Source organism: Pongo pygmaeus, chromosome 2, assembly GCF_028885625.2.
Source record: "Pongo pygmaeus isolate AG05252 chromosome 2, NHGRI_mPonPyg2-v2.0_pri, whole genome shotgun sequence".
In the NCBI taxonomy this organism is placed as follows: domain Eukaryota; kingdom Metazoa; phylum Chordata; class Mammalia; order Primates; family Hominidae; genus Pongo; species Pongo pygmaeus.
Genome location: NC_085930.1, coordinates 84,390,887 through 84,444,993, shown reverse-complemented (window position 1 = coordinate 84,444,993; position 54,107 = coordinate 84,390,887). Strand labels below are relative to the sequence as shown.

Genomic DNA, 54,107 nt, shown 5'->3' with positions numbered 1-54,107 from the left:
ACTATCTCCTATAATCCTTGTATCACCACTATGATGTCTAAGTATCTCATTTACAGAACAGGAAACTGAGACTTAGAGAAGTCAAATTATTTTTCTGAGGTTCTGTAATTAATCATGTTTTCCAAAGATATTCTGATAAGGCTGGATCAGAAAACTAAACTGGGATCAATCTGTCAAAATCACCTTTTTATACACTAAAATATTTATGAATAAAATGATATGACATTGAGAATTTGCTTCAAAATAATCCAGTGCAGGAGGGAGTGGAGTATAGATAAAATAAGAGTGACCATATATTGATGACTTGTGAGTGAGTGATGGGTATGTGGGCGCCAATTGTACTATTCACTCTACTTTTGCATATCTTGGAAGCTAACCATATAAAAAGGTTTTGGGATTTTTTTGTTTTGTTTTGTTTTGAGACAGAATCTCATTCTATCACCCAGGCTGGAGTGCAGTGGTGCAATCATGGCTCAGTGCAGCCTTGACTTCTTGGGCCCGTGGATCCTCCCTGCTCAGCCTCCTGAGCAGCTGGGACTATAGGCATGCCAACATGCCCGGCTAATTTTTTCATATATTTTGTAGAGATGGGGTTTTGCCACATTTCCCAGGCTGGTCTCGAACTCCTGGGCTCAAGCAATCTGCCCACTTTGGCCTCCCAAAGTGTTGGGATTACAAGTGCAATCCACTGTGCCTGGCCCCTAAAAAGGTTTTTTAATGTCATCTTTTTTAATGCAATTACAAATAATCCAAGTCCACTGATCAGTATTGCTATTCAATGTTTGTAGATAATTTTGAAAATGTTTCATTATGTGTCTAGGTTATAAATATCTAACATTAAGAAGAGCACTCCAGCTTTAAATACAAAGGTCCCATTTTTGTCACACAAGTTTTTTTTTTTCTAAACCTCTGTAATATGCATGCATACTTATCTTAGTGGAAGAAACAATTACCCAAGCACTGTGTCCAACTGCATGTTGTTATCTTTTAATTAACCTGTGTAGCCTTTTTTACTTAACCTAGTTTGAGAAGTGACAGCCACTGAGCTGTCTAAATAATGTATGCCACTGCTCTTTTATTGGATCTCTTCAATCAAAAACAATAGTTCCTGGTGTGTGGTCCAGCCCTCTAGAGCTAGATATACTTTCTATTCAGTCATGATCCTTGTCTTGTACATCAGCGTTGAAACCTGCCTTGCTAACCAGAGTACTTAGAATTGTTTCAATATAGGAAACCAGACTGATCCCATATGTGAAATCTTTTCCATATTTCACACAATATTTTGTGTAAAAGCTATTCTGCTACTCTGCGTCCATCAACTTAGAATATCCGGGGGTGGGGGCGGTGTAATTGGATGCTCACATATCTGCCGAGGGGTTAGATTAAAAGTGCCACATTGGCTGGGTGTAGTGGCTCACGCCTGTAATCCCAACACTTTGAGAGGCCAAGGCGGGAGGAACACCTGACGTCAGGAGGTCGAGAGCAGTCTGACTGACATGGTGAAACCCCATCTCTACTAAAAATATAAAAATTAGCCGGGCATGGTGGTGCATGCCTGTAGTCCCAGCTACTCAGGAGGCTGAGGCAGGAGAATCACTTGGACCCGGGAAGTAGAGGTTGCAGTAAGCTGAGATCACACTACTGCACTCCAACCTAAGTGACAGAGTGAGACTCTATCTCTCTCAAAAAAAAAAAAAAGTGCCACATTTCTGGATGGAAATTTAAATTTATCAATATGTGATCAAATCCCTAAGAATGTACATGCCCTGGAACCCAGTAGTGCCATATGTAGGAATTTATCCTAAAGAAGTAACTGGACAGATGCAGAAAGGTTTTCATGCGAAGATATTGAGGGCAGTTGTTTTTTTTAATAGTAAATAGAAAGAGTCTAACTGTCCAACAATATGGGATTGGCTTAATGAAATTATCCACAGAAATTTAAAATGTTGATACAAATAATTGTATGGTGGTGGAGAGGTATTCATTAAATCCTGTTAGTAAACAGGTTATCCACAAATATGCATTTAATGAATATATATATTATACATATACACAAACACACACCCACATATATATAGCCTCAGAGGAAAGAAGTTACCTCTACATACATATATGTGTGTAAAATTTGTGTAAATGTATGTGTTTAAAGGAGTGTTGTGGAGGGGCGCGTGTGCACAGCTTAGGTCTGGATGGAGAAATATGGTATCCTTTAGGTGATTTTTTTTCTAGCAGTATTTTTATATATTTATATAATGGAATACTACTACAAGCAGTAGCTACGTATGAAATAAAAAGGAACAAAAATAACAGATAAAACCTATTCTGTCTAAATGTGTTTCAAGTGTTCAGATAAAAGGCAAGTGAAACAACCTAGAGAAGATGTAAAAAAACTTTTGGGAACATTGTTTCAATAAAGAAAAGCCTTTCCATATTAATTATTGAGTAGAAATGATGGAAAATGTAATGGGGAAAGAAGCAGAGAGGAGTGAAGAGTCACCCTACAATTGGTGATAATTTCCCAAGTTGAGCCTGGGAGTTATAAGTGAGATGTGCTCCCCTCACCAACCAAACCAGTGAAATATTATAGTGCATTTTTCTCTCCCTTTTTCGGAGTGCCAGAGTTTTTTGGAGTTCCTGTAACAGACCAGGTTTTATTTGCTGATCCTTAACAGTAACTATTTTAAGGTAGGTCTTCCTAAACTATGGCCCAGGGAGTGGGGGGTTCAATGTCTTGCCCAAGGTCATATAGCAGGCAACCTGTGAGCTGAGATGCCCTTCACCAAGGGCATGCCCTGAGATGCCATTCGGGGCTCTCCATTTGCAAAGAGAAGAAGGACCCAGGAAAGTGCAAAGAAAGTCATTGTCACTGTTACAGTGACCAAGACAACACCTTGGTAATGTCTGGGTAGAATTCTCTGAAGAATGGGGACAAGCTGAGTTGTACAGGCAGCAACTGAGAGACATTTTTAGGAACCAGAAGTAAGCATTTGTGATTGTAAATTATTCAGGCTAGATGTTTACAATGAGCAATTTAGCTTCAGGCCAATATTAACTTCCGTTCCTATTACTATCAGATTAATTGCATTTTGTTGCTTTTTCTAAATACACTTCAAATCAGGAAACCTATAATTCAGCAGTTAGTCATTAAAGTAGCAGTGGATCTGCAACTGTGTTATCTGAAGCCCTTCTAAAAAGTAAAATAAAAATCCAGGGCTTCTTTTTTTGGTCTAATAAACAGAGCATTAATATAAGCAACTAGGATACTCTTCCTAGGATGAAAAATGTCTAAATAGAAAAAGTCTTCAGATAAAAGAAATCAAGGCAAATAGACAAAAGATGATTGAAATAAGTTGGATAAATTTGCGTCTTAAATAATGCATCTATAGAATCACAGAAAATACAGTTGCAAATTGTCATTTCAAGATTATACAAACCATTTCATACATTTTATATACATAGTAGGTAAAAAAATAAGTTGGACTTAAAGTGGAGTTAGTATTATCTGACACATTTCAAATACTTAAGTACTAAAACATCATATTTCCTATGCATTATAGAAATTATATGAAAATGTGTACGTGTGTATGTGTGTATCTTTCTTCATTTTTCATTGTTCTTCATGATTTCATGCCTTTACATGCAGCTAATATCAAGTAAGTTTTCACAGCAAATCAACGAAACACGGTTTACATCAAATGACCAGAGAGTTGTCAATTTTTAAAAATCCCAGCCTCTCTTGTGGATTGCTGACTTCAAAGACATGCATTAAGATTATTAAGCAAGTAATGATTGATTTATTACATAACATTAAGAAATGTTTTCTTTGAAGCACAAATTAAAAGGTCATGGATGCCCAGATTTTTCTTCAGGTTGATAGTTAAAAATGCAGAATAGATAGTATTGCTGGCTGTGAAGGACACATGAAGGGGATCTGAAGTAACTCTCCTTTCTGGGCAATATTTTAATGAAATGTTTAATATTCTGCAGTGGATTAATGAGGCAGTTCTCTATTTTCAAGCAATGGATGAACAATTAGGACCCAATCCTGAGAACAAATTGGTGTCGCTGTTATTTTGTGATGGTATTTAAAATGACCATTGCTGTAGCAACAAGGTATTATTTAACAGGAATGAAAGCAACAAGGTATTATTTAACAGGAATGAAAATAACCATTTACATCAAGCATTTCAGCAGAGATATTCGGGGAAAAAAAATGTGGCAGCTGCTGTTCCTAGAAATAAAGCTGACATTTTTGGATGAAAGCAACCAGCTGAAACCTAAACATGCTTTGTGCCGTGTGCAGAAGTCACCCAGAATGCATGCCAACGTGCTAAACACTCCCCATAAAGCCAGCAAGCTGTGGAATTTCTCACCTTGGTCTCAGAACGCTCAGGGGAGAAGAGATAGGTGCAGATCTTTGAAGAGGTCAGATTTGAGAAAGAACAGAATTAATCAGCCACATGAGAGTAAGGCAACCATACATCAAGTGTGGGAAAAGTTATCTACATATGGAGATTAACTGGGAAAAATTGATCTTCCAACCAAACTCGAAGTCCAGTCCAAGACTACTCTAAACACCTGCATGTCCTAAATAATCAGGAACCATATTGCTCAGCAAGCTTGGATAACAACGTAAACAGAATAATAAATTGTCTCTGATTTTTCCAGTGCATTGTTATGGAAAATGAGGATGAAAATTCTACAGGTGGTCAATGAGAATAAACTATGTTTTATGCCCAAGAGTCACATAAAAATGAGGCACTTTTCCCATACTTCTGTGAATTGTAATATATATTTACCTCAATGTCATCCCTGAGGAATATTCTTTCTAATTCTACTTCTCACACCTCTAGTCTTTTCTTCCCAGGTGCAAAGTTATTTTGCTTGCTAGTTGAGATAAGTTCTATAATTTAGTTCCCCCTCTTCCTCCCCCCAAAAAAAGACTATAGGACCAAATTGATAGGATGAAATGATAGGTTTAAAGAATAATTCATTATACCATCAAGCTCTTGGCATGCTGATAGCTGAAAAGACTATTTTGAGCTGTCAGTTCTAAAGCACATATTTTTTCATTGACTGACATGCCAAGTGCTTGATAGAATAATGAATTGTTCCCATTGACATCACCATCGCATGTAACTCTTGGGCTCCATGCAGCATTTTTCAGGGGTGATGAATATGTCAATGTTCTTTCCATGGTGTGTAAAGCTAGGAGGATGAGGGAAGGCTCAGGGACTGCTGAAGAGGAGGATGGTGGTTTAGGGATGGAGGGAAGAATGGAGGCAAGGTCAGAGGTATCATTAAGGTCAGACATGATTGTGGTGCATGTGATAACACCTCATAATTAAAAACGTATCATTCCAACTGGGCGCTGGTGGCTCATGCCTATAATCCCAGCACTTTGGGAGGCCAAAGCAGGTGGATCACTTGAGCTCAGGAGTTCAAGACTGGCCTGGGCTGTGGTGAAATCCCGTCTCTACCAAAAATACAAAAAATTACCTGCACATGGTGGCGTGTGCCTGTTGTATTCCCAGCTGGTGAGGTGAAAGAATGGCTTCAGCCCAGGAGGCAGAGGTTGCAGTGAGCCAAGATCATGACACTGCACTCCAGCCTGGGCAACAGAATGAGACCCCATCTTAAAAAAGAAAAACAAAAAAACATACAATTCCACATGCACATTTTGACATAATTGCAACAAAACACCATCCAAGCATTCTGCCTTTTTACTTGGGAAAGGTTTGGGGTTTGATTTGTTTCTGACTTGGAAGCTATTTGCTGCTACTGCATTCAACTCAGAAGCCCAGCTCCCCTGGCTCAGAGATAAGAAAGACAAAAAGAAGGTACTCATATCAAAGCCATGGGGCCATTTCCCTTAATATGGGTCATACACCCATATCCAAGTTATACTCTGCTCCTAAAGCATGATCATCCTTCTCTGCATCTCCAGGCTAGGCCAAATCTGAACTATCGTAGCCAAGGGAATGTCTCCTGAAGGCTGTAAGACCCACTGGGCAAAATTGTCAGGAGCCCCTAGTAACATTAAGAGCTGGAGCTACAAAATGCTTAATACTGACAGAAGTCACAATCCACAGAACTAGGCATTAATGCATTAGGCACTTACCGTTTGTGTAAATAACTTTTTTCCTGCATTTAAAAGGCAGTCTTGGACCTTCATTAAGACTCTGGTTTCCTCTAGGCAATACCATTCAGGACATAGGCATAAGCAAGGACTTCATGACTAAAACACCAAAAGCAATGGCAACAAAAGCCAAAATAGACAAATGGGATCTAATTAAACTAAAAAGCTTCTGCACAGCAAAAGAAACCACCATCAGAGTGAACAGGCAACCTACAGAATGGGAGAAAATGTTTGCAATCTACCGATCTGACAAAGGGCTAATATCCAGAATCTACAAAGAACTTAAACAAATTTACAAGAAAAAATCAAACAACCCCATCAAAAAGCGGGCAAAGGATATGAACAGACACTTCTCAAAAAAAGACATTTATGCAGCCAACAGACACATGAAAAAATGCTAATCATCACTGATCATCAGAGAAATGCAAATCAAAACCACAATGAGATACCATCTCACACCAGTTAGAATGGCAATCATTAAAAAGTCAGGAAACAACAGGGGCTGGAGAGGATATGGAGAAATGGGAATGCTTTTACACTGTTGGTGGGAGAGTAAACTAGTTCAACCATTGTGGAAGTCAGTGTGACGATTCCTCAGGGATCTAGGACTAGAAATACCATTTGACCCAGCCACTCCATTACTGGGTATATACCCAAAGGATTATAAATCATGCTGCTATAAAGACACATGCACATGTATGTTTATTGTGGCACTATTCACAATAGCAAAGACTTGGAACCAACCCAAACGTCCATCAGTGATAGACTGGATTAAGAAAATGTGGCACATATACACTATGGAATACTATGCAGCCATAAAAAAAGGTTGAGTTCATGTCCTTTGCAGGGACATGGATGCAGTTGGAAACCATCATTCTGAGCAAAGTATCACAAGGACAGAAAACCAAACACCGCATGTTCTCACTCATAGATGGGAATTGAACAATGAGAACACTTGGACACCGGGGCCTGTCATGAGGTGGGGGGAAGGGGGAGGGATACCATTAGGAGAAATACCTAATGTAAATGATGAGTTAATGGGTGCAGCAAACAAACATGGCACATGTATACCTATGTAACAAACCTGCACGTTGTCCACTTGTACCCTAGAACTTAAAATATAATTACAAAAAAAAAAAAAAAAAGACTCTGGTTTCCAGGTAGGGCCTTCTCTGGTTTCTAGGTAGGGGCTTTCTCTACCACATTCACCCGAGTAGTGAGTATTATAGTAATAACACCTGCTTCAGGAGTTCCCCTCCCCCTCCACCAAAGAGCAATTAATTTTCTTAATTTTGTTATTTCAAAAAAAAAAAAAGGGCAGCTTTCATTTCCCCTCTCTTGGTAGTCATTTTCCTACTTTAATTGAAAACACTGGATTATGTGAGTATTTCTTCTGTCTCAGCCCATCTCTAAATACAAGTAGATGAATAATCTCCCCACTAACACGGGGTTAAGAACACACGCATTTTGTATAAAGACTTTCGGATAAGGCACAGAAGAACCATTTTTCCATCAGAGCCACGAAGTGGCTATTTTATATAACATGAGTTCACATGTGTGCATATATTTGTATATATCCACATTTAATTTGTCATTTCATCATAGACTTGATGAGCAGAAGTCTAAACAAGATAGTTAGAGCTCAGATAACATGTCCAAACTCCTCACTGAAAAGCTGAGAATGCTGAGGCGCGGGGAGGAAGGTTGGAAGACAGAGCCTTTTTAGTTAGTGAAGTTCTCAGATGATGTTGATTAAACTACCAGAAGGCAGAAGTTCCAGTCCTGCAGCCCTGGAGCATCTGCCAGTTCTCCCAGGGGGGCATCATTTGCCACCTGGTCTGACCCTTCTCACTGAGGGTCTACCTCTCAAACTGTCAACCCATCACAGGGCCAAACATTCTGGGGTTGTAGACCTCAGTGGCCGCTGGCATCATGGCATCTCAGACTAAAGTTTGGCACCTACACAAAGGTTTCTCTGGGGTACATGGGCACATGGCCTTGGCTTCCTATATGTCTGCATCTTCTTCCTGCTCTTCCTTCTCTCCCTGCTGCCTTGATGTTTATTGAGGCCTTGCCAGGTGCCAGGCATTAAGTGTGCTTTCTTATATTTCCCTGGGAAGAAGCTCCCCTGACTGCTCTCCCCCTCAGTCTAAAGCATTTCTCCTGGTCAGGAACATTGTTGAGTTTAGCCTAGACTGGGCATGATGGCTCACAGCTATAATCCCAGCACAATGGGAGGCCGAGGCAGGCAGACGGCTTGAGACCAGAAGTTCAAGACCAGCCTGGGTGACGTGGTGAAACCACATCTCCACCAAAAAAAGAAAAGAAATTAGCCGGGCTTGATGGCACATGCCTGTAGTACCAGCTACTTGAGAGACTGAGATGGGAGATCACGTGAGCCCAGGAGGTAGAGGCTTCAGTGAGCAGTGATCGTGCCACTGTACTCCAGCCTGGGTGACACAGGGAGACCCTGTCTCAAGAAAAAAGTTTACTCTAAACCTGCCTTCTCACATATTTAAAGTTCAGCCTAAAGGTTTCTACGTAGATGGGAAACTGTATCCTAGATGGAAGTGTAAACAAATTGTAGCCTACTCTTGTGCCAATCACAGGGGCAATCGAAGGGGGCCAACTGTTCAAACCATGTTAAAACAAGGCAAACACCAGGCTGTAACTAATCTGGCTGTTTCTTTACCTCACTTTCCTTTTTCTGTCCATAAATCTTGCACCATGTGGCTGTACTGGAGTCTCTCTGAGCCTACTCTGGCTCCGGAGACTGCCTGATTCCCGAACGTCCTTTGCTCATTTAAACTCTGTTAAATTTAATGTGGCTAAGGTTTTCCTTTTAGCAACATGTTCTTTCCCTTCAGGGTACTTCTCTCCCTTTATCCTTACATACCCTCACTTGTGTGATTATCTGACTAATATCGATCTCCCCTGTTCCTTACCATTGTGTTCTCAGCAGAGTGCCTCATACCTGGAATGAACAAATAGCTCCTCACAACCACCTGATGAGGTTGGGTCCCTTAATATCCTCCATTTACAGATGAGAAAGCTGAGGCTCAGTGAGCTTAAGTGGTTTGCCTTAGGTATACATGTAAAAAGTAGCAGCACGGGGCGCATTTGAGGCCAGAGCCTATACTGTCACCCATCTCCCACATTGCTGCTCCTTATGAGTCTGCAAAACCCCTCTAATTTCTGTCAAGATGTCATCTGCATGCACTTGCCAAACATCACTACCTTATGGAAGACTCTCGATGGATGTCAAGATGTCTCAATGGGTGAAGCGGGTGTTATCTTCAGGCTAACTTGGGTTCTCTTCCAAGGGTCAGGCACAGATCTTAACAGAGTAAGTCCAAAATCTGCTACGATGTCTTACCACATGGGTCGTCACTTGGACAAGATGCTGTTACCTAAGAAGCAACTAGTTAAGTCATTTCTGCAGGATTCCTGGCTGATGGGTGCTATCAAGTTCCAACAGGAAAGCAGACTTTTACACCACAGACTTTTAAATGCTATTAGAATTAAAAAGAAGGAGGAGGAAGAAAGGAAGAAGAAGGAGAAGAAAGACAAAGAGAAGGAGAGCATATTTCCCAGCTATGGCCCTTTTCACTACTTTAAAAGCAAAACCATCAAAGAATGGGCACCTTTCTCTGGGTATGACTTTTATCCCCTTGTCCTCTAGATTGATTGCTTGCACCACGTAGCTTCCACATAAAACTCTTCTTTCCAATAGACTGCTATCTGAATTGCAAAAGCAAGACTCTCCAGTAACGTATAATCTAGTAAAAAGTAAATATGATAGAATAACAAAGCGATTTCTGAAGGCGATTTATTTGCATAGAGATACCTGAGAGGGCAAACCAAAATTCCATCTCAGAATCTGGTAATGATGTACTACGAGATGCTCCATCATCACATCTTACTTTTAATTTTACAGAAAAGCAGTTGTAGCAACCGGAGGAAAACCTCTCTGTCTCATTTCTGCAAGGTGAACCATAAACACTTCTAAAAGCCTCATGTGTAAACTCTGTCCCAGCACATTGCTGAATATCACTTGAATATTTGAAAAATGATATGTAAAGATATTTTTCTAGAAGATTTACATTTTTCCATCAATGTAGAATTGCCCTTGCTGTGAATAAGTACTCGCTTTCTTTTCTCCCCATTTTCCACATGCCTTAAGTGTTTGAAGTGTTGCTATGGATGATGTTTACTTGTTTCCTTAGTTTTTCCATTTTCCTCCTCATTCTGCCTTATTTTAGCTGGCTTTCAAATGTTAATCCTGGCCTTTCCCTGCCTCGCCTTAGGTCTGTTCAATGTGTCCCTAATACTACTCTCATTTCATTAGTCACCTGCTTCACTAGTCACATGTCTATACCACTTTAACTTCGGGTTTTCTTCTGGGACTTGCAACAGTCACCTTTAACTTCATCCCCTACCTGCTGATTCCTCATCCAATGGCCTTATATCAAACTGGCCTAATTTTGCTGGCACCTTTACTTAACACTGTGCCCAACTTGGATTTCCACCCAAGACAGGAGACACTTCAACTGAATTGTGTCCTTGCCATTTTACTGGAAACTACAATTATTTTTTACCTACTCTTGTTCTGCTGATTGAATGACCTCAGCTTGAGAGGCAACAACACAGTGATGTAACTGGCTGGCATTCAACCTGGAGTAAGACAACAAAGGTCCAAGTCCCTCAACCTCAGTTTGCTTGCATCTCCATGGTGTAGTATGGGGAGAATAATACCTGCAGTGTTGGCATTGCTGTAGCAGTGAAGTTCTTCCAGACTGTAAGGATGAGCTAATCCAATCCATAACCTAAATGTACTAGCGGCTTCATGGATAACTGGAAAGTGACTCATAATTGTACCCCATAGAGGAGGAGCCCCAGTAGCTCAGATCTGGTGTCTTTGTCCCAGGAACTTTGGCATTCTCTTTGCACCTCACCTTCAAATGTCCCCAGCAGAATGGCTCTGGATGGGTCATTTATTTACCATTTATCTCGCAGCCTCTTGATTGAATAGACTTTGGCTCAGCTGTTGATTCCTGGTCCAATTAACAAGGACCAGGTAGCACAGTTGATTTAACTCAACAAATAAGATGCAACTGACCAGAACAACTGCATGGTGAAGGCGCTGCCTGGTCCCCCTTTCCCCAGAAGGGGGCTTTAGCCATGGCAAATGCTTAGGGTAGCCTGCCTGGAGTGGGATTCTTGCAACACCAATCCTCATACCTCTTGAAGAAAAGATTCCATGGTCAAATAAACTTGCATACAGTGCATATGACATCTTCCTGTTTAGAGATTCACAATGCACATACATCAAAGGTGCTGAGAAGTCCTGCAATAAACTTGCTTTAAATTGCTTTAAATTGACTTAAGGAAGCATTTATCAAATAACTATTTATTTATTTAGAGACAGAGTCTCGCTCTGTTGCCAGGCTGCAGTGCAGTGGTGGGCTCACTGCAACCTCTGCCTCCCAAGTTCAAGCGATTTTCCTGCCTCAGCCTCCCAAGTGGTTGGGACTACAGGTGCATGCCACCACGCCCAGCTAATTTTTGTATTTTTAGTAGAGATGGGGTTTCACCATGTTGGCCAGGATGGTCTCGATCTCTTGACCTCGTGATCAGCCTGCCTCAGCCTCCCAAAGTGCTGGGATTACAGGCATGAGCCACCACGCCCAGCTGTAACCCATTTTTTGTGGAACATCTTATGGACACTCAGTGGAAGATCCTTTGGCAAATTCTGGCTTAGATCTCATGAATTGTCTACTGCCACCAGCTTCATCAGTGTCTCCAGAACAGCAGTTCCCAACCCCTGTACGTCAGAACCACCTGGGGACATTTAACAAAATATAGTCAGCCAGACTGTGCCGCTAGGTATTCTGATTTACTTGGTCTGAGGAGAGGTCTGGAGATCAGAATTTAAACGCTCCGCAGGTATTAGACCTTTAAATAATAACTCTATATGTTATAGTACAATAATAGCATTTACTAAACATGTTTTGTGCCAGGCACTAAATAAGTGTGACATTATTCTCTTATTTTATCCTTATATGAACCCTGCCTAATGTATATTACCACCAATCTACAAGTGAGAAAATATAACCTAGAAGACCAACATAAAGAAATTTGCTCTGAAGAAGAATTGAAGAGTTCATGTGCCAGCTATAGACCCTAAATAGAGCTAGAGTCTTCATCAAATTCTCTACCAAGTCAAAAAGAATGCATTCCCCTAAGCAGCTTCTGTCACTAGAAATCATCTTCCAGGGACCAAGCGCTCTTCCCACAAGATGATCAGGAGATACTATACAGGATCCAGCTATTGGCGGCAGCTAAACAATTCCACACTTAAACCTGAAAACTGTCCGTGATCATTTTCCCACCTTCCCTCAAATCAGGAATAACAAAATCCATCACACTCAGAAGCAAGGCCTTACTCCTAACACTCGGGTGCCTGGAATCTACAATGAGATTCAGACATCGGGCTTCAGACCACCCAGGAGGCCATTTGGAAGGGCTTGACTGCCACCTTGTGGTCCTGTGCACTACCAGCCAAGGCGAGGGCACACAGCCAGGGAGAAACAAACCGTGAGCAAACTGCTCTAACCCACTTCTTCTGTTTTGACAAGAATGGTTATAACATCTTTTGACATGCCCCAGTAAGCCGAAAGAGAACAAGGTATTAAAGTTTTCTGGCAACAGCCCTTGCTTGGGAGTAGGTTATTTTAAACAATTGCTTTCTCCAGGGCAATCATACCTGAGTTGATTTGTGTATATGCTCCTAGTTTAGAAAAAGCAAGTATTTTCCATATTTTCTCTCTACTGACTAGGTTTCAAAAAAGAACTATTTTGGGCCAAGAGGGGTGGCTCACACCTGTAATCCAAGCATTTTGGAAGGCTGAGACCAAAGGATCTCTTAAGCTCAGAGTTTGAGACCAGCCTGGGCAACATAGTGAGACCCCATCTCAACAAAATATGAAAAATTATCCAGGCCTGGTGGTGCATGCCTGTAGTCCCAGCTACTTAGGAAGCAGAGACAGGAAGATCACTTGAGCCCAAGAGTTTGAGGCTACGGTGACCTATGACTGCGCTGCTGCTCTCCAACCTGGGCGACAGAGAGAGACCTGTTGGAAAACAAACTAAAAAACACAACAAAAAATTCATTTTTTAATGGCAAGAAAAGCCCCAACTCCAGGACTGTTTTCTCCATGTTCTATATCTCCCAACTAATTTCTCCCTTCTCTTTCCCTTCCTTCTTCTCTCCCTCCCTTCCTTCCTTCCTCCCTTTCTTCCTCCCCAACCTCCTTCCTTCCTACATTACATGTAAACATCCTAACTCAAAATTCCTTCACCAAGAAAGCCCTATATCCAATCCTTCTGCTACTGGCTGTGTGACTTTGGGCAAGTTCCTTAATCTCTATTTAAACATCTTAGAAGAACGGTTTTTACATTTTTAAAAGATTGCAGGAGGAGGGCAACAAATAATAATACGCAACAGAGACCATATGTGGCCCACAAAGCATAAAATATTCACTATCAGCCCTGTGCAGTGTGCTGACCCCTCCCCTAGACTTCTACAATGTGAAGTACACAGTATCAACTATTAAGTATTCTTTAAAAATAGACATTAAATCTGAATCTTAAGGAGACTTTAGATCCAACTTTCAGTTGACAGGAAGCAGGAGGGATAGTAAGACAAGCTAGACGGCACCACCTCGGTACCACCTCACCCGCTAGTGAATGTGCCGCTGAGATCCCCTTCAGACTGAAGCACTCAGTTCCCAGATTGCTTGAAATTTGGCTGCTGATGGGTCACAGCTGAGCTCCTCACCAGGCCTTGCCCTCAGCTGAAGGGAGTGGCCTTGCTAAGGCCCCACCCCTCTCTGGGATGGCCCCTATTTGAACTTGTTATGTGCATTTCTTGCCTCATTTGGGGACCTCACTGAAAGACCACTCCAGCTCTACAGCACCCCGCTGAGGCCTCACCTGGCATTGCCCCTCAATTTCTCCCTCTGCCCAAGCCTGGACCCCTTACATCCTCACAGGTGTTGATCGTGAGAACCTTCCCCCAAAAAACTATCTGCATTCAAATCTCCATCCCAGAATCTGTTTTTCTAAGACATCCCTCCACACCCTATTCTCAGCATAACAGCTAGAGTTAGTGTGTTAGAGATAAGGCAGGACTTTACTCCTTTACTCAGATCCCTTCAATGGCTTCCATCTCATCAGAACCTTGCCATCTACACCCTTGTTGCATTATCTCTTGACTTTGCCTCCTACTCCTCTGCCCTTGATCACACCAGCCACACTGGCTTCCTTGCTGTTCCTCAAACATACCAGGCATGCTTCTGCCTTGGGGCCTTTGCACATGTTCTTCTAGCTTCCTGGAATGCTCCTTGTCCAGTTATCTGCATAACTCCACCCCTCACCTTCTTCTAGTCTTGAGTCAATGAAGACTTCCCTGACCCCCTACTTAAGTGTGCAGGACTCCACCCAACCCCAGACTCCACATCCCTCTTTGGTTTTCTCCATAGCATGTATCAGGATCTGGCACACTGCATCTTATTGATGTTGTTTAATGTCTGTCTCCACCAGAATGTAAGCTCCATTATGTTGTTTAATGTCTGTCTCCATCAGAACGTAAGCTCCATGAGGGCAATTACTTTTATCTATTTTCTTTGCTATATTCCCAGAACTTAGAATAGTAACTGATACAAAGTTGTGGCCCAATCAATATTTATTGAATGAACAAGTAAATAAATGAAAGGAAGACTGTGAACGTGGAATCAGAAGAAGGCTTGTGATCTTCAGGGAAGTCCCGTAACTTCCCTAGAGTGGAATGGAAGACTTCCCTAAACGAATGGAAGACTGTGAATGTGGAATCAGAAGGCTTGTGATCTTTAGGGAAGCATTATTCACATGAAAAACAGGAACCATAATTCTTATGTCATTTTGGTAATGATTATACAATATAACATTTATAGAAGCATTATGTAATAAACTGCTAAATAAAAGGTATTTTTGATCAAACTGAATTCTTCATCAGAGAGGTACTTAATTTTTATAATCTAAGAGCTACTAGATTGCCAAAAAGGAAGCACAGAAACATTCAGACACAGAAACCTTAAAAATGGTTCTGATATTCAAATAAAATATAAAATGATTTATTCCAAAGCCATACCCAAAACATACAATGAAATACATCCCTGTTAAAGACTTAATAAAAAGAGCAATCTTTACATTTTACAGTTTGAAGACCTTCTGTTCCCACAAAAGTCTCATAAAAGTTAATTCCATAAAGTGTCAAATGTATTTTCCTGTTTATATAAAATGTACTCTCTCTTCAAATATAGCAGTTGTATTATGAAATTGTTCTCAATTTCTGAAATTCTCACTAGTCTATAGCATCCCATTTTCACATGCTTCTTAAAATGAGGTAAGAAGACAAACGGTGAAACTTTTTTTTCAGATCATTTTTTCAGAAGTCAATGCCTTGCTGATGCAAAGTGCAACATACTTTTGTCATCCCTTTCATCTGAAATATTTTCCCAGTGGTTACTCAGTATTTTGCACAAAAAAAACAGTTGCAATATCTGTCACTTAAAAATCCGTAACATGTTGTAATTCTTCTTATGTGATTTTAAGGTCTGAATCAAAGCCATTGCCACAGTGATTCACTATTTTCTTTACAGGTATTTTAATAAATATTCCTCAATTCTAGAAGACTGTTCAAATCCTTTAAAGTGAGGGTCAGCAAACATCTTCTGTAAAGGTCCAGATATTTTGTTTCGTGTGTCATTTTTCTGATGGATATTTTTTACAACTGTAAAATGTTTTTAAAAAATTATTTAGCTATTCTGTAATTTGCTACTCCATTATTTTAAAAAATAGAAGTAACTAGTCTCTAAATTAACTATTCAAGTGTTAATAAAATGTAAACTTCACATTGTGCAGTAAAATAAATCCATGGTTTCTGACTACTAAATCGAAGGTTCATAAGCAGTAAGAAATGAATCCCATTCAGAATGGGGCTACATTCCAGATATTCTTTTTAATCAATGACACTTTCTTATAGCTTCTTTTTCACTTTCATTGAATAAGTCACACGTCTTTGTTTTTTCTTGGTCTTACTTTTTACAGGGAAAAATTCTTTTCATGAGGCTAATTTGAAGTTTTTGAAATTAAAGACTGGAATACTTTCATGCTGACAGAGGTAGATGCACACGCACTGGTATATGCAGTTACAGATACTCGCATAAAATGGAAACCATTATTTTATATATAAATTAATTAATCACAAATGCTCTCCATGGCTAAGAAAGAATCAGTGGAAACCAGATAGAAGGTATGCAAAACAGTCCTACAGAATGTTCTAATTTGCTTTTACCACATGTAGTTGCTACATTTTAGGAAAACGTGATTTAATTATAAAACATGTAAATATAAATTAATATAGTGGCATGATTTATTCAGGTTCTTGATGCATATAACCTGGAGGTGACTAAACTCTGATATATAACATGGTCCTATAGCTTGGTACTGAGAATCACAAGTGTGTGTGTGTGTGTGTGTGTGTGTGTGTGTGTGTGTGTGTGTGTGTGTGTGTGTGTGTGTGTGTGTGTGTGTGTGTGTGTGTGTGTGTGTGTGTGTGTGTGTGTGTGTGTGTGTGTGTGTGTGTGTGTGTGTGTGTGTGTGTTTTGCATGTTTTCCTTTCCTACCACAGTGTTATAACCAGATTATGGCAAATAAAAGAACAGTTGTAAATTTACCCAAATATATCATAAACAAGTTGGAACACTCTGGAATTACAGTCATATGATATTCTACAAAAATATTTACAAATTCTAAAGCTGAAAAAGTTGAAAACTTTGGTATCCCTAAAAAGAGAAAGTTCAGGGCCATGCGTGGTGGCTCACACCTGTAATCCCAGCACTTTGGGAGGCCAAGGTGGGAGGAATGCTTGAACCCAGAGTTCGAGACCAGCCTGGCCAACATGGTGAAACCCCGTCTCTATCAAAAATACAAAAATTAACTGGGCGTGGTGGTGCACGCCTGTAATCCCAGCTACTTGGGAGGCTGAGGCACAAGAATCACTTGAACCCAGAAGGCAGAGGTTGCAGTGAGCCGAGATCATGCCACTGCACTCCAGCCTGGGTGACAGAGTGAAACTGTGTCTCAACAACAACAACAAAAATTAGCCAGGCATCGTGGTGCAGGCTGTAATCCCAGCTACTCAGGTGGCTGAGGGAAAAGAATCACTTGAACCTGGGAGGCAAAAGTTGCATAAACTGAGATCATGCCACTGCACTCCAGCCTGGGTGACAGTGAGACTCTGTCTCCAAAAAAAAAAGAAAGAAAGAAAGTTAAAGTATACCGGGGAGTCCATGCTCAATTTTTGAACTATAAAAAGTTTTCAGTGCAAAATTATTGCTATTGATAAACAGCAATGACACAAAAACCACATGAAACACTGAACGTCTATAAAACACATAACAATATCCTGAAGGTATGTTTTGGCATAGAAAAGGTAATTCAGGGATAGGAAATAACAGGTTGCTTTACTGATTTAATTCTAAGTCTGGGTGTTGGAGTGTTTAAACACTCTCTTTTTGCAAACAGACTCAACATATTTATAGCTCATCATGTTTCTTCTTAAATGGCCACTTTGGGTGTTGCAATACGTGGTCTGCAGCCTGAAGGACAAGATACATAAATTCTTCTACGTCGAAAGAGTAGTTGGTGAACTTCGGGTGCTCCCCAAGGGTTGGATGGTGGCCCTGTGAAAATAAACCAAAACACGAATCCATAACTCACTGAGGGCATGGTTTTCTCTACAGCAGGAAATTATGTTACTTTGGCTAAGGCAACTTAATTTATGTTCTACATCAGAGACCAGCAAACTTTTCCCGATAAGGGCCAGATGATAAATATTTTCAGCTCTGCTGACTCTAAGGTCTCAGTCACAGTTACTCCAGTCTGTCATTGAAGTGCACAAACAACTAGAGACAGTGCATAAACAGACAGCCACGACTGTGCTTTCTTTACAAAAACATGTCATGGGCTGGATTTGCCCACAGGGCTGTAACTGGTTGATCCCCTCTCTATATATAATCTAATAGATCTTTCTAAGCCCAAATTTCACGAAGCTGCCTTTGTAACATTAAAGATATAGGTTGCTTAATTCCCCTTTTTCTCCTATTTGAAAATATAAAACAATTCAGTATTCCAGAGAACAGTTTATCTTTGCAGCACTCAAGTTCAATAACCATTTTTCATATCAATAATTGGATACTTTAAACCAATTAAAAATGAAGCAAGGTAAGTTTTGTGATTGAACTTTACCTTATCCTGAGGAAAGACTTTGTTCTGCCGTCGCCAAGTGATGTAGTGAACGCCTCTCAGCCTGGCCAAGTCTAAGTAACACCGTTCATCTTCACAGTTGTACCTAAGGGCACAACGGTGTCACAACATGAGGCTTTTGTCCAAGGTTTTTGCCAAATCAACAACTCTGCAAAAATAAAATGCAGCTCCCAAATATGTCCTTGTAAAAGGTTGTAAACAAGACTGAGGAAGATAGTAAACAAGACTGAGGAAGAGAATGTAAAAATATTCTCTGAACTAAATGAAATTAACTTTTAAAAAACAAAATAGGGTCATGGAATGGAGAGAATTGACCTTATTCAATAGGACCTGCTGCCTATGGACTTGACATGACCTTATAATACCTCTGTCTTTAAATGTATGTAAGTGGCAAGGGGGATAGGTAACACTTCCAAGGTCATATAACTAAATAGTGAAGGATGCAAAAGTAGAACCCAGGTCCATTAGACTATAAGGCTTGAGTTTTCTCAGTTACATTTCTCTCCCTTCCCTCTCCTTTCTTCCATCATTCCTTCTCTCTCTATAAGAGAAATGATGGAGATAGAATCCATTATCTGGCTATTTCTCTACATATATCTATATATTTTCGAAATGTTTTGCAGGGTATTGGAAGTTCATGACAACTTTTTTCCTAAATAGCCTCCTATTTAAATACAGAGTCAAATCATTTTTAAAATGAAACCATAGAATCCAGATATTTAGACATAATGGGGGGAACCAGGTAACAGTAACTGCTATTAGTGTCTCAAGAACTAAAATGGAGCACAGTGCCAATAGCAGAATTATTATGAGAGGGAAAGCCATGTCTCCACAAACCAACCACTGAGTTAAAAGTATGCCCTGGGCAAATCATTAACACCCAAAGGCCTGTTTCCCTGTGTATGGGATCAGCAAGCACTAAGTGAAGTGGTTGGCTTGTGTTTTGGAGCTATGTTGTGCATGAGACATAAATGCTTTCTTTTAAGACAATAACTACACTGTTTGCAAGAAGACACTCAGAGTTTGGGAGGTATGCAGGAACAAACTCAGAATAAGGAAATCACAGATTCACATCTTCCGTATCATGCTCGGGATGGGAAGACGAAGGGGTAGGTGGCTTACTAAGTGCAGGCTGCAGACTTTGTATTTTTAGCTTCAGGCCTTTTTTCTTTCCAGATGTCTATATGATGTGACTTCTCTTTTTGAATGATTAAATATTAAGCCTTTTGATGCTCAGAATGAAAGCTTTAGCACACAAAAAAAGCATTATCAGTTGCTTCAGTGTAAAACTGCCTCCAAACACTTACAGTTCAAATACAGCAGCCCAGTCTGGAAGGAAAAGTAAATGGGTCAGACCAGCTCCATGCATTCCAATAAATATGTCCGTGTTGTGTGTGATCCTTAGTTGATCTAAAAACCCAAGTTCTCTGTGAACATACAGAATAACATGAGAGAGATGGGGAGAAGAGAGAAGTATTAGGTTGAGTTAGTTCATGATTCACAGTAAGGATATTTATAAAAGTGTACTGCCCACTTTGAACCACATTCCATTTTTAAGACGCATTTTTGCCAATTTCAAGTGCACTCTAGTAATTAATAAATTTCTTAATAATTTAACATATTTTCTAAGTAAGCTCACCTATCCTTTTAGGTTTAAGTACTTTTTTTTAAAGGAAGCTTTAATATCTGTCTTAAATGGAAAAGCAGTGACATATGACATCAACAAAATTGTAAAAATTGATATAATCAAACTAAGTAGTGTTCAAATCGAGGCAGATACTATTGCAAGAGAAAGCTCAGAGCCTGAGGCCTGCTCTTTCTTCATGAAAAAGAGAAATTGGCAAGTGTTAAAGAGATGTTGTGACACACTAGCACTAAATTAAAAACTATTTTTTAAAAAGAAACATTTCTCCTTGTGTGATTTAAGTTTTTTAATGCCATCTGGGTACATCCAAAACAATCTCAGATACCACCAGGGCATTATCCTGCCTTTGGAACAGACAAATCCACAATTTTATGCATGTTAGGACTGTACAAATGTTCTCTAAATCCAAGACACTAACCAGTGTTTAAACTTTGAACCAAAAATCAGTCCCCAAACAATTCACTGAGGTGAGGGCTAGGGAGAAATGCTGGAATAAGGGTGACACTCTGAATAAACACAAAGAAATGAGATCTCCCAGCCCCACTTTACCCAAAGTAAAGAAAAATAAATGATCAAGATTATTTTGGATCTACGAAGGGAAGCTGAATTCCCTTTTACACCAGCTAACAAGAAAAACTCCAAATAGGGAAAGGAAGACAGCTCCATGTGTATGTGTATCACAACGAGAACATGTGCCTCAGTTTCTCCAGGAATGTGAACTGATGCCAAGGGAAGGATGGCCATTCACCCAGGTGAACATACCCCTGCACTGCCAGCTGTGGAAACGCCTGTGGTCCGCACTCACCAATCCCCATGCCAACATGTTACTAATATTTCCCGCAGACTGGCAAGGTATGAATTCATTGTCATTCTTGCTTATCTGAGAAACTACAACATATCCTTAAAAGCCAGTCAATGATACAGCCTCAGAGGTACCCTGCCCAGTTCTTTCCATTTCTTCCCAGCTTCATCTCAGTGAATGGTTTTGGGACTGATGTGGGGGCCCCGTCTTGGCTCACTCATTTCTTCAAGCAACACTGACACAACATTTCTTCAGCGCAGCAGATTTTACATAATCTGTAAAATGGGACTAGCTGGACCAACTCAGAAGACTGTTGAAAGCATGAGATGAGATAAAGCAAGTAAGCATAAAAGTACATTTCGATAAATAGTAGCTGTTTTTACGATTGCTATTTATCTCTATTCGATGTCTGAGATCCTCAAGACCAGGAATATGCCATCTGCCATAATGGGATTCCTACTGCTGAGACTGGTGACCAGCTCATGGGTCCCCAATAGAGATTTATTGCGCAAATGAACTAATGTATGATGAATGAAGTACAAAGCTCCCATGCTTACATTCTCTGAAATTAAGTGTATCTATATTAGATACCCACATGCTGGGATATGTATACTTCTTTTAACTGGAAAGTGTTCATAGTGTTAGATTTGGGAAACACAGCTGTGACTGTAGGTGGACACAAAGACAAAAGTTTTCACTTTTCCTTTTGATCTTTTCTATACTGCTTGACTTTTTCAACCAGAAACATGTACTACTTTTACCAGGAAGATGTAATTCTAGCAACAGGAATTACCTAAACTGTGAATAATAGGCATATTCTGTCTTTCTAAGCCTTTTAGTTGTATTAAGAGTTTTAAAAGAAATGTAAATATTTGGTAAGATTTTTTAAAATTTCATGTTACTCTGACCCTCAAATTATCCCCATATAAATAATTTTAAGTCAGATGTTGAAATCTGGCAGCAGGCAGGGCAAATTAGGTTTATAACATCTGTAAATTTTGAACTAGTTGCCAATTTTTTTTTTGAGACAGAGCCTCGTACTGTCACACAGGCTGGAGTGCAATGGTGCGATGTCAGCTCCCTGCAACTTCCACCTCCCGGGTTCAAGCCATTCTCCTGCCTCAGCATCCCGAACAGCTAGGACTACAGGCAGACGCTGCCACACTCGGCTAATTTTTTGTATTTTTTAGTAGAGATGGGTTTGCACCATGTTGCCCAGGTTGGTCTTCAACTCCTGAGCCCAGGCAATCCGCCCATCTCAGTCTCCCAAAGTGCTAGGATTACAGGCGTGAGCCACCGCGGCCAGTCTGCCAATTTTTTAAAATTATGAAATTTTAGGCCGGGTATGGTGGCTCATACCTGTAATCGCAGTACTTTGGGAGGCAGAGGCGGGCAGATCACTTGAGGTCAGGACTTCAAGACCAGCCTGGCCAACATGGTGAAACCTCATCTCTACAAAAAATACAAAAATTAGCCAGATATGGTGGCACATGCCTGTAGTCCCAGCTACTCGGGAGGCAGAGGCAGGAGAATCACGTGAACCCAGGAGGTGGAGGTTGCAGTGAGCCGAGATGGCACCACTGCATTCCAGCCTGGGTGACAGAGCAAGACTCTGTCTCAAAAACAAACAAAAAATTCTGAAATTTTAAATGAAAATCTGAATTCATCACTTCTTTTGAATAAGGAGATGGAGTCACAACATCAGGCCCCAGAAAGCCAAAGAGTAACTGCCCTTGTTCCCAGGGCCTTCACCTGCCCATTTCATTCATTTATAGTGTCTACTTGTCCCTTCTGGGCCTACAAATGCCAATGGCTCCCACTGGAAAAATGCTTTCTAGCCCCCTTGACCTCATCCAAGCAAAAGTTGACAGTGTCTGCTGAGATTGGCTATTACTTACCTATACTTGTAATCAACAATCTGGACTTCAAATGTAGATACTGTTTTCAGTGCATTTACAAGCTGGGAAAAAACAGAAACATTTAGCATTTCTTTTCCTTCTTTCACTTCTGTTTTTCCTTTATGAGTCCTAACATTTCTTTTTTTACATATACTATTTCAGATATTAAATATCATTTGGTAACAACAACAAATAAAAAGAAAATAAATAAATATCATTCAGGTCAATAGTTCTGAACTGTCATTAAGTTCAAATCCAGGCCCCACCTGTGAACACATGACTCTGCCTCCCTCAGATACCAATGCACTGTGTTGTTGTGAGGCTGAAAGGAGAAGACAATTCATGGAAGCAAAGTGCTAGGCACAGAAATAACTAACCATTAATTGTTGTTATTACCATTTGCTTATTATTCCCTCAACTTTCAACGTACACTTTTGGGCACCAGTATGCCCAAAATGTTCCAGACTTTACCTTAAGAGTTTTTGTCCCATCCATTATCTCATTTCAGACAAACCACTAGTGCTTTGAACCTCATCCTCTGAAAACACTAAGGTCTTGGCAGAAAAACATTTTCAGTACTTCTACATGGAAAAACAATTATTCTTCTAGCAAACAGAAAGTAACAAAGCATTGTTAATCTATTATCAAAAATATAGTCATGGTTCTCTGTCCCTCACAGTTAGGCCACTGGGGATCACCACCATTCAGAAATTTCTGCACCTGTATCATGTTGCCTTGTGGCATGCACTGCACTGCAACAGCAACATCAACAGTTGCAAGTATCATTGATGGGGCATGTAAATGGTGCTGGCATTTCTAAGAGTGTCCTTAGGTTTACTTCACTTAATCCTCGTAAGAATCGCACCAGTGGCCGGACGCAGCGGCTCACGCCTGTAATCCCAGCACTTTGGGAGGCCGAGGCGGGCGGATCACCTGAGGTCAGGAGTTCGAGACCAACCTGACCAACATGGTGAAACCCCGTCTCTACTAAAAATACAAAATTAGCTGGGTGTGGTGGCACATGCCTGTAATCCCAGCTACTCGGGAGGCTAAGAGAGGAGAATCACTTGAATCCGAGAGATGGAGGCTGCAGTGAGCCGAGATCGTGCCATTGCACTCCAGCCTGGGCAACAAGAGCAAAACTCTGTCTAAAAAAAAAAAAATCATACCAAGTATCATACCAAGTAAGTATTAGTACTATGCCCACTTTACAAATTAGACAAGATAGGCTCAGAGAAGTGAAATAACTTTCCCAGGATCTCACAGCTCCCAAATGCTCAGCCAAAAATAAATCTAGGTCTTCTGACCCCAGAACCTGTGTTCTTAACCAGTGCACTCTATTGTCCTGCTTACAGAAAGCAACAAGCAGTGACCAACATTTAATCCCCTCCCATCTCTCTCTCTCTCTCTCACACACACACACACACACACACACACACGCACACACACAGTCATAACATAGAAATTTCTCTCTCCAGACAGCCCCTGAACTCTTATAAAGAGTTGAAGGGGTAAGAAGATTAGAATTCTGTTTTACAGGAGAGATGGCAGATGGCATAAGCCTTGGTCTTTTAACAAGATTGCACACATAAAAGGAATCACGTGTGCTGACGGTCTCAGGGCAAGCATGCCCTTTTTCATGACTTCTAGTTGCACGAGAAAGGTGGCCCTATCCCTTCCGATGGCTATTCAAACCCTAAAGTTGGGCAGGATTCCACAACCCATGATTTAATGAGGCCATGTGGGTTGATTAATAAATACCTATTTATTAATCAAAGTATAGCCAAAGGTGCTTTCTTCCCTTCCCAGGAGCTGCCTTTCTAGTAACATCCAATCCTCAGGAAAGAAGCAGCCAGTTGGGTGCTCTTTGGCTTGGAGTTGGGGGCTGAATGATCAAATTTCGCCTTTGGGTGCCATCATCTGGGCAATGTGCATGACTGGATCTGAAAACCTCACACCATGCACTAAAACATCTGCCAGCACTATACCTTTCTACTGGACTTCTCTGCAGTGGCCTGATGCTGTTCCTCAGCCTGCCCCTTCCTGATGGACTGGGGCCAGAGGTAGATTCTGCCTCCTCTGAAATCTATTTGCTGTTTTAGTAGTAGCACACTCTGGCTAAGAAAGTAGTTTCAGTCCCCGACTACCTTGACTCATGCCCCCGTTACTCTAATCACCAGCTGGGTGACCTTAGGCATGTTTTTTAACCACTGAGCCTCAGTGTCCTTGTCTAGAATAGAGGATAATAATACAATACCTACCTCATGGGTTTGCTGGGAGGGTTGGGGGGCACAATGTACAAAAGGAGCACACAATAATATGCTTGACCTCCAATTGCACTCAATATGTATGGTCTATACCAATATACACTGTTGATCTGTTGGCTACTGAGGCTTCCCATTTGTATACCCAACATTGCACTATTTGATACGTTCTTATTTCTAGGTCTTTAAACACACGTTCTTATTTCTAGGTCTTTAAACACACACATACAATCACACACACCCTCCACACACACACTGCTCATTTCTTCCATCCACAGAGCTTACAATTAACACCTCATTATGCCATATGTTCATGTCCTCTGTAATCCATATTGGTCTCAGGAAGAGATGTTAATTACATAATTCTGATCAGCCTGTTAGGCAGCCAAATTAGTCTGTGTAAAATATTTTACCCATCAAAACATGACACACACACACCCACCCCCAGCTTTCCTCTTACTAAGTATTTTCCAGTTTGTTTCCACTTATCTGCTCAAGTTAAAAGCCTCAAGTCACACTTGATCCTTGATACCTTTCCTGGCCTTCTCTAATGTGAATGTACTTTTACATTCCAAAAGTAAGTATCATAGGTCCTATCTCCAAAATATATCTTGAATCCATCTACCATGTCATCTCTACTGTCATCACTTTGGCTAAACACTCTCCCCTGGGCCACAATAACAACTTCTGATCAATCTCCTTGCTCTCTTACAGGCAGAATGACTTAAAAATAAATGTCAATTCATGTCTCTCCCTCTGTATTTGTTTTCTATTTGCTGCTGTAACAAACTGCCAGATATTTAGCAGCTTAACACAACACAATTTATCCCCTTACAGTTCTGCAGGATTGGAGCCTGACGTGGGTCTCACTGGGCTAACATCAGGGTGTCAGCAGGGCTGTGTTCCTCCTGCAGCTCCAGGAAAGAACCCACTGCCTTACCTTTTCCAGATTCTAGAAGCCCTCCACACTCCATGACTCATAGGCCTGCCCCCTCCATCTTCGAAGCCAGCACCGTGGCATCTCTCTGGCCCCACTTCCCTTATATCTCCCTCTCTCTCTTTCCTGCCTCCCTCTCCCACTTTTAAGGAAATGATGAACTCAGATCTGATCAGTGAGAAGAATCCAATGAAGAAAAGAGCTGTCCAGGCCGAGGCAAAAGTTCTCTAGCAGATGGAGTTTAAGACCCATTTGTGATTATACTGGGCTCACGTGGATAATCCAAGATAATCTTCTTACTTTAAGGCCAGTTGGTTGGGGACCTTAATTCCATCTGCAACCTTACTTTCCCTATGCCATGTAACCTAACCTGTTCACAGGTTCCAGGGATTTGGATGTGGACATCCTTTGGGAGGAGGAGGAAGAGACATTATTCTACCAACAACGCTCTGCTTTAAAACTTCACAGTGGCTTTCCCCTACACTGGAATAAAATCCCTCTCCCACCAAGGTCTAGGAGGCTGATACGATCTGCGGCCCCCTGAACCATGCCTGACTTCTTGGATATCGCCCCACCTCTCTCAAGATGCTACAGTCATATTGGTATTTTCTCTGTTTCTAGAATACCGAAAGCTCAGTCCACTAGAATACATTTGACTCTGCCCGGGAGGCTCTTTCCCTTGCTAGATTCTTCTCTGATTAGGTCTCAGTCTAAGCAGTGTCTCTTTGAATGCTCTTGTGTGAGTACCAACCCCCTTCCATCCACATCCCCAGTCTCTATGAATCACCCTGGTTCATCCTTCGAAGCACTTATCACTGCCTGACATCACTGTACTTATTGACATTTTTACTTACTTCTTATCTGTCTCTCACCTCTACAGTGTAAGCTCCATGAGGTCAGGCACCTTCCCCGTCTTTACTCTACTCTATCTCCAGGGCCTAGAACATGGCCTGACACATAGCAGGTGCTCAATTAACTACTGTAGAATAAATTCTTACTACTGAGAGGCTATCTTCAGGCCATGATGTTGTAGGTAGTGGCCTTGCATGGTGATCTCATTGAGGTTAAATGTAATTTATGAGTTGGTGCTACTGAAATGAGTCAGGATGCCAAAAGTGCAGTTTCTAAGACGTGGTCATGTATAGAGATTCTTCCAACTGAATCTGCTGCTGATACCACAGGATTAATGGCCTCAACCAGCTTTTGCATCAACTATGCAAAAGGAAGTCTTACATTATTGCTACTTGTTTGTCCGGATGCCCTCTACTGCAGTCAAGGCAAGATTCAGACAGCTTTTTCCATGCTTAGTTGATGCAGATGAACATTTACTATAAGGCAAAGGTAGTTTGTCCATGAGTGGTTTGGTGAATCTCACTAGAAATTCAAATCCAATAAATAAACTGGGCATAGGCCATCAAACTTTTCTCAAAACTAATAGTTTTAAACCAAAGCTTTTAATGTAATGTGAAAAAAGAAAACACACACAATTTGCTTTATGAATTCAATATGAAGGCATTAAAAATGCATACCAAAAACTAACCTCATTTTGGTTTAGGATTTTCCGGTATTCTGTGCTCCGTGCAAGAATAGTGACTCGAATTTTTCCATCCTGTAATCAAAATCAAACAGTAAAATAACACTGTATATGCCTGGGTAGATGAATGAACATCTGAACCTCAAATGTGACTTTCACAGAGATGAAACTCAACAGGATACATTAATAGAACCATTCATTTTTCGCCTGATTCCTTCACCACTCTCAGGGAATAAAAATGTATCCACTTCAACCACCAAAGGCAAAAACCAGTTCATTACATTGTCTGTTTGGTTGGGTGGGTGAATTTTTTGGCAGGGGTTGTGTATGTTAGATGAACATTTGGGGAGGTGAGGGAGATACAGCCAATGAAAGGGGAAAGGAGGGCAGGAGGAAGCACATTCTTGTAATATCCCTTAGTTTCTCTTTTATAGGTTTTTGACACCTGGTTTCAGATGACTCCAGGTCAGAAAATGTTTTTGGGTTTTGTTTTGGGACAGTCTTGCTCTGTCGCCCAGGCGGGAGTGCAGTGGCATGATCTTGGCTCACTGCAGCCTCTGCCTCCCGGGTTCAAGCGATTCTCACGCCCCAGCCTCCTGAGTAGCTGGGACTACAGGCACATGCCACCACATCCAGCTAACTTTTGTATTTTTTGCAGAGATGGGGTTTTGCCATGTTGGCTAGGCTGGTCTTGAAATCCTGGACTCAAGTGATCCACCTGCCTTGGCCTCCCCAGAAAATGTTAACACAAAAACATGGTCTCCTGATTATTTCTGTTTCTGAAAAGGTGGTATCAATTTTTATTAGGGAAAAAAACTCAAGCCCACCTCAGAATCCACAGTGTATTCATTACCTTAGGTCCTTCTTGTGTGATGTTTAGTCTGTGTAGTACATGCTGGGAAAATGCCCTGAATAGTCCAGTATTTTGACAGCCAGATATCTAAAATAAAAACACTCGTTCATATTACAATGAATACTTCTGTATTGTAATTTAAGATACTGTCAAGTTATGTATAAATGTTATAATGTCTGTTAATATGAATGCTAATGGTAGACAATGTGCTTACCAGAGGAGTATTATAGAACAGCCCATACCTCATGCGGGGGAGTAATGAAAAAACAGCTTCTTTAAAACATACCTAAGAACAAAGATACATTAAAAGATAAGAGGATGTAACTTGCACCCTTCGCACCAAAATAGCACATATAATTTTGAAAAATAGATTTTAATTAATCTCCATCTTGCATTGCTTGAATAACACACTATTTCATTCAAAGAGAACAGAATTCATATTTTTGGAAAGATTATAGAAAAAAGTTTTCAAAGGCTGCATGATTAACAACACTGAGGATTCTAATTATATAAAAGAAATTCAGAAATTCAGAAATCAGTGGTAATGGCTAATAGGAACTCATAATAAATGTTTATTTTATGAGTGAGTCATCTGCACTCAAGAAATATTCAGACATTTCAGGAAAATTTCCAGTACCCTTTTGGAATCATAAGTTTTCAAATGTATAATGTCATAATCAGTAAATGCATTCCATGTGTCGGAGAATAGATCACCATATCCATAAGAACTCTGCAAGTAGAAACAAAACAAGGTTTTAGGGCAATAAAAGGATACAACATGACTTTTCAAAGATGCAACAAAATACCTGAATTTGCCTGTGTTAAAAACTAACAATCCTACTCAAGTTCATAAAATCCATATAAGCAAAATGGATCTTCATCTTGGGCCACAGCAAATGCCTAATTTGATGAAATATCATCAGAAATAATTATCACAATTATACTCTTAGCCATTAATAGTGTTTCATTTTTCTACCTTCTTTTATTCTCACATCTTTGTAGTTCAGGGTTTTTTCCTGTGAACATCTTATCCAAATTATAGATACACACAACACACACATATGCCACCGTTTGTACACACTCTTATGCTCAGTGTGCAAAAACCATCACGGTGAATGAAAAATACTTTGGACAAAAATTTCAGAGCAAGAAAATGGGTTCAAAGTTTTAACACTGGCTGGGTGCAGTGGCTCACGGCTGTAATCCCAGCACTCTGGGAGGCCGAGGCGGGCAGATCACCTGAGGTCAGGAGTTCGAGACCAGCCTGACCAATGTGATGAAACCCCATCTCTACTAAAAATACAAAAATTAGCCGGGCATGGTGGCATGTGCTTGTAATCCCAGCTACTCAGGAGGCTGAGACAGGAGAATCACTTGAACCCGGGAGGTGGGGGTTGTAGTGAGCCGAGATCATGCCATTGCACTCCAGCCTGGGCAACAAGAGCGAAACTCCATCTCGAGAAAAAAAAAAAAGAAAGTTTTAACATTAAAAATATAGGCTGGTAACAGTGGCTCATGCCTGTAATTCCAGCACTTTGGGAGGCAAAGGTGGGAGGATCACTTGAGCCTTGAAGTTTAAGGCTGCAGTGAGCTATGATCATGCCATATACTCCAGCCTGGGCAACAGAGCAAGACCTTGTCTCTAATAAAACAAAATAAAATAAAATAAAAATATATAATATATGTAATTCTATGAAATGTCCCCCCACCCATTGACTAGTGAATAAAAAGTGGTAATTTCCCATGAATATTAATGGTGTCAATAACAACTTTATATAATAATAATAGCATCCTACACACTTCCTGTGTTCCAGGCACTGTTTTTGGGCACTTGACATTATTAATGTACATTAAGCCACCCACAAGCCTAATGAGTTGATAATATCATTTTCCCTATTTTGCAGATGAGGAAACTGAGACATAATTTTAAGTCATTTGCCTACATTGCAAAGCAGCTGAGTTATAGAGCTGGGATTCAACTCAGCCTGTACTGCCAGTTCCATCTGACAGCTGCCTCTCAGCAGGAATTAGTTCTTTCTAGTATAATTACCACATGCTTTTTTTTTTTTTTTTTTTTGAGACAGAGTCTCACCCTGTCGCCCAGGCTAGAGTGCAATGTCGTGACCTGGGCTCACTGCAACCTCCACCTCCTAAGTTCAAGCAATTCTCCTGCCCCAGCCTCCCGAGTAGCTGGGATTACAGGCACACACCACCACATCCGGCTAATTTTTGTATTTTTTGATAGAGATGGGGTTTCACCATATTGGCCAGGCTGGTCTCAAACTCCTGAGCTCAAGTGATCTGCCCACCTCAGCCTCCTAAAGTGCTGAGATTACAGAAACCACATCCAGCCTCATTTATTTTTTGAAAAGTAGTTAATTATGAGCTCCATTAGCTAAGGAGAAGATCAATTAATTTTTAAATGGTTTCACTTAGATTGAAAAATTCAGCCAATAGAAATCAGAAATACGCATTGTAGCATTACATTCAAACTCTATAGTTATACATTATGTTCATGTCATTTTATCTTTACAGCATTCTTTTCTCAGATTTTGAAAATTTTACGTTGCACATATTACAGTTATTTCAAAGTTATTGAGATCTGTTAGATGTGAAAAAAAAAAAAAAGCCTTCTTTCCATGTTCCTCCAATGCCATTCTAATAAAGGCCCTTTTCAACACCATCTAAAATGAAATGTCCCTGTTCTGGCTCAATAATAAATAAAGGGCAATTAAAAGAAGTGATTCTAGATGATTTCCTGAGATAAAATACTTCAGATAAAATAAAATATGTTTGAAAGGAAATTTTAATAATAAAATACAGTAAAATCCTGACTGATCCTTCCTCAGGGAAGTCATACATTACTGAATAAGAACCACCTCCAGAAGCTTCTTTTCCCTGTTTCCCAAGTCCAAATTATCCACCATTTGGGAAGGAGGGGCTTCTTCCTACACTCATGTTGAAGAATATTTGGATAGTCTTCAAGATGACATAAAATTTCCTTTAGTGTGTCTCAAATTTAAACATGCACATAATCTATGACTTAGAAATTCCACTTACAGGAATCTGTCCTACAGAAATGCTAGGATGAGCATGTGAAGATATAGATATATTGAAAGGACGTATGTGTTTACAGTCACATTTCAGTAAATAGCACAGAACTGGAAACAAAACTAAATGTGATGCGGGGGGTGGGGTGAGAAATGAATACATGCACGGGTGCATGCATCCAACTTCCAAAACATCCATTAAACAGAATACCACATAATACCTAAAGCAAGGATAGCCCTAAAGGTACTGACTTAAAAAAACATTCCAGAGATAATACTAAGGTGGCAATATGAGACAGACAGTATACTTTCCATAAGAATATAAACATATTGGCCAGGCATGGTGGCTCATGGCTGTAATCCCAGTGTTTTGGGAGGCTGAGGTGAGAGGATCACTTGAGGCCAGGAGTTCAAGACTGTATTAGCCAGTTTTCACACTGCTGATAAAGACATACCTGAGACTAGGAAGAAAAAGAAGTTTAACTGGACTTACAATTCCACATGGCTGGGGAGGCCTCAGAACCATGGCGGGAGGTGAAAGACATTTCTTACATGGCAGCAGCAAGAGGAAATGAGGAAGAAGTAAAGCGGAAAACCGTGATAAACCTATCAGATCTCATGAGACTTATTCACTATCACCAGAATAGCATGGGAAAGACTGGCCCTCATGATTCAATTACCTCCCCCGGGTCCCTCCCATAACACGTGGGAATTCTGGGAGATATAATTCAAGTTGAGATTTGGTGGGGACATAGCCAAACCATATCATTCTGCCCCGGGGCCCTCTAAATCTCGTGTCCTCACATTAAAAAACAAACCATGCCTTCCCAACAGTCCCCCAAAGTCTTAACTCATTTCAGCATTAACCCAAAAGTCCACAGTCCAAAGTCTCATCTGAGACAAGGCAAGTCCCTTCCACCTATGAGTCTGTAAAACCAAAACAAGCTAGTTACTTCCTAGATATGATGGGGATACAGGTATTGGGTAATTACAGCTGTTCCAAATGGGAGAAATTGGCTAAAACAAAGGGGTTACAGGGCCCATGCAAGTCTGAAATCCAGCATGGCAGTCAAACTTTAAAGCTCCAAAATGATCTCCTTTGACTCCAGGTCTCACATCCAGGTTACGCTGAAGCACGAGGTGGGTTCCCACAGTCTTGGGCAGCTCTGCCCCTGTGGTTTTGCAGGGTACAACCTCCCTTCTGGCTGCTTTCATGGGCTGGTGTTGAGTGTCTGCAGCTTTTCCAGATGCACAGTTCAAGCTGTCAGTGGATCTACCATTCTGGGGTCTGGAGGATGGTGGCCCTCTTCTCACAGCTCCACTAGGCAGCACCCCACTAAGGACTCTGTGTGGGGGCTCCAACCCCACATTTCCCTTCCACACTGCCTTAGCAGAGGTTCTCCATAAGGGCCCCGCCCCTACAGCAAACTTCTGCCTGGGCATCTAGGTGTTTCCATACACCTTCTGAAATCTAGGCGGAGGTTCCCAAACCTCAATTCTTGACTTCTGTGCACTGCAGGCTCAACACCACATGGAAGCTGCCAAGGCTTGGGGCTTCCACCCTCTGAAGCCACAGCCTGAGCTGTACATTGGCCCCTTTCAGCCATGGCTGGAGCAGCTAGGACACAAGGCACCAAGTCCCTAGACTGCATACAGCATGGGGACCCTGGGCCCAGCCCATGAAACCACTTTTTCCTCCTGGGCCTCCAGGCCTGTGATGGGAGCAGCTGCCATGAAGGTTTCTGACATGGCTTGAAGACGTTTTCCTCATGGTCTTGGGAATTAACATTAGGCTCCTTGCTATTTATGCAAATTTCTGCAGCCAACTTGAAATTCTCCCCAGAAAGTGGGTTTTTATTTTCTATTGCACAATCAGGCTGCAAATTTTCTCAACTTAGATGCTCTGTTTCCCTTCTAAAACTGAGTGTCTTTAACAGCACCCAAGTCACCTTTTGAATGCTTTCCTGCTTAGAAATTTCTTCTGCCAAATACCCTAAATCATCTCTCTCAAGTTCAAAGTTCCACAAATCTCTAGGGCAGGGCAAAATGCCGCCACTCTCTTTGCTAAAACATAACAAGGGTCATCTTTCCTCCAGTTCCCAACAGGTTCCTCATCTCCATCTGAGACTACCTTAGCCTGGATTTTATTGTCCATATCACTATCAGCATTTTGGGCAAAGCTATTCAACAAGTCTCTAGGAAGCTGCAAACTTTCCCACATTTTCCTGTCTTCTTCTGAGCCCTTCAAACTGTTCCAGTCGCTGCCTGTTACCCAGTTCCAAAGTCACCTCCACATTTTCGGGTATCTTTTCAGCAACACCCCACTCTACTGGTACCAATTTACTGTATTAGTCCATTTTCAGTCTGCTGATAAAGACATACCCGAGACTGGGAAGAAAGAGAGGTTTAATTGGACTTACAGTTCCACATGGCTGGGGAGGCCTCAGAATTATGGTGGGAGGTAAAAGGCACTTCTTACATGGTGGCAGCAAGGGAAAATGAGGAAGAAGCAAAAGTGGAAACCCTAGATAAACCCATCAGATTTCATGAGACTTATTCACTATCACAAGCATAGCAAAGGAAAGACCGGCCCCCAGGATTCAATTACCTCCCCCTGGGTCCCTCCCACAACATGTGGGAATTCTGGGAGATATAATTCAAGCTGAGATTTGGTGGGGACACAGCCAAACCATATCAAGGACGAATCTGGGTACCATAACGAGATCTTGTCTCTACAGAAAATAAATTTAAAAATTAGCCAGATGTCAAATCAGAAGACAGTAATATATATACACACACACACACGTTATGACTATATATATTGTCATAACACATATATAACATATATATAGAAAAGAATAGCCAGGTATGGTGGCATGCACATGTAGTCCTAGCTACTTGGGAGGCTGAGGCAGGAAGATCACCTAAACCCAGGAGAGCAAGGCTGCAGTGAGCTAGGATCATATTCCTGAACTTTAGCTTGGGTGACATATTTGCACTTATTAAAATAAAGAGAGTCCTGCAAGGGACTCACACTCATGTTAACTGCAGTTACCCTTGGGGGGAACAGGGAATTGGAGAGGAAGAAGGAGACTTTTTAAAAAACTTCACATACTTCTGTGTTGTTTGAACTCATTATAATCAGGTATTACTTTCATAATTAAAAAAGTAATCATGGCTGGACATGGCGGCTCACATCTGTAATCCCAGCACTTCGGGAGGCCGAGGCAGGCGGATCACCTATGGTCAGGAGTTCAAAACCAGCCTGGTCAACATGGTGAAACCCCGTCTCTACTAAAAATATAAAAATTAGCCAGGTGTGGTGGCACACACTGTCATCCCAGCTACTGGGGAGGCCGAGGCAGGAGAATCGCTTGAACCTGGGAGGCGGAAGTTGCAGTGAGCCAAGACTGCGACACTGCACTTGAGCCTGGGCGACAGGGCAAGACTCTGCCTCAAAAACAAACAAAAAAAAGTAATCATAAAGCTGTTCTACTTCTCAGCACAAGCAAATGTGGAAAGCCTGCAGTAATTTCTCCTTTTATTCATTCTGTTTGATAAGAGCAACCCTGCAGTGCCCAGGGAGGCATCTGAAGATGGGTCCCTCTATGCATGTTTGCAGGTTGGTGGCCTTGCCCATCCCACTGAGGATGCCACATGCTGAAGGGAGTAAACTGCAGAGCTTTTCAAGGAGGAGAGGGAAGGCCCCATAGGCTTCCTTGTGATGACAGTTTGGAAAATATCACCAAGATGTGAACTGCAGTCACAGCTACCTCCCTGCTCTTCCCTGGGCAAACAAACTGCTCATCCAAGACCATCAGGACTCTGGCAACACCATCCGCTGTGAGGGATTCATGTCATAATCAGCCCGCAAGTCACAGTGCTGCTTAATTTAAGGTCTTACCAACAAAAGGGAAACAGCAGCCACACAAACCCTTACTTAGTGCCCTCCCCATCCAACCTACCCTGTAGGCCTGAATTACGGAGCAATCTGGCAGAGTTGCCTGTCCTGAGAACCCGGCTTAGTAAATGGCTTCTCTGACCAAGAGTGCGGGTTTAAAATGGATGCACATCGGGTGGCAAAGGAAGGGGGTAACACCAGGCGGCCACCCTGCTGGGCTATACCCATCCTGCTTATCTGTGCCAGAGCTGAGGTCAGACTGCCCTCATGCCTCATGCACAGCTGACTGAGTAACCTGGGGTCTTCATGGTGGCCGTGCATCCTACTCCAGCAGCCACAGAGAAGGGGAGGGTTGTAGGAGCTGGCTCACTTACAGTGAGCTAATGTGACTAAGTTATACTTAGCCCAATTGAGGAAGATGTGGAAAAGCATGCAACAGGTACAAGCAAGCTTCTGGAAGGCATCTGATAAATTTCTGTCAACTTAGTTTGGCAACTTAGGTAGAGTCCTCTTCAGAGGACTTTAAGAAGACGACAGAGCACTATGGTGTCTGAGCACAGGTCTGGGGTCAGGCTGCCTGGATGGAAACTTTGGTTCTGCCCTCGCTGACTGCATTATCTTAGAACACTCACCTGCTGCTCAGGCCTCGGCCTCTTGTCTGTAAAATAAGCTAATGAAAACTCAAGTCCACGGGGGGTCATGAGCATGAAATGAAGTAACATAATTTAGGTTAATTAAAAATTTAAAAATAGGTTGTTTAAAAAGGGCAAAACAACCCTGAGTTAATAATTTAGGGCTTGTAATGGCTGGTGAGTGTGGCTTGACTTCACTGATACAAAAAGAAGAAAAGAAAGGGACTGTTGTTCATTTTGCTCACAAAACATTTTCAAGAAATGAAACTGTGGTGGCAGCAAAATTCAAATACAAGAGGAAAATGTAAATGCATATAGATGGAAAATAAAAGAAAGCATTAACATGCCAAGAATTATAGTCTCATCAGACTTCAAATCTAACTCAAAGTCTAGGGAGCAGTGATCCTGAAAATCTTTTTACACAGCTCTACTACAAGCCTCTGATCAGTGAAAAAAGGGTCAGCAAAACTGTCTCTCCTTCTGCATGAGAATTTGACCTCCTGTTAACTAGCTAAGTCGGCTCTCTGCAAATGACGACAGCTTGTGTCAACCGTATGCCTAGGCAACATTGCTTCTGATCTAAAAAGATGCTTGATGGGTAAACTGCATCTGGACTGGGAAAGCCATGTTTCGGATTCCCTGAGTACACTGACTCCTGGAACCAGGCATGTCTCTTTCAGGGATCCTGAGGACTTTGCCAACACAGTTGTGTCAGGAGACGTTGGCCCCTACAGGATATGAGGCTCTTAATTAAGCCAAGGCATCTCCTGTACCTGTCCCAGGCGAATCTTGTCTCCTTGCACCTGAGCTGTGCTGTGTGAACTGCTAGCACTCCCTCTGGAAGAAACACCTGAGGCTGCCCTGCCAGCAAGCTGTGGTTCCCCTGCAACGTCCTCCTGAATAGACTCACACCAAGAGCCAAGCATATCAGTGTTGTAAGTCAGAATGTTGAGTGGAACCTTATATGACGCCTTGGTGGGTGTTCCAACTTCCCAGTTTAGGCAGCCTCTCTTATGTACACTACAAACCATTTATTCTCTTTATTGTAATTGTCACAGTTAACATTCAGAGCACAAGTACTGCATACCAGGTATGGTGACTGTTCACACACTGTATGGTTCATTCTCAAAATGACACCTAGGTAAGTGTCATTATCTCATTATCTCATTTCAGAGCTGAAGACTCTGGGGCACATCTTGGGGTTTCCTCAGCAGGTGGAGGGGCCAGATATGGGAAGAAGCAGGGAAAAAACAGGCAAAGAAAGAGAAGGTAAAAAAGATTGCACTAAAAACAAATAAATAGCAGGTGTCACTCAACACATGTATTTATGTGCATGCCTAAGACCTGCCCTATACAGTGAGCTGAAACACACAGCATAATTCAGCACAAAGGACATAGTAACGAGGAAGCTGCTATTAAGCAAAGGCAGACAGTAAATGCAAAAGGCCCAACAGTAAACAGAGGCAAGCACTTCCAACATAGGTTATAGAGGTTGAGTGAATGACGGCCTTTTTTTTTTTTTGAGGCAGAGTCTTGCTCTGTCACCCAGGTTGCAGCGCAGTGGCACAATCTCGGCTCGATGCAACCTCCACCTCCCAGGTTCAAGTGATTCTCTGAGCACAGCCTCCTGAGTAGCTGGGACTACATGTGTGTGCCACCACATCTGGCTAATTTTTGTATTTTTAGTAGAAACAAGATTTCACCATGTTGGCCAGGCTAGTCTCAAAGTCCTGGCCTCAAGTGACCTACCTGCCTCAGCCTCCCAAAGTGCTGTGATTATAGGCGTGAGCCACCACGCCCAGCTGAATGGCAGTCTTTCATATGTGTGTCCCAGAGGAATACCGAGCCAAAGTCACTGAATCTCTGGCCTTTGGAGCCCCGCCCACCCAGAAAGGGAAAGAAACTTTCCTCACTGCCTCATTCTAAAATTCAAAGAACGAAGGTACACACATACATACCTATCTGCCTATACGTATATGCACGTGTCAACACATATATGTACAGATACATTCGCATCCCTCCGCATATGTGCGGGTGTGCATGTTGAAATGTATGTGTCTTTGAAAATTGTTTCACAACATCAGAGTCACACACTGATACAAGGGAAAGACAGTACTGAAGCGGAGAGCACATTCTTACTTACGGTGTCCCACATCACGATGTACACGTCAGTACTGAATGAGTTATTAACGTGCTGAGTAATATAAAGATTGATGAAATCACAGAAGTGGTGATACATGTTAACACCTAGTGTTGGAAAATGAAACTACATTAATTAACACCAAAGAACACATGATCAAGCAAGTTTTATTCTATCCCATCTATTTACAGTTTAAGAGAATTTTAGTTTAAATAAATGGGGGAAAAAATAACTGTTTTGTTTTTCCAAAATGAAATGATCTAGATACATAGGTAGTCCTCAATTTATGGACTGATTGGGTTTCAAAAGTCACTCTAAAATTGGTTATTTAAAATCAGGAATGCATTTTCCCATATATCCCAAGTAACAAGTGATCATTAAGTTCCCAGAAAAAAACAAGGTAGGTCTATTTAACTCAAAACTGAGTAGAACTACAGGGCCATGGAGACAACTCATTATTTCTTCTGATTTTATTTATTTTTTTATCAGGGGTGGGGTCTTGCTATGGCGGCATGTGCCACCATGCCTAGCTTGATCATTTATTTTTTAAAGTCAATTAAGGGGCCAGGCACAGTGGCTCACACCTGTAATCACAGCACTTTGGGAGGCTGAGGCAGGCCAATCACTTGAGGTCAGGAGTTCGAGAACAGCCTGGCCAACATAGTGAAATACCATCTCTACTAAAAATACAAAAATTAGGCAGGCGTGGTTAGCCACTCAGGAGGCTGAGGCAGGAGAATCTGCTTGAACCTGGGAGGCAGAGGCTGCAGTGAAACAAGATCACAGCACTGCACTCCAGCCTGAATGACAGAGTGAGACTCCGTCTCAAAAAAAAAAAAAAAAAAAAAAAAGCCAGAAAAAAAAATCAATTAAGCAACATCTGTTCATCATGGAAGTACTGGCAATGATGGCAACTACCATTTTGGTAATTTTCATTCCTGTTTCTTTTTTCCCTATTTAATCATTACATATATCTTTCCTGGAAAAACATTAACCAACTATCATATAAAAGAGGTGAATGTCTTGTGTTCTGATTGAAAGAGAAGCAATTCTGGAGTAAGAAGAAGTTGAATTCCAGCACAGCCATGCATGTGCAACATTCTTAGATGAGTTCATAAAGTCCCTAAGCTTTAGCTTCTCTATAGAAATGGGAAATAGTTACCTAAGTGCCAGCTTTATTACAAGAAACCCAAAGATAATACATCTTAAAGTACCCATCCCAGTGCCAGGCACATAGGAAGACCTGAATGAAGACTAGCTTGGATCCCACTAGGTCAGATAGAGTGGAGAGGGCTGTGGGTACCAGTATTTGTAAGTTCACATGCCATTCATTAAAAAGAAACAGAACATGCACCCTCTCTATTTAGGTATGCAGGACCCAATATTCATCCTGGAAATGTACAAATCTAAATGGGATGAAATTCCAAGAACTGACACTTAGAACACGCATTTTAAAGGTGAGAAAATGCTGAGTAAAAGAAAAACAGGGACTCTAAAATGCAGAAATCATAAAATATTCTGACTTCATTCCCACAGTCAATAATAACACTGTGTGCCAGAAGTAACAGTATAAAAATACTCTGTTTTTTTCAGCCTGGTATCTTAAATGATTGTTTGGAAGGGCTAATTTTTTCACCCAGAAAAATCTTGGCGAAGAATATATTTTCAAATTAACAAGAAAAATAAAGTTCTATCAGAATCTATCCTCTTTTCCCAGGTTAGCCATAGAGCACACATGAGCTCTTTCACATAACATTTAGTGAGTTCCTAACAGTTACTGAGGAATGCAGCAAGCACAAATCAGTGCTTGGGGCTGCAAGAATTTATAAACAGAGAAGAAAACATAAGCTCCATCCTTGACATATGTGCCCCCTAATGAGTCCTGATCTGTAGAATGCTCATTTCCCTAAGGTACAAGTTAACATGAAAAGGAAAACTGAACCAGGCACAGTTACTCACACCTGTAATCCCAGAACTTTGGGAGGCCAAGGCAGGAGGTTCACTTGAGCCCAGGAGTTCAAGACCAGCCTGAGCAACCCATGAGACCCCATCTCTACAAGACATATTTTAAAAATTAGCCAGTCATGGTGGTGCATAGGCCTGTAGTCCCAGCTACTTGGGAGGCCAAGGTGGGAAAATCACTTGAGCCCAGGAGGTTGAGGCTGCAGTGAGCTATGATTGTGCCACTGTACTCCAGCCTGGGCAATACAGCAAGACCTGTCTCTAAAGAAAGAAAAGTAAAATTGGAAGACAGCATAAATTAGAAGAAAAAAGTAGAGTTATGAATATAGGAAAGAAATGAGACATGTCTACTCTAGCCTATTATTCTCACTTTATATACTTTATTGTGTAAGTATCTGCATAAATTTAATAGCTCACACATAGTTGCCATTTTTACAGGCAGATCGGTGTTTTCTTTGCCCCTTTTTAATTTGCATATTTTAAAAACAAGTCAAAACCTGGAACATAGCATTTTTACTTGCTCTTATTTCAAAAACCTAAACTTGTCTGATTTCTGAATTTAATACTTTGTAATATAAGAATTATGACCTCAGAAGGCAGAGCACATTAAAACTATGATTAATAAATTATAGTAATTCTGAAATATTTGTGACAGAGGCTCTCTATATTTCACTGTAAACCCAACCTCTCATGAATTTTGATATGATCTAGCATAGTAATCCCTGTCTCCCATAATGAGAGAGATAATATAGTACAATCTGTGCTTCTCCTCCCCAGTGTAACTAGTTCGCAAAGTTAAAGCTCTGCTTGCAAGCTGAGAAAGAGGCTATAAGTATAAATGATAAAATAATTTTATTTCAAGAATAAATTACACTGGTAACTTCCAGAAGAATTTTAAGTTCACTTTAGTCATGGAAATGATACAGAAAGTTTGCCAGCGCAGGTCATGGACAGTTCTTTCCCACCCATACTATACACGTGGCTTTTGATTTTTTTTTTTAATTTTTTAAAATTTTTAAATTTTTTATTTTTTTTAAGACGGAGTCTTGCTCTGTCACCAGGCTGGAGTGCAGTGGCAGGATCCTGGCTCACTACAACCTCCACCTCCTGGGTTCAAGCGATTCCCCTGCTTCAACCTCCCAAGTAGCTGGGACTACAGGCACCCGCCACCATGCCCAGCTAATTTTTTGTTTTTTTAGTAGAGACAGGGTTTCCCCATGTTGGCCAGGATGGTCTCGATCTCCTGACCTCGTGATCTGCCTGCCTCGGCCTCCCAAAGTGCTGGGATTACAGGTGTGAGCCACTGCACCCGGCCTAGCTTTTGATTTTAAACATATTTTAATGAAAGACATTCTAAACCAAGTGATTAGAGAAACCGGATGGGGTAAATTTAGTTACAAAAGGCATAAATATGCCTTCATCTCTCATCCTTTGATTTTGGTTAAGTCCTTTGATATAAATGTGAAAGTTTCTTCTAAAATGCCAAAGTTATAAAATAATGGGAGTTCAAACTAGTTCAACTACTTCTTCAGAGAAGAAAGCAAAAAAACAAGTCTACTGCTTGTCACACTGCTTCCAAAAAATTCACAGAGAATTACTGCATCCAAAAAAAGGAATAATATCTCATTAACAAATACACAAATAACAGACAAAGTAACTTCTCACCTGCATCTAATTTCATGAAATACGTTGGTTTTTCAATGACAATGTCACATTTAGCATCTTCTATAGGTCTGAAGTTGAGCTGAGTATAGCTTTGTAGCTCAGCAAACCTGAAATTATGAATTGGGACATGACTTCAAACTGATTCTCCCAAACTTCCTATTACAACATTGAAACTCAGGATCTGTTCATTAGGCAGATTTTACCTCTAAATGGTAGAGACACTCCTATGGACACCTGTAACTTCTAAAACTTACTGACATTTATATAGGTTGATATCAATTTTAATGTTAAGACAAGGAACAGGCCGGGTGCAGTGGCTCACACCTGTAATCCCAGCACTTTGGGAGGCAGAGGCAGTCGGATCACGAGTTCAGGAGATCAAGACCATCCTGGCCAACATGGTGAAACCCCATCTCTACTAAAAATACAAAAATTAGCTGGGCGTAGTGGCGCACACCTGTAGTCCCAGCTATACTCAGGAGGCTGAAGCAGGAGAATCGCTTGAACCTGGTAGGCAGAGGTTGCAGTGAGCCAAGATCACGCCACTACACTCCAGACTGGGGACAGAGCAAGACTCCGTCTCAAGAAAAAAAAATGACAAGGAACAAAACTGATTATAAAATTCAGTCTTATGTGCAAGATAGTTAGATTGGGAACTTACCACACAAAGAAGATATTTATATATTGGGTTGGCTAAATAACCTACCAGTAAAATGAGACGACTCAAAAGATTTCCCAATGAGGCTCAATAAGAACAATGAGCCAGAGAAACTCTTGACAGACTTCTTGGATTCTGAGAGACAGCATTCCAAGAATCACCCGGTGCCTCAGAAAGACAGCAGAGACAGCTAAGTGTCCCAGAAGAAAGGAAATTTATCTCTTGGAAAACATCTTTGGAAGCCACATAGCACAGTTTTCTTCCAAACAAAAGAAGACAATCCCAAGCATGTGAAACTGTGAGATATTTAGAGTTAACACAAAGGTCATCTGTACCTCTTCCTTAAGATCATACCTCATGTAAAACAAATATCAAATAGATCCTTTTAAAACACAATGCCAAAATAGTGTGGTAGTTTCAAACATAGGTCTACAAACTCTTTAATACCTCTCCCTTCAAGAGGAGGAAGTTAATTCCCTCCCTTTAAGAGTGGGCTGGACTCAGTGACTCACTCCTAACGGGCAGAATACAGCAGAACTGATGGTAAGGTCACTTCTGGGATTAAGCTATAAAGTACTGTGGCTTCCATCTCAGAGCATGTACTCCCTCAGACCATGTGCTCCTGGGAAAGCCAGTAGCCACGCTGTGAGCAGCAGTAGGGAGAGCCCCATATGAAGTCCCTGGCCAAGAGGAGCCGAGGCTTACAACAACCTGAGTGAGTTTAGCAGCAGTTTCCCCAGGCCCAGGTTGAGTCTAGAGATGGCTGCAGCCCTGGCCAACTCAGCCAAGCTGCTCCCAAACCCTGACCCTCAGAAGTATTGTGAGATAATAAATGTTTGTATTTTAAGCTGCTAAATTTTAGAGTGATTTGTTATACAACAACAGGTAATAAATACAAATATACCCTAGGGTACACTTTGGAATAACCTGTCACACAGCAATAAGTAACTAATACAATTCTGCCCTGAGCAACTACCATGTGGAATCAAATATCAAAAAGTACCAGGAATCAAAAAGCCCACTTGAATATAGAAACTACCTCTTGTAAAAGTCTGCTAAGTGACTTGAGACACTGCATTGCAGACTGCAAAATGCCAGATAAATGTGTGGTAGATTATTATTCTGAATGATCTGCAGCCAGGCAGTGAGGCCTCTTTAAGGGAAAAAAAAAAAAAAAAAAAAAGGTTTGCTCAGCATGAATTTTTTTTTTTTTTTTTGAGACAGGGTCTTGCTCCGTCATCCAGGCTGGAGTGCAGTGGTGCAATTATAGCTCGCTGCAGCCTCGACCTCCTGAGCTCAAGCAATCCTCCTGCCTCAGCCTCCCAAGTAGCTAGGATTACAGGGGCATGCCACCTCACCCAGCTAATTTATTTTTATTTTTTATTTTTATTTTTTAGAGATGAGGTCTCGTCATGTTGCTCAGGCTGGTCTTGAACTCCTGGCCTCAAGTAATACTTCTGCCTTGGCCTCCCAAAGTGCTGGGATTATAGGCATGAGCCACCATTCCTGGCCTTGGCATGGACGTTTGACTCAAAAATTAACATTATGTAAGTAACCTATGTGACTTTGTAAGTGAATAAAACTCGGCAATTGTGAGTTAATAAAAATGGATTTTTGAGCTGATTTTTTTCTTTCATTAGCAAACAGTAAGTACTATATCTACTATTATAAACACATATTTAATTCAGATGCAACTGAGGGATTCACTCAGTTTCCGTCACTTCCCAGAAGCTTATGCCAAATTATGTACAAATGAAGTAACATTTTCCATTTGAGAGTCCCCATTAATATCTGCAAGTGCCATAAATAAAGGCAAATATTTCTGAAACAGATACGTTAAAAATATCTTACCATGACTGCAGAGGGCTTTTGCGCTGACCTTCAGACATCAATGTATGGATGTCAAGTTTACAGTGCCCTCCAATTTCACCACTCTGGAAAAAGTCCTCCTTAAATCTGGTGTATAACAAAACATTAAGTTGAGTTCAGAAAATTTCTTCATGACCCAAGCACGTGGGTTGTAACTAAAGTGGATTACCAATTTCCAAACTCAATTTTTTAAAAGAATTTAACTACTTATAATAGAAAATTTCAAGTGTATATGAAAGTAACAGAATCATATCAGGACCCTAATGTATCCACAACCCAACTTTGCAATGCGATTAACTCGTGGCCTGTCTGAGTCATCCATCCCCCACCCATTCCCCAACCCCTCTGCCATATCATCAAAAACAAATTCAAGATATATCCCTTCAGCGAGGCTTGGTGGCTCACACCTATAGTCCCAGCACTTTGGGAGGCTGAGGTGAGAGGATCACCTGAACTCAGGAGTTTGAGACCGGCCTGGGCAACGCTGGAAGACCCCATCTCTTCAAAAATTAAAAAATTAGCCAAGCCTGGTGGTGCATTTCTGTATCCCAGCTACTTGAGAGGCTCAAGTGGGAGGATCACTTGGGTTTGGGAGGTCACAGCTGCAGTGAGCCATGATTACACCACTGCACTCCAGCCTGGGCAACAGAGCAAGACTCCGTCTCAAAAAAAAAAAAAAAATCCCTGGATCTAAAAATATTTCAGAATTTATACTAGATGTTAACATTAACCACTGAAGTACCTGTCATGACTTCTCTTGATGTTTCTTAAATCAAGGTAGAGATTGGTTGCTCTGCAGTATTGAAGATAACGGGTACACACCAGACTTGAGTCACTCTGAAGGTTGAGCAAAAGAAAAGAATGACTCTGAGTATTAACACAGCAAAGACTCACCCAGACTTGCTAGACATGTTGACAACATGGATACCCTCACGTTCAAACCACACAACGTGATAAGGAAAGCTCTCCAAAGACTGTATCTGCTGAAGGATATTTTCTCCTTCCCAGCAGACCCTGGCCAAGCATACTTTTGCCAGTTTCCCACTTTTAAGTTACCATGGAGAACTCCCAAACGATCTGTCACATCTAATTTTAAAGCCAAGAGTTGTATATGTGGCTCAGTTCAGTCCCCTTTAAAAGAAAAAAAAAGCACCCAGAACCAGTACTACTACCCCCACAGCTATATGAAAAAGCAGCTTCCAAAAGCCAAAAGAAACAAGGAAAAATGCACACGTAAGAGACATTAAAAGCGGGGAGGGAAGTTTGCCAGTTTTAATAAGAGGTACTTTCTGCAAACCATAAAGCTTGTGGGAGCCTCTGTCTCAACAGCAACATGAGGGCAACATTTTCTAAATAATTGAAGAAAGGAGTTGAAGAGTCAGCTACCAGAGCCTGATTCTATTTCAACCAATATGGGTTATGCTGAGAACTTCAAAAATTTTTATCTGCTCTGGGTTTTATTTATAGATTTAAATGCCATTTTAATTGTTTTTCCCAAAACTCCCAATGAATACAAAGCCTTAATCTTGACCTGCATGGTGTTTTGGAGTCTGTAGTTGGTAAAAGATTGCAATGGACTGAATGTCTGTGTCTCTGCCAAATTCATATGTTGAAATTCTAACCCCCAATGTGATGATATTGTTTAGAAGCTACCCAGTCTATGGTATTTTGTTATAACAGCCCAAACAACTAAGACAAGGATCATACTCTGCTAGCACAAAGCAAATCAAGGTAAATCTTAGTCAAAAGAACATTCTACAAGCCACCTTGAAAGAGCAGTGCAAGATAGGGGTTGTCATTATTCTCTTGCCCTTTCCATGTGAACAGCTAGACTTGAGCCAAATGTACAAGACAGAACAGAACTCCGTTAAAGACACCCTGCAGCTGTGCACTTTAATGGCATGCCTCACATCCTCAGGCCTCATTCACCTTGCTAGAATGCTCAAAGCTCTATTACGTGACACCCTCCAATAGCTCCATAAAGCACATACTCAGTTTTTGAATGTGAGTAAATTAAAAAAATTTTTTTAGTTCTCCAGTGTGGTTGGAGATCGGAGACCCCTGAGATGTCAGAGACTCAGGGTTCAGGATCATTGAACAGTGTACCTTAATCGCAAGTGCTTACAACTTCATCAACCTTTAAAAAATAATGCTGAGCCCTTTGCTGGGAACCAGGCCCTGCTGCACTGAGCATTTTTATCTGCAGAACCTCATTTCTTCCTTACCATATGCTACATAATGGGCATGGCTTTAAGGGAGAGGAAATTGAAACAAGGAAAGCCTAAATACCTTGTCTAAGACTCAGGATCTGAATTGTAGTTGAGAGCCTGCTCTTGTATTTACAACCCCAAACCACCTCTTGACAACGTGTTTATCTGATCCACTGAGGTAGGATATGGTATGGTTGAAAGTAAACTGGAAAAAAATCTGCATTTTAATCCTAGATGTATAATTAATTCTAAAAGGTAGCTGTGCAGTCTTGGAGAAGCTGCTTAACTCCTCTGAGGACCCTGTTTTCCATACTGATAAAGTGGCATCAGTAGTATCTGCTATAATGCTTATGAGCATCAAACCAGAAAACACACAGAAAAGCTTTCTGCAAACTGTAAAGCTCTGGGCAAATATAGAGCAGTATGGTGGTGTTATATCATCTGTCCCAAACTATCTGAAAATGAATTTGTAAAGATGCAATTTATGAATTTCTCTTCTTTAGCACATGTTTGGGGGAAAGATTCTAAACCTGAAAATATTTCGACTGTCTTAAAATATGACTATCTGATAAATGTGGGATAAGGAGGACAGGGTTTCCAAAGAAAAGAAAACAACCTATTTGGGGAAGTTACATAAAATTCTACGCCAATAACTAAGTGAGAGTGAGGAATTCCTTTCACAGTGCCGTCTATCTTGTTTTTACATTACAAGCTAAATGATAAATATTAAAAATCAATAATCAATAAGTAATAAAAATAAAATAGCTTAGTTGGGCACAGTGGCTCACGCCTGTAATCCCAGCACTTTGGGAGGCTGAGGTGGGTGGATCCCTTGAGGTCAGGAGTTCGAGATCAGCCTGGCAACATGGCGAAACCCCATCTTTACTAAAAATATAAAAATTAGCCGGGAGGGGTGGCACACGCCTGTAATCCCAGCTACTCAGGAGGCTGAAGCAGGAGAATTCCTTGAACCTGGGAGGCAGAGGTTGCAGTGAGCTGGGATCGCGCCACTGCACTCCAGCCAGGGCAACAGACAGAAACTCCGTCTCAAAAATAAATAAAATTAAATAAACAAGTTTATTTAGTAAGGAGCAAAATACCCACCGTTTCCTTAGGCTGACAGAGCACATGCATCTCCTCCAGCCTCTCTCTGGCATATCCAAAGTCAGCTTGTTTCCAAAATATGTCCTCAGCTGACTCAAGAGTGTCCGTCCTATTTGCAAATAAAAATAGTCTGTGTTTTTTTCTTTTTACTTTTTTTGGACCTTGAATTTTCATTCTAAAGGTTAAAATGCTAGAGGTTCCTTATTACTTTAATTTTGTTACAGTATAATATCATAGTTTCTCCAAAACTACACCTCACTACATGAAGTTACGAAACTAAGTTATTCACAGAATTATTCCTTTATCATAAAATATGTAACAGACATGCATGAAGTTATCACCTGAAACTGAAGACGATGCATTCTTAATTACTATATTTTCTTTACCTCATTAACATTGCATGTATTGGAAGCACTAATTATACTTAATTCTCCCAGGAAGAATCAAGAGGAAACCATCCATTTATCTTCTTAGTATACACTGGGGGAAAAAATTGTCTATGGTCCTGGCTGTTTCTCCCTCTGGCAGAGGAAATGACAGATATTCCTATCCCAGTGTGAAATAGTCAAGTTGAATTCATGACTGTGTTAAGCAAATTAATATCTAAATGAATTACTATCTAAAACCAAAAGAATCTAGCTGGAAATTAGGGCATCAACATACACTGTATAGAAAGAGGAAGACTTGAAGAGGGTATTCCATATGGAAACTTACCATCCCATGTCGACATAGCTGCAAACTGGGTAACCAAACCTGAACTCTGGTTTGCAGGATTTCTCATAACCCCAGCAGTACTTTAGCTTTTCTAGGTGTTTCTAGAACATAAAACTTACATTGATTTCCCTTCTTCTGACATTTAGAGAAGACTCTTAGATTTTTCCATTAAGAAAACAAACCATTATAGAGCATTCACATTTACATTTATAATATGTATTCTTATAACAATAAATTTAAAACTTACAGTTAATTCTAAAAAGAGCAGTCTCAAGGTTCTTAACAATCCTCCTTACTCATCACCCCCACCATACCGGTCCCCTAACCAAAAGTCTGGGCTTTACCTAGACGCTCAAAGACCACTTGAATTTGAATTTCTTGAGGTAACTTAAGAAGCCACCTTTCTCTGTGAGCAAGCGGATTCTAAAATCAGTCCCTAAAAGACATATAAACTGCAATTTGTGCTACCAAAGGAATCACAGCTAAAGTGAATCAATCAGCAACTTCACTTAGCAATCAAGATCAGCAGAGACCCCACAACACATGGACAACTCTGCCACCCTTGGGAACCACCCAGCTGGCCAAGGAGCTCAGAATGCTCTTCTGCAAGGCCCCAGGAGCAATGCTGGTCTGATTCCCAAGTCTGCTTTTCCATATGCTTCCTGTGCCGGCACCATGGGAAAGGAAGTGTCTCACAATGCTCAGCTTTGATCTCTGGGGCCCTGTGAGATGTCTTAATGGGCTCCTATGTGAGGCCTTTCCAACTCCTCTGAAACAGAAAGAAAGCCACAGTAACAGGCTTAATTATGTGGAGACAGAGGCTGAGGTGTCATTACTGAAATTAAGTGCTAAGCGATCCTCTTATGTGCCGTTTAAGAAAGAAGAGGTGTGAAATTCTTTAGTTACTTTTAACAAGATGTTCTTTCCTGCACAAAATCTAATTGCTTCTTTACAGAGTTTACAAATAGTATTGGCTACTTATTTGTTTTAGAAGTGATTTAGATTTTAAATTTCTCTCTTATGAATGGGACATAATTTTAAGCAGTTTAGCCTCTTAGAAGTATTATATGAAATTGAAACAATGATTAACTTATACAGTGACAACCGAAAATTAGAATTCTGCCTTCAGTTTCAGGTTATAAAGCAGAACCTGTAAGCCAGCTGAAATTGCATCCTCATAAAAATAAGGAGAGAAGAAATAATACCTACCTTATACGGACAAAGACAGTCTTTCTTACAGACAGTGGCAATATGCCTATTGTTGTGCAAAAAGAAGGGAATGTGCTCCTCTGGCAACCGGATGCTGGCATAGTTATACAGAGGTTCGCCTGGAATGCTGTGAGTATTAGGAGGAGCTTCATTCTGACCACTCAGTGAGACTTCATGAAGTAAGACTCCAAAGACAAACAACATTAACATAGCAACCTGCAAACCTAGAGATCAAAATGAAGACAACTTTGTTAACAAATTTCCTTTAAAAGCCAAAACAACAACAACAACAACAACAAACAAAGGGTCAAGGGCTAAGTATAATTACAAAGCACTTTGCTATCCCACTGAATAATGTTCCTTTATTCAATTTTTTTTGAGCACTTGCTTGGTGCCAGTCACCACGTTAGCAAATGGGTATACAGAGGTGAACAAAACAAGAGCGAGCCTTGCTCTCATGGTGTCTTTAAACCTAGTACAACTGTCATAAACAAGCAATTCAATAAACAACTTCAGCTGATGACTGGGCCTGTGACTCAAACCAACTAGGGGCCAGCAAACTTTTCCTGTAAAGGAGAAGCAGTAAATCTTTTTGGCTTTGCCAGACATAAGATCTCTGTGGCAACTACACAACAATGCCTCTGTCCAAAAAAGTAGCCATGGTCTATTATAAAAGAATGGATGAGGCTGTGTTCCAATAAAACTTTTTAACTTACAACAATTATGGAAGGGCTTGATAGGATCCAGTTTAGTGATTTTAGTGATACCTGAAATAAAATAAAGTAATATGATAGACAACATAGCATGGTGGTTAAGAACCTAAACATTTAAAGCTTAACCACCTGGATTTGAATCGCAAATGTGCAGCTTCCCAGCTGTAAGACCTTGAACAAGTTACTTAACCTTTCTGCACCTAAGCTTTCCCATCTGTAAAATGGAAATAATAATAAACCTTCATCACAGAGCTGTCGTGAGTTAAATGAGTTAGTTATTGGTAAAGTGTTTAGAAAACTATCTGGCACACACTAAATGCTATGGAAGTGTTTAGTAAATAAATGTTTAAAGCCATGTGGGGCAGAGAAGGGGCCTAAATAACATTTAAACTGAGATCTGAATGATGAGGAGGGAAAAAGTATCCGTGACAGAGCAAAGGGAGTGGGATGGCTCTGAGCAAGTGTGTGTCTGCTGAATAAAAAATTATAATCACAATCAATGTATGAGCACAGACAATCTTCCAGGAGCGCTTCTGTACTCAGGATACAGCAATGACGGTGCAGTCATGAACTAAACTCATTGCCCTTGTGAAGCTTACATGCTAGTAGGTATAACAATCAGCTATAATAGCTAAGACTTAGAAACTCCAGGACATTAAGCACTCTGCCTCAAAGACTGTGCCCTTAAGCTCTCCCGTCATGCCTTTACATTGTGAACAGCGATAATGGTCACAAACCTCACTGCACTTCTAACTCACCCAATAAGTGTTAAATCTCTTGGACCAGATTTCTCCTATATATCCCAGACAATGATCCTGCCATTCTCAGGTCACTTTAGTGGGATCTTTGTTCTTTTTTTTTTTTAAGTGCTCTTTCCACTGGATGACAGAGTCTTAATACACATTGGATGTTCATCAGCTAGGACTGCTGTTTCTTGGGTCATACCAGAAAACCCAACTTTCGAAATCAGTCTTGATTATGGGCTATGAAGATAGAGCTTTTAGAAACAGACTGCAGGCCTGTAATAGTAGCACTTTGGGAGGCTGAGACTGGCAGATTGCTTGAGTCCCTGACTTCGAGACCAGCCTGCGCAACGTGATGAAACCCAGTCTCTGCTAAGAATACAAAAAATCAACTGTAGTCCCAGCTGAAGTGGGAGGATCACTTTAGCCTGGGAAGTCAAGGCTGCAGTGAGTCGTAATCTTGCCACCACACTCCAGCCTGGGCAATGCGAGGGAGACTGTCTCAAAAAAAAAAAAAAGAAAGAAAGAAAGAAGAAAAGGAAATTGACTGCTACGTTCCATCAAACCTCAAGTTCAAAGGCCATGGAATTCTAAGTGAACAGTGGGGACACCAAAAAGAAATCCTTTTTCCCCCATTTTCCCCTCCTGGAGTAGTTAAGTATTGTGGTTTTTCACTTTGGCGGCCCTCAAGAGTATGGTGTTATCTGCTGTAAATCTGATCTGAATTATAATAACATTTTCACTTGGAGCTTTTATCCAAGAATGAGTTGACAGCAGTTTTATAAAAATTTAAAAACACACATTAATAGTAACAATGACTACTTGTAATAAAAATATATACCTCTTGAATCTTCAGAACCACTCAGAAGCTTCTGTGATGTTTCAGGTCTCTAAAACCTGTCAGAAATGAAACATATTACCTTAAAAGGATGCTAAAGTAAACCTGATCATTCAGGTGATGTTGTGAATTAAAGGAAATATTAAGAGAGAAAATAATGTAACGGGATAACCCTCAGCCAGAAGGCCTGGCCGGTGGTGCGCTTTCTTTTCCTTAATGAATACCACACTGCTATACGCGAGTTCACAGGCACCACCCCCAACACAGCAACTCGGACCAGATTCCAATGGGGAACAGGAGGAGGAGGCCCACTTTCTACAGGAATCCACTGGAACTGGCCAACAGGATACTTAATGGATCAAACATTCCCAGAAGCAAACAACTTTCCCATTCTCACAGCAGTAATCCCGCTGGCTGAATCACAGGGCTACCCACCTATAGTGGCGAGCCTGAAGGTTCCCAGGCCTTCCTATTTTTTGACTCGTCCTTCCCGGTAATAAAGTCATTGTTATGACCAAGCCCTGACCTTTGGTTATCCAAGTCCATTGTCCTCCAGTGAGCTCTGGCCATCACTAAACTCACCGATCAGTGGAGAAGTAACGCTTAGGCGATGGAAAAAATCTAAAGACGCAGATCAGAAAGCTGGCGTCTGGCGAGGGCATGTACCCACTTGCATAAGGCGGCTGGGGGAGGCTGCTGGGCCTGGCACAAAGCCTTCCTGGTGTCGGTCCTCCTGCAAGGCCCGCCGGGATGGGTGGCTGCACTCCTCCAGCACAGGGACGCTTTAGTGGCCAGGCTACTTTTCCTTCAGCTCAAAGCAGCTGGAATCACTCCACTCCAGAAACCCTTGATTCGATTTCCACAGGCCTAATGAGGAAGGAAAAAAGGGAAACATCTGAAAGATGATGGATAGGAGGCAAAACCTGGGGTTGACACAGCGGGCCAAATGGGGCAATGTCGCAGAGCGAGAGAGCTTGGAAAAGTTTAAAGAAGGCAGTGGGCAAATGGAAAGTTCAACACGTGAGACTCCGAATGACTCCTCAATGGCTGGCCCCTACTTGTACCAAAAAGTCTCTCGGCGGGTGCCAGGCAGGGCTCAGGAAGTGCTCGACTGCCGCTTGAACGTCAGTCCCGGCAGAGCCCAGCTGTTCGCTTGAACGTCAGTCCCGGCCAAGGGCTGAGGGGTCAATGGCGAGCGCCCCGCCGCGGCTGAAACGCCGCGCCGCGCTGGGGTTCTGGACCCGGGGCGCCGGCAGGGACGGCTTCGGGGGCGGAGATCTCCCGGGGCCGCCCGCCACCGTGCACCGCGGCGCCCCGGGTCCCCAGCGCGCCTGGGAGGGGTCCCGGGGAGCGGCTCCGCCCCGGCTGGAAACCTGGTCAACGCGGCTAGGGCCCGGGGCCCGCCTGCGCTCCGGGCGCTGGGAAGGGGCCGGGCGCCCGGGGCCGGGGAGGGCCAGGATCGGCTTCCGACGCCCGCCTCCCGCCCCGCAGGGAATGGGAAGGCGCGGGCGGAGTGCGTGCGTAGGCTACAGCCCTCCGGGAAGCCGCGCCGGGAGCGGGCACCACCCGGGGCAAGAGCGGCGCAGAGCGCTGCCGCGGCGGGAAGGAGAGCGGGGGAAGGCTCCGCAGATTGCGGGGGAGTCCCACCTGGAGCCGGGGCAGCCGTGACTACCCAGGAGGAGGCGGAGGAGACGGCGGCTGTTCCAGAGGAGGGAGTCGTCATAACCGGCTACTGCCGCTCACCGGAAACCTTGGGCGCGGGAGCTGGGCCAGGGGGCGCCAAGGAGCAGCTGGGACACCTTGGCCAGCCGGCGCCGTGGGCGGGCTCGGGTCCCGCAGAGGCAGGACCGGGGCTACACCCGGGAGGGCCAGGGCGCGGGGCCCAACGCGCGGAGCGGCTTCAGCCCGGCGAGCGGCCTCGACCCGGCGAGCGCAGCAGGGAGGGGCTCAGAGTCGAGGAACCATCTGCCCTTCCTGGCGTTCTCCCGCGAAGGTTCGCGCTAGTCCGCCAGTTCCCTCACCAGGGCCGGAAAGACCGGCGGCACGTGCCGGAGCCGGGCGCCCATCTCCATCGCAGCAGCCCGTGCCTCCTTGAGCGAGAGCGTTAAAGCGCTCATAGGATATTAGGACGGGGTGGGTAGAAAACCTCATTCTTCGTGTCTTCTGCCTCGCACTGAGGCGGATTTTCACTTTTGTCTTATTTCAGGCAGAAGTTGCCGCCCTAACTTCCAAATTTGGGGACTGAACATCGTTCACCA

General features: G+C 41.7%; 1 protein-coding gene across 7 annotated transcripts; it reads right to left on the bottom strand.

Annotated features, from left to right (window-relative positions):
• Positions 1-15,296: 15,296 nt before the first annotated feature.
• Positions 15,297-53,836, bottom strand: EOGT (EGF domain specific O-linked N-acetylglucosamine transferase). Of its 7 annotated transcripts, none has more exons than XM_054482746.2 (18): positions 53,497-53,836; positions 52,432-52,716; positions 51,853-51,908; positions 49,556-49,779; positions 48,347-48,447; positions 47,633-47,741; positions 45,061-45,155; positions 44,301-44,405; positions 41,792-41,898; positions 38,168-38,271; positions 29,079-29,171; positions 28,656-28,727; positions 28,442-28,528; positions 27,595-27,663; positions 22,854-22,915; positions 19,816-19,935; positions 18,491-18,593; positions 15,297-17,925 (listed from the first exon to the last, which is right to left on the bottom strand). In XM_054482746.2, the coding sequence occupies exons 4-18, from the start codon at positions 49,763-49,765 to the stop codon at positions 17,779-17,781; spliced, it is 1,584 nt and encodes a 527-aa protein (XP_054338721.1). In that variant the 5' UTR covers positions 49,766-49,779; positions 51,853-51,908; positions 52,432-52,716; positions 53,497-53,836; the 3' UTR covers positions 15,297-17,778. The 7 variants fall into 7 exon arrangements, with proteins under 7 accessions (XP_054338721.1, XP_063517921.1, XP_054338722.1 ...); XM_063661851.1 differs by having other exon boundaries at positions 52,285-52,716; positions 53,497-53,628; XM_054482747.2 differs by having other exon boundaries at positions 52,520-52,716; positions 53,497-53,628.
• Between the last annotated feature and the right edge of the window lie 271 nt (positions 53,837-54,107).

Coding starts and splice junctions, on each gene's coding strand:
- EOGT (XM_054482746.2), bottom strand. CDS start 49,765: ATGTTAATGTTGTTTGTCTTTGGAGTCTTACTTCATGAAGTCTCACTG. Junction 44,406..45,060: donor ATCAAGAGAAGTCATGACAG/GTACTTCAGTGG, acceptor GTTATACACCAG/ATTTAAGGAGGACTTTTTCC. Junction 18,594..19,815: donor TGGGCTGCTGTATTTGAACT/GTAAGTGTTTGG, acceptor TTGTGCCCTTAG/GTACAACTGTGAAGATGAAC.